Genomic DNA, 72,089 nt, shown 5'->3' with positions numbered 1-72,089 from the left:
TACGACAGGGCTCCAAAGCAAGAGAGTGCCATGCGCATTTGAGGTCTATTTTGGGTATTTGCATCTGCCACCAAAATACACTACAGCAATGTTTCCCAAACAAGGTGCCTCCAGCTATTGAACAACTCCCAGCATGCCTTGACCGTTAGTGGCTGTCCGGCAATACTGGGAGTTTTTGTTTTTCAACAGCTGGAGGCTCCGTTTTGGAAAAGGTGCAGTACCAGATTTTTTTTTTATTGGGGGGGGGGGGGGCTGTGTAAGGGGTATGTGTATATGTTGTGTTTTTATTTTTATTTTGTGTAGTATAGTGTATTTAGTTTCTCGCTGGGAGTTTTAGCTGCAGCGGAAAATTTGCCTCATCTCAAACTTACTGCACTGTAAACCCCCTCTCATGTGAATGTAGCCTGTACTCAGTGTGTTTCGCAAACGGTGTGCCTCCAGCTGTTACAAAACTAGAACTCCCAGCATGTACAGTCTCACAGTGCATGCTAAGAGTTATAGTTTTGCAATAGCTGGAGACACACTGGTTGCGAAACACTGAGTTAGGGCACAAACTCTGTTTCCCAACCAATGTGCCTCCAGCTGTTGCAAAACTGCAACACTCAGCATGCATTGACAGTCGAATGGCATGCTGAGAGTTGTAGTTTTGCAACAGCTGGAGGCACACTGCTACAACTCCCAGCATGCCCTTTGGTAGTCTGTGCATGCTAAAAGTTGCAGTTATGCAACAGCTGGATGCACAATTTTTCATAGAAAAAATTTGCGTCCAGCTGTTGCATAACTACAACCCCCAGCATGCACAGACTACCAAAGGGCGTGCTGGGAGTTGTAGTTGGAACTCCAGCTATTGCAAAACTACAACTCCCAGCATGCCCTTTGGCTGTGCATGCTGAGAGTTGTTGCTAAGCAACAGCAGGAACTTAACAGGCCTCACCTCTGGCTGTATCCTACTGCCGCGACTGTTCCCACCCTTCCTTCCACCGGAACCGCCGCCGCCGCTCCTGAGGGGACCCCTGCCGACCTCTGGACAGGTAAAGGACCTGATTGCCGCCCCAATTGTCACCTCGATCACCGCCCAGCAGGGCAGTGATTGGTCGCTTGTTCCGACCAATCAATCACGTGACCGTGAGGTGCCACCAGTGCCACCTCACTCCTGCTGGGTAAGGGTGAATGGGGCTTTCTCGTACAGCCCCATTTATTCTTTGTTCTCAGGTCACCAGGTCCCCAGAGACCCGATTGACCCGGATTTGCCGCAAATCGCCGGTCTCAGAACCCCCCCACGGGTTTAGATGGGGTGCCTTCTGATAGATATCAGCAGTCATCCTGGTCCGGTCCCCAACCAGCGTGCAGCGGGGACCGAAATTCCCACGGGCGTACAGGTACGCCATGGGTCCTTAAGTACCAGGGCATCAGGGTGTACCTGTAGGTCCTGGGTCCTTAAGTGGTTAATAGTTAATCTCATGATGAGAAACCGAGTGTGTTTATATTTTTACTGGAACTCTTATAGATGCTTGAGGTGAGTATTCCACATATTTTTAAATGGATTAACAGGTAGGATGGAGATTTAGACTAACCGACCTTATATCATCCATATTCTAAATTAAATTGTTAATGCTGAGTCTTATAGGAAAGAAGCAAAAGAAAATCATTCAAACCCGAGGGGCCATTCATTTGATGAGGGGAATCCAACGTGCTTCTTTTTTCATTAATAGGGTATCTATGTTACCCTTTCTGGGACCCAGCTTCAATTTGCACAACCCAATAAATTGAAAGGCCTTTAAGTCCCCTTTGTGTGCTAAATGCCTATGGCGTAATACTTGAGTATTAGTCTTGGTTCGAATCATGCTCAAATGTTGTCATACCTGTCTCGTGAACGGTTGGGTAGTCTTCCCCACATAGATCTTTGGACAGTCGTAGATGGCAATGCATATAATATTTTTGCTATTGCAATTAATGAATTGACGGATATCATAAGTATGAGCATCAATTGGATTTGTAAATGATTTTGTTTTTATAATGGTGGGGCAGAAAACACAATGCCCACAAGGACAGATCCGGCAGGTCTGTTGTGTAACCAAGATACATCTCTCTCTTGCGTGTCCAGATGGCTGTGGACCAAATAGTCTCTCAGATGTCATCCTCTCCAGTATGTGATGTTTGGTTTATTTTTCAATATCCTGGATAAATCCTTATTCATGGTGAGTAAATGCCAGTACATCTGTAAAATTCCTATTACTCGATGGGTGTATCCATCATAGCTCCCTATACATCCAATGATTTTAGACTCTTCCATCGGATTTGAATTTGCAAGTAATGTCCTTTTGTCACTAGTTTTGGCTCTGTGAAAAGCCCTTTTGAGATGTTTTCTTGGATATTTGCTTTGTTTGAATCGTCGGAATAGAAGTCGGTTTCTTGTAGATTTTTGTTTGGATGACCCCTGAGTCATATATATATATATATATATATATATATATATATATATATATATATATATATGTGTGTGTTTAAATCTAGGAAATTGATAGACTTGCCTCCAAATTCTGAGGTAAAGAACATGCCTATGTTATTAGTGTTTAAAGAACAAACAAATTAATCAAAAAGTGCCTTATCTCTGCCCCACAGAATAAGGACATCATCGATATATCTACCCCAAAACAAAATGTGACTTGTGAACTCATGCAAAAAATCACCAAAACAATAGTGTCCCCCCACCACCCTAAAAACTAATTTGCTTAATTCGGTGCGAAAGATGACCCCATAGCAGTGCCTTGTGTCTGATGATAAAAGGTGCCATTAAACAGAAAATGATTATGTGTAAGAATAAATGTGATAATCTCAATGATAAAGTGATTGTGTTCTAAAAAGAACGTGCTTCCAGTGTTAAGAAAGAGTGAAACTACTGTGATACCCATTGAATGTTTGATGTTACTGTAGAGGGATTCAATGTCGAGGGATGCTAGTGATGTTGTCTTTGTAACAGTGATGTCTTGTCATTTTAATAAAGTGTCTTTTGTATCTCGTAGATATTATGGCAAAGGCAGCACAAATTACGCCAATGCCTTATCTACATAAATATTTGCTCCTTCTGTCAAACAGTTGTTACAGGAGACAACTAGTCGTCCTCGTACAGGGTTTGTGAGTTTGTGCATTTTAGGAAGGGCATAGAAAGTTGCCATTGTGGGATGTGCATTGTACATGTATTTGAATTCGTTTGTAGAGATTAGTTGTCTATCTTTGGCATTGTTCAGCAAGTCCTTCAACTCCCCCAAGTATTGACTTGTAGGGTCAGATGGAAGTTTTTCATATTTTTCTGTGTCCAGCAATAATGTAGACACCATAGAGACATAGTCGGACAGGTCCATCACCACCACATTATCACCACAGACCGGTCAGACTCCCAATGACTCCATTGCGTACTGCCCAACTGAGGACAAATTGGAATGAATCAATTGACTATCCCGCTTTATTTTTTTTATTTCCAAAGTGACTAGTGTAACAAATGTCTCAATACTATTGTACTGAGAGAACGGAGGCATCATCAGGGATTTAGGTTTTAAATCTGTAAACAGCGCTTCAAATGCCATCTCTCTTCCCTCATTTTCCAACAGTAGTTCATGTAGGGCGTGTCTGGCCAATTCCTCACATTGTAATTCTGTCCTCGTATCATTATCAGTTTGCTGATGCCATTTATGTAGGGCTAACTTTCTCGCAAATCAATTGATGTCTTTTATCCAGTCAAACCCCTCAAATCTGGGTACAGGAGTAAAGGTATCTCCTCTACATTTTCATACTCCCATATGGGAGATGTCAATGTCCCTACATTCTCTCCCTGCGTATAAGATGGCAGAGACAGATCGTCTCCACTTAGATTGGACCCGGTAGGGAAGGGAGTCCTGATTCTAAATAAACGGGTGTTGGCATAGTTGGTAAAGGTTCTTGAGATGATATAGAAACTGACACTGGTGCCATATTGTAAGTTTGAGAGTGAGATTATGCATTGTCTGGTGGGAATTGGGAGAAAATCAGGGCTATATTTTGTCTCATGTCCGATTGTGAGAATGTAGTCGTAGCTATGGGTTGTGGCAACATATGCTATGAAGCCAGCGAAGTACCACCAAAGGGTATTACAACAGTTTTACACTTTCTTAACACTAGAAGTACATTCTTTTCAAAACACAATCACTTTATCATTGAGCTTCTCATATTCATTCTTACACATAATTATTTTCTGTTTAATGGCACCTTTTATCACCAGACACAAGGCACTGCTATGGGGGTCACCTTGCTGACACAATTAAGCAGTTTTGTTTTTAGGGTGGTGGGAGGACACTATTGTATTTGGTAATTTCTTTTGCATGAGTTCACAAGTCACATTTTGTTTTGGGGTAGGTATATCGATGGGACAAAGATAAGGCACTTTTTTGATTAATTTGTTTGCTCCTTAAACACTAATAACAAAGGCATGTTGTTTACCTCAGAATTTGGAGGCAAGTCTATCAATTTCCTAGATTTAAACATATATATGGATGACTCAGGGATCATTCAAACAAAAATCTAGAGCAATATTTACGTGCCCGTAGAAATTGCTTGACAGAGGGACAATTTGATACTGAATGTAAAGATTTATTTTGATGATTCAAACAACCAGATTATCCAAGAATACAGCTCAAAAGGGCTTTCACAGAGCCAAAACTATTGACAGAAGGACATTACTTATAAATTCAAAACCAATGGAAGAGTCTAAAATCATTGGATGTATAGGGACCTATGATGGATACACCCAAGTTATGGGAACTTTACGGAGGTACTGGCATTTACTCACCATGAATCAAGATTTATCAGGGGTATTGAGAGATAAACCAAACATCCCATATCAGAGAGGATGAAATCTGAGGTCCACAGCACTCTGGACACGGAAGAGAGAGATGTATCTTAGTTACCCAACAGACCTGCCGGATCATTTCCTTGTGGGCATTGTGTTTTCTGTCCCACCATTATAAAAACAAAATCATTTACAAATGCAAAAACATTATATACATTGCCAGCTGCGACTGTCCAAAAGTCTATGTGGTGAAAGACAACCCAACTTTTCAAGAGACGGATATCACAACATTTGAGTGCAATTTGAACAAAGACTGATATTCTGGTATCACGCCATATGCATTTGTCACACAATGGGGACCTAAGTGCCCTTCGATTTATTGAGTGGTGCCAATTGAAGCTGTGTCCCAGAAAGGGTAACATAGATACCCTGTTACTGAAAGAAGAAGCACGTTGGATTCACCGCATCAAATGTATGGCCCCTAGGGTTTGAATGATTTTCTTTTGCTGCTTTCCTATAAGACTCAGTATTAATAATTCAATTTAGAATATGGATGATAAAAGGTTGGTTAGTCTAGATCTCTATCCTACCTGTTAATCCATTTTAAAATATGTGGAATACTCACCTCAAGCATCTATAAGAGATCCAGTAAAAATATAAACACACTCAGTTTCTCCTCATGAGATCGGTAATATTAACCCCTTCCCGCTATAGGACATATGCATAGGTCCCAACACCCAACACATTTGCGTGCTGGGAACGTATGCATACGTCCTAGCAATCTCCTGCGCTGCCAGCTGTCAATCACAGCCGTAGTTCCACCGCAGCTGCCAGGGCCGGCAGCATTAACCCCATAAATGCCATGATCAATCCTGATCACGGCATCTATGGTGTTGACAGGGGGGAGCGTGCTATGGCAGCAGGAGGTCAGATCATGACCTCTTGTCTGCCTGCTACGAAAGCCTGTGAGATCCAGGCACAGGCTGGATCGCACAGGCTGTACTGTGTGCAGCTGATCGGGTCATACTGTTCTGCAGTACAAATGTATTGCAGCATAGTATAACCAGTAAAATGTGTAAAAAATAAAATAAAAAGTACTTAAATAAAAGTATGTAAAAAAAATGCCCCTTTCCCTGTTTTATCACCAAAAAAGTTAAAAAACACAAATCATATACAAAATAGGTATTGCCAAGTGTGTAATGACATGTATTATAAAACTGTAATGTAAATTATCCCATACGGTGAACGCCGTAAAAACAAAACAAAACACAAAATTCGCCAATTTTGGTACAAATAGCGGAATAAAAAAGATCAAAAGGTAGCAGGTATTGCAAAAATGATAACAATGAAAAGTGCAGCTCATTCCCAAAAATAAGCCCTTACTCAATGGCGTCAGATGAAAAATAAAAATGTTACGTCTGTTGGAAAATGAATGGCAGAAATTTTTTTTTGCTCAGAAAAGGAAATTTAACATAGAAAGCTATATAAAATGGGTATCACCATAATCATACTGACCCACAGAATAAACATAACATCACTTTTACTGCACAGTGTACACCATAAAAAAAAATGCCAGGAATTTTCAATTTTTTCACAATATATTGGAGTTTTTCACAAAAAATGCTGCATGTATCAACAAAATTGCACCACTTATGTAAAGTACAATGTGTCACAAAAAAACTATCTCAGAATCGCTCCGCTCAGAAAAAGCATTCTAAAGTTATTAACAATTAAAGAGAGACGTCAAATAAAATAAAAAAAGAGCCTGGTCATTAAAGGGGTACTCCGGTGAAAAACTTTTTTTATTTAAATCAACTGATGCCAGATAGTTAAACAGATTTGTAAATTTCTTCTATAAAAAAATCTTAATCCTTCCTGTACTTATTAGCTGCTGAATACTACAGCAGAAATTATTTTCTTTTTGAAACACGGAACTGTCTGCTGACATCACGAGCACAGTGCTCTCTGCTGACATATCTGTCCATTTTATGAAGAACAGCATATGTTTGCTATGGGGATTAAATTTTACCCTGGACAGTTCCTGAAATGGACAGAGATGTCAGCAGAGAGCACTGTGGTCATGATGTCAGCAGACAGCTCTGTGTTTCAAACGGAAAATAATTTCAACTGTAGTATTCAACAGCTAATAAGTACAGGAAGGATTAAGATTTTTTAATTGAAGTAATATACAAATCTGTTTAACTTTCTGGCACCAGTTGATTTAAAAAAAAAGTTTTTCACCGGAGTACCCCTTTAAGGTAAAAAATGGGTCTGTCCTTAACCCCTTCAGGACCAAGCCCATTTTGGCCTTAAGGATCAGAGCGTTTTTTGCACATCTGACCACTGTCACTTTAAACATTAATAACTCTGGAATGCTTTTAGTTATCATTCTGATTCAGAGATAGTTTTTTCATGACATATTCTACTTTAACATAGTGGTAAAATGTTATGGTAACTTGCATCCTTTCTTGGTGAAAAATCCGTAAATTTTATGAAAAATTAGAAAATTTTGCATTTTTCTAACTTTGAAGCTTTCTGCTTGTAAGGAAAATGTATATTACGAATACATTTTTTTTTAATTCACATATACAATATGTCTACTTTATGTTTGCATCATAAAATTGACAAGTTTTTACTTTTGGAAGACACCAGAGAGCTTCAAAGTTCAGCAGTAATTTTCCAATTTTTCACAAAATTTTCAAACTCGATATTTTTCAGGGACCAGTTCAGTTTTGAAGTGGATTTGAAGGGTCTTCATATTAGAAATACCCCATAAATGACCCCATTATAAAAACTACACCCCCCAAAGTATTCAAAATGACATTCAGTAAGTATTTTAACCCTTTAGGTGTTTAACAGGAATAGCAGCAAAGTGAAGGAGAAAATTCAAAATCTTCGTTTTTTACACTCACGTGTTCTTGCAAGTGGTAAAAGGAGAAAATTTTTACTTGTATTTGTAGCCCAATTTCTCTTGAGTAAGCACATACCTCATATGTCTATGTAAATTGTTCGGCGGGCGCAGTTGAGGGCTCAGAAGGGAAGGAGCGACAAGGGGATTTTGGAGAGTATGTCTTTCTGAAATGGTTTTTGGGGGGCATGTCGCATTTAGGAAGCCCCTATGGTGCCAGAACAGCAAAAAAAACACATGGCATACCATTTTGGAAACTAGACCCCTTGGGGAACGTAACATGGGATAAAGTGAGCCTTAATACCACACAGGTGTTTCATGACTTTTGCAAATGTTAAAAAAAAAAAAAAAATTACCTAAACTGCTTGTTTTCCCCAAAATGTTACATTTTTAAAAAAGGTAATAGCAGAAAATACCCCTCAAAATTTGAAGCCCAATTTCTCCCGATTCAGAAAACACCCCATATGGGGGTGAAAAGTGCTCTACTGGCGCACTACAGGTCTCAGAAGAGGAGTAGTCACATTTGGCTTTTTGGAAGCAAATTTTGCTCCGGGGGCATGCCGCATTTAGGAAGCCCCTATGGTGCCAGGACAGCAAAAAAAAAAAACCCACATGGCATACCATTTTGGAAACTAGACCCCTCGGGGAACGTAACAAGGGGTTAAGCGAACCTTTATACCCCACAGGTGTTTCACGACTTTTGCATATGAAAATTTTTTTTTTTTTAACCTAAAATGCTTGTTTTCCCAAAAATTTAACATTTTTAACCCCTTAAGGACGCAGGACGTAAATGTACGTCCTGGTGAGGTGGTACTTAACGCACCAGGATGTACATTTACGTCCTAAGCATAACCGCGGGCATCGGAGCGATGCCCGTGTCATGCGCGGCTGATCCCGGCTGCTAATCGCAGCCAGGGACCCGCCGGCAATGGCCGACGCCTGCGATCTCGCGGGCGTCCGCCATTAACCCCTCAGGTGCCAGGATCAATACAGATCCCGGCATCTGCGGCGGTTCGCGATTTAAATGAACGATCGGATCGCCCGCAGCGCTGCTGCGGGGATCCGATCATTCATAACGCCGCACGGAGGTCCCCTCACCTTCCTCCATCCGGCTCCCGGCGTCTCCTGCTCAGGTCTGTGATCGAGCAGACCAGAGCAGAAGATCACCGAAAACACTGATCTGTTCTATGTCCTATACATAGAACAGATCAGTATTAGCAATCATGGTATTGCTATGAATAGTCCTCTATGGGGACTATTCAAGTGTAAAAAAAAAAATGTAAAAAAATGTAAAAGTAAAAGTAAAAAAAAAGTGAAAAATCCCCTCCCCCAATAAAAAAGTAAAACGTCCGTTTTTTCCTATTTTACCCCCAAAAAGCGTAAAAAACATTTTTTATAGACATATTTGGTATCGCCGCGTGCGTAAATGTCCGAACTATTAAAATAAAATGTTAATGATCCCGTACGGTGAACGGCGTGAACGAAAAAAAATAAAAAAAGTCCAAAATTCCTACTTTTTTAATACATTTTATTAAAAAAAAAATTATAAAAAATGTATTAAAAGTTTTTTATATGCAAATGTGGTATCAAAAAAAAGTACAGATCATGGCACAAAAAATGAGCCCCCATACCGCCACTTATACGGAAAAATAAAAAAGTTAGAGGTCATCAAAATAAAGGGATTATAAACGTACTAATTTGGTTAAAAAGTTTGTGATTTTTTTTAAGCACAACAATAATAGAAAAGTATGTAATAATGGGTATCATTTTAATCGTATTGACCCTCAGAATAAAGAACACATGTCATTTTTACCATAAATTGTACGGTGTGAAAACAAAACCTTCCAAAATTCGCAAAATTGCGTTTTTCGTTTTAATTTCCCCACAAAAATAGTGTTTTTTGGTTGCGCCATACATTTTATGATATAATGAGTTATGTCATTACAAAGGACAACTGGTCGCGCAAAAAACAAGCCCTCATACTAGTCTGGGGATGAAAATATAAAAGAGTTATGATTTTTAGATGGCGAGGAGGAAAAAATGAAAACGTAAAAATTAAATTGTCTGAGTCCTTAAGGCCAAAATGGGCTGAGTCCTTAAGGGGTTAAAAAGGGTAAAAGCAGAAAATACTCCCAAAAATTTGTAACACAATTTCTCCTGAGTACGGCAATACCCCATATGTGACCCTAAACTGTCGCCTTGAAATACAACAGGGCTCCAAAGTGAGAGCGCCATGCGCATTTGAGGCCTGAGTTAGGGACTTGCATAGGGGTGCACATAGGGGAATTCTATGCCAGTGATTCCCAAACAGGGTGCCTCCAGCTGTTGCAAAACTCCCAGCATGCCTGGACAGTCAACGGGTGTCCGACATTACTGGGAGTTGTTGTTTTGCAACAGCTGGAGGCTCCGTTTTAGAAACAGTGGCGTACCAGACGTTTGTCATTTTATTGGGGAGGGGGGCTGTGTAGGGGTATGTGTATATGTAGTGTTTTTTACTTTTTATTTTATTTTGTGTTAGTGTAGTGTAGTGTTTTTAGGGTACAGTCACACGGGCAGGGGTTCACAGTAGTTTCTAGCTTGCAGTTTGAGCTGCGGCAGAAAATTTGCCGCAGCTCAAACTTGCAGCCGGATACTTACTGTAAACCTCCGCCCATGTGAGTGTACCCTGTACGTTCACATTGGGGGGGGGGCATTCAGCTGTTGCAAAACTACAACTCCCAGCATGCGCTGACAGACTGTACATGCTGAGAGTTTTAGTTTTGCAACAGCTGTAGCCACACTGGTTATGTATCATTGAGTTTGTGACCTAACTCAGTGTTTCACAACCAGTGTGCCTCCAGCTGTTGCAAAACTACAACTCCCAGCATGTAAGGTGCATGGTGTATGGTGACTGCTGAGAGTTGTAGTTTGCAACAGCTGGAGGCACACCGGTCGTGAAACACTGAGTTAGGTAAAAAAAGACTCTGAGTTTCACAACCATTGTGCCTTCAGCTGTTGCAAAACTACAACTCTCAGCAGTCGCCGACATCCAACGGGTATGCTGGGAGTTGTAGTTATGCAACCAGCAGATGCACCGCTACAACTCCCAGCATGCACTTTAGCTGTTTGTGCAAGCTGGGAGTTGTAGTTATACAACAGCTGAAGGTACACTTTTCCATAGAAAAAATGTGCCTACTGGTTGTCTGCCTCCTGCTGTTGCATAACTACAGCTCCCAGCATGCCCTTTTTGCATGCTGGGAGCTGCTCCTGGGGCCCCGATCCCAACATTGACGCCGGGGATCGGGGTCCCCAGCTCCCGGGGTCCACGTCCCGCACCCGCTCACGTCCTCTGGAAGAGGGGCGGAGCGGGTTGCGGGAGTGACACCCGCAGCAGGTGCCCTGATTGGTCGGCCGGTAAACCGGCCGACGAATCAGGGCGATCGTGAGGTGGCACCAGTGCCACCTCACCCCTGCTGGTTATGGCTGACGGCCCCGATCAGCCAGTAATTCCGGGTCACCAGGTCCGGGACCCGGAATCTGCGGCCATCGCCGACATGGGGGGTCATCATGACCCCCCTGGACGATATGCCCCGATGCCTGCTGAACGATTTCAACAGGCATAGGGCACCGGCTCCGCTCCAGATGGCTGCGGGGGGCCGGGAAAGCACATGACGTTCTCATACGTCATGTGTCCTTAAGGACTCCGAAATGGAGACGTATGAGAACGTCATGTGTCCTTAAGGGGTTAAGGGTTTGAGAAGTCCTTATTTATAGGTTATTTATTTAATACTAGTAATTAAGGTATTTAGAAGTCTAATAGATATAAAATAAAGTATACAAGCTGAAAAGATAATGATATCATTGGTATATATGCTTTCCTATAAGTAAACCTCTCATCTTCTATTCTAGGTAGATGTGTATTTTTATCTAATGATTTGGGCATGTATAAAAGAACCTTTTATGAGATTCTAAATTATATATATATATATATATATATATATATATATATATCCCAAAAAATATTCATACCTATAACCAACTGAACAATATAGACTCAGTAATAAATAAATATAATATCTATATTCCAGTGACATTACAGCAGAATCACAGTAATCCTTTGTATAAATGTGATATCTCCCTAGGAGTCTATGAGCCAGATGAGAAGTATTAAAGGGGTACTCCAGTGGAAAACTGTTTTTTTTTAAATCAACTGGTGCAAGAAAGTTAAACATCTGCTGTCCATTTTAGGAACTGTCCAGAGCATGAGAAAATCCCCATAGCAAACATATGCTGCTCTAGACAGTTCCTAAAATGGACAGCAGAGGTCAGCAGAGAGCACTGTGGTCATGACATTTCTCTTTAGTATACAGCCCCTAAAAAGCACCAGTTGATTTAAAAAAAAAAAAGTTTTCCACCGGGAGTACCCCTTTAAGAAGCAGAGCTGGTCTGGGCGTTTTCCAGTCTAAGTCCACTGTCATGCACAAGAAGCCAGATGCCTGTGATTCTAAGTCCGCTGTCATCACGAGAAGCTGGCAGTCACGGGCAACATCTTGGATTATACTGATGGACTAAAGCACATCTTCAGAAGAGGATGCAACGTGAATGTGAAATGAAAGTTTGCGGACATGCGCAGGATTTCTTTTATCCCGCAATGTCAGATGCGGATGCAGAGTGATGACTTCACATGATGTAAGATACACCATCGGTGGTCATGATTGGTCAGCTTTCAGACTTTGGTAATGTTTCTATGACAAATGATTGATGCCGAGTAATGATTGGCTGACATGTGGAACAGAATGATGATGCAGGGGGTGATAGTCCATGAAAACTCCATCTTAGCATATGGTAGGGGGTTTGCCTCATTTTCCTCCTGAAGATGGTGTGGTGACACCGAAACATGTAGAGGGGGGCAATCAGTTTGTACTTTAATCGCGTCACATATACCAAGACATCTAATACGGCAGTGTAAACTGGCACCTAAGGTGGAAAAGCCTTTAGGCCCTACCAGAAAGAGATGGTTAAGCCTGTAGGCACCTCTTATTAGGGTGAACACGGTGGAAGAGCCTGTAGGCCTCACCAAAAAAAGAGGTGGTTAAAGGGGTACTTCGGTAAAAACCTTTTTTCTTTTAAATCAACTGGTGGCAGAAAGTTAAACATATTTGTAAATTAATCCTTCTAATCCTTCCTGTACTTATTAGCTGCTGAATACTACAGAGGAAATTCTTTTCTTTTTGGAATGCTCTCTGATGACATCACAAGCACAGTTCTCTCTGCTGACATTATTATAATAATAATGCTTTATTTATTGTTGTCCTTAGTGGGATTTGAACCCACGTCCCCAGCACTGCAAGGCAGCAGTGCTAACCACTGAGCCACCATGATGCCCTTAGCATACATCTGCTATGCATGGTTGCTAAAATGGACAGAGATTTCGGCAGAGAGCACTGTGCTTGTGATGTCATCAGTGTTCCAAAAAGAAAGGAATTTCCTCTGTAGCATTCAGCAGCTAATAAGTACTGGAAGGATTAATATTTTTTAATAGAAGTAATTTACAAATGTCAGTAGAAAAAATGTTTACCCAAAACCTCAAGGAGAGTGTATATAGTATTTATAGTGAATGGAACAGACCGTGCTTCAATTAACAGTAGAATTTATTATAATATCACATTAATTATAAAGATTGTGGTAGTATTAATAAGATCCCTACTGAAGAAAGGGTTGATACTTAAGTACTCTGAAACGCGTCTAGGAGGTGGATGCCATCTACATGTGCGGTTTTTCACTTGGCAGTTGCAGTTCTAATCTAGTACACCTCACAGGGGATTTATACGGCTAACACTTACGGCTCCTATTCCATCTCCACTCCGGTGAGGCCGTTGTTCCAGCAGAGCTCTCAGTGACGTCACACGCCAACTCCACGAGGCCGAGATATTGGAGCACATCAGAGAACCGGCAAACAGCTCTTGTCCCAGATCGGGTACTAACGTGGACTGCCTAACATCAGATACCGGTGAACGCATAACCCTTATTCTTAAAGCGCTTCTATAATCCTGTGCATACAGACGGGCAGCTTAAACAACAGGTCCGGTGCAGTCCGGACCAGCTGCTATCATCACCGGCAACATCTTTAGTCAGCGCCTGCCAGCGCAGACAAATATCGGCACTCATAGTCCACAGACTTTCTATTATACTCTGCTGGAACTTTTAATATCTCTGCCTTCAGATGATACCGCAATCCTGATACACTTTCATATCAGAAGGACAATACTGCAGCATTGTTTCATAACAATTGCCATTCATCTCTATTGAAAGAACAGTTTTGTGATACAATACTAAGTGATATTTATATCTTTACAGTGAACCATTTATTGCTAGATATTTTTACATGATATCTGCTATATGAACGCACATTAGAGGCATCAGTAATTATTTTAGTGTATTTTATTTTATTGTCTGATTCCCTCATAAGGCCCTGTGAGGGGATCTTCTTAATACTACCACAATTTTTATAATTAATGTGATATAATAAGTTCTATTGTTAATTGAAGCAAGGTCTGTTCCATTCATTATAAATACTATATACACTCTCCTTGAGGTTTTGGGTAAACATTTTTTCTACTGAACTTTTTCCTCTTGCACCTAGGGTATAGGTGCCTACCCAATTTAACCTCGGATCAGTGTATTAATTGTGAGCTGCACTTATTCTTTTTCTTTTAATTTACAAATATGTTTAACTTTCTGCCAGCAGTTGATTTAAAAGAAAAGAGGTTTTCACCGGAGTACCCCTTTAACCCCCTCCCGCTATTGGATGTATGCATACGTCCAGGCGAACTACACGTTCGCACAAATGGATGTATGCATACGTCCAAGCGATCTCCTGCTCTGCCGCGGGCAGCACAGGAGATCGCCGGCTGGACTCAGCTGTCAATCACAGCCGGAGTCCGACCACAGCTGCCGGGGCCACGATCGCGCCGGTCCCACCAGCATTAACCCCATAGATGCTGTGATCAGTTCTGATCACGGCATCTATGGTGTTTGCAGGGGAAGCGCTCTCCCCCTGCCCACGAACGGCGGCGCCGCAATAAAATAAGGGGGATCGGGGGTGTCCAAGACACCCTCGATCCCCCTGAAAGGATAGGAGTGAGGTGGCAGGGGTGCCACCCCCTCCTATCCCTGCTATTGATCGGCTGGAGCGACCAACCAATAGCAGACTGGGGGCGGGGGGGTTAAAGTTCGGCTCCCCCGCTATGCACACCCATCGGTGTCCAGGCACAGCGCGGGGAACCGTGTAGTAGCGGGGGCGGTGGTCACTTACCTGGCGGCGGAGCTCCAAATGAAGGCGGCGGCTGTTATCATGGCGGCGGTGGAGGTGAGTATGGCGGCGGCGTGTCCGGGAGTCTGTTGCCTAGCGACATCTGCAGGGCGACAGTTTGGAGAGTGGTCTCTAAACTGTGGCCCTCCAGATGTTGCAAAACTACAACTCCCACCATGCCTTGACAGCTGTTTGCTGTGTTGGCATGCTGGGATTTGTAGTTTTGCAAGATGGGGTTCAGGCTAGAGATCACTGACAGTGGTCTCTAAACTGTAGCCCTCCAGATGTTACAAAACTACAACTCCCAGCATGCCCAGACAGCAGTTTGCTGTCTGGGCATGCTGAGATTTGTAGTTTTGCAACATCTGGAGGGCTACAGTTTAGAGACCACTGTCAGTGATCTCCAGCCTGAACCCCTCTAAATCTTGCAAAACTACAACTCCCAGCATTCAGGAACAGCAAAAGGCTGTCTCGGCATGCTGGGAGTTGTATTTGGTGCCTCCAGCTGTTGCATAACTACATCTCCCAGCATTCCCTTTGGCAATCAGTACATGCTGAGAGTTGTAGTTCTGCAACAGCTGGAGGCACACTGGTTGGGAAATACCGAGTTAGGTAATAGGTTCTATTACCTAACTCAGTATTTTCCAACCAGTGTGCCTCCAGCTGTTGCAAAACTACAACTCCCAGCATGCACGTTCTGTCAGTGCATGTTGGGAGTTGTAGTTTTGCCCCCCCCCCCCCCTCTCCCATGTGAATGTACAGGTTACATTCACACTGGTGGCGGATTACAGTGAGTTCCCCGCTTCAAGTTTGAGCCACAGCTCAAACTCCTAGCGGGAGACTAAGTGTAATCCGCCATCAGTGTGAATGTAGCCTAAAAACACTACACTACACTACACTAACACAAAATAAAGAGTAAAACACTACATATACACACATACACTGCCCACCCACCCACCCCCCCTTCCCTCTCCTTCTCCCTGAAGATATAGCCCAGCAGTTTGGCCCTGTGATCGATCCGCCCCCTCCCCACCCCCACATAGTCGCCCACACCCCTTCCCCGATCACAGATTGTATTGTTTTGTTGTTCGATCTCTTGTGCTTTTCTATTACAGGATTGAGCGGAGTGTTAGAGTAGCATGATGTGCGATGTATAGCTCAGGGAACCTTTGCTGTGTATTGTACTGTCATGCTTTGTATGACTGTAATTTATTGTATGACTTGTAATGACTGAACAGACAATAAAGCTCTTTCAATCACCCCCCCTTCTCTCCCCAATAAAAATGAAAAATGTATCCTATGGCAGTGTTTCCAAAATGGAGCCTCCAGCTGTTGCAAAACAAAAACTCCCAGCATTTCCGGACAGCCATTGTCTGCCAGCATTGTGGTAGAGATTTTGCATAGTACGATTGCAGTACTTTTCGTTCATATTAGAACCGCAATTCTCGAGAGCATGACACCTGAAGATTATCTCCTGCCTGCCTCGGAACATCGGAAGAAGGAGAAGATCTTGAAGACTGCAGCTCCGGAAGAAGCCGGAACTTCGGCGAAGAGGAAGGCAGCGCAGAATCTTTTCGAAGAAACTCGCTGCCTCTGGAGAAGGATCTGCATAGCCCCTCCCACCTGGGAAAGAAGACTTTGCAAAGCCTCTCCACAAGCAAGGAAGCGGAAAAGAGCCTGCTGGAAGAAGCCATGGCCTCAACCAGCAAGTCCACCCAGGAGGCTGCAAGGCAAGGCCTGGAGGTCCAGTCCCAACCACAGCAAGCTTCAACCTCCACCACGGCAAGGCAGAAGGGCGGCAGAATCCCCAACCTCGAAGCTCCAACCCTGGAGCCCTGGATGAGGTAGACTGTTGCCTTGAAGCTGAAGCCTGTGGACGGAAGGGTGCCGGACATGTCCCACGACATGTTCTGCAAGAAGATGCTGGCGGATCAAGGATTCTCCACGGCTGACACCCTTGGAATAGCAACATTCATGTCCGGAATCTTCTATATCACCTTTGCCACCATTGGGACCTGTAGAAGATACTGGGAGGCGGTGAAAGCGGCGAGTCCCGAATCCCCTTTCTCTCGCTATTCAAAGAGAGGAGAGGCGGGTGGCGGTCTCAGTGCAGAACCCACACACCCCAGACGCGGACATCTTAATGGCCTAACTTGAATCTCCGTTATACCTGAAGAGGTGTCCTCTCCCCGAGGAAAGTACTGACCCTGTTTAAAGCCACAGGCCTCTCACCACAGCCAAGCCAGATCACCCTGCTCTGTACTGACGAGGGGCAAACACCCCAAAACAGCTGTCTACAGATCACTTTTCGGCCTTTTGGCTAAGATCAAGTGTAGTACCTTTCCTGTTAGTTGGCGGTGTGGAAGACCACACAGTAGGATGGGTGTACCAGGGATGGCTGTATAGCACAGCAGTCATCCCCAATGAGACCTGTTCCCTGCTGGATCTAGCCTTAAGGTCCGGGTAGAGTGAAGGCCAAGGTGCACAAGTGCCCTGGAAGTGGTGACCCCAGGGTGCCGGAATTCACTTGGGATTGGTAACCCCACTTGAATGAAAGCACATAGCACACATCCTTAGTATCCCGGCCTTCTGGCTAGGATCGGGGGATTTTTATAGATCCGGTCGGATGTCTGGGCAGTATTACACACTGCGCACATCCACTTATTTTTTTTTTTTGTCACAGTGTCCACTTTTTGTGTTAGTTTTTGTCCACTAGAATTTGGTAGGGTGCGGTAGCCCTTCTGGGTGTCCCTCCTGCCGGTCTAGGGGAGGTGTGTGGCCATTAGGTTCCTCACCTCCCTGCTATACCCCATGGCATCCTGTTTCAGCAGGATGCCAAACCGGTTTTACTGGTTCCTTGGTGACAACCTGGTTAATGCCTAGTTGTCTGCCGGGAACACTTTCGGTCCCCGAGTAGCTTCGGCAAAAGGGGACATCGTACCTGGAACCTTGCAGGTGCCTTTTGGCCTGGAGGTGAAGGGTTTGGTTTGTTGGGGGGCCTCTCTCCTTTCGGAGAAGGGCTTGCTATAGACCGCATCCTCGTGCATATTTTTTTGTGTGAACACTTGCACTTTTTACTTGCACTTGGGTGATTTGAGAGCACGTACCTCGGCTTTAAAAAAAAAAAAAGAAACAGCTGTCTGCAGATGGGTCCTCTTTCCTTCTGGAGAGAGTTCTGGCTTGGCATAAATCCCAATCAGTTCTGAGACTTCTTAAATGGAGCCTGAGCTGTTTTGCAGGACACACTACCTGTGAAGGTGGTGTGGTGAGCTAATTTAAATATATATATATATATATATATATATATATATATATATATATATATACAATAAAATATATAATTAAAAATAACCAATACATTAGATATCTTATGGTAAATAGGGGCCCCTGATAAATAATTTTGCAACGTAGGTAAAACCCCTATGGGACAGGGGATTTTTCTATGTACATACTGGCACAAGTGTTATTAATGATAGGAATGAGGTAGGTTATCGGGCAGGATACATGGCTGGTTAAGATTGCAAACACATTCATATACACGAAAAAGCATGGCAATAGTATAACACGAATCCAACCGGATCGGCAATGGAATAGGTAGTTGATCTAAAAACAAAGATAGAGAGGAAAGAGAGAAGGTAAGAATAAAAGATCATTAAAACAGAAATAAAATCACATCCCCGTTAAAAGAAGGGGAGAGGGGAGAAAAATGAGAGACAAAGGACCAGAAGTTCAATACTAACAGTGTTTCTATTTTATTATCAGCCGTCTGGCGCCACCCTTCGGCTTCTTCCTATCACATGACAACTGTCATGTGACTCACTAACATAGCAACATAGTTAATAAGGTTGAAAAAAGACCAGAGTCCATCAAGTTCAACCTATATCCCTAATGAGTCCCTACTGAGTTGATACAGAGAAAGGCAAAAAAAACTCATACTAGAGGTAAAAATTCCTTCCCGACTCCACATATGATCCCTGGATCAACGTTCTGTCCCTATAAATCTTGTATACATAACCAGCAATGTTACTATTCTCCAAAAATGCATCCAGATCCCTTTTGAATTCTTTTACAGAGTTCCCCATGACCACCTCTTCTGGTAGAGAATTCCACAGTCTCACTGCTCTTACAGTAGAGAATCCCCGTCTGTGCTGGTGTAGAAACCTTCTTTCCTCTAGATGTAGAGGATGCCCGCTTGTTATAGATACAGTCTTGGGTATAAATAGATCATGGGAGAGATCTCTGTACGGTCCCCTGATATATTTATGCATAGTTATTTGGTCGCCCCTAAGCCTTCTTTTTTCTAAACTAAATAACCCCAATTCTGATAATCTTTCTGGGTACTGTAGTCCTCCCATTCCCCATATTACCCTGGTTGCCCGTCTTTGAACCTTCTCCAGCTCCACTATATCTTCCTTGTATACTGGTGCCCAGTACTGTACACAGTATTCTATGTGTGGTCTGACTAGTGATTTGTACAGCAGTAAAATTATTTCCTTGTCTTGGGCATCTATGCCCCTATTGATGCACCCCATGAGTTTATGTGCCTTGGCAGCAGCTGCCTGACAATGGTCACTACAGCTACATTTACTGTTAAGTAAGACTCATAAGTCCTTTTCCACTTCAGTCGTCCCAAATGTTCTCCCATTTAATACATACTCCAAGCCCGTATTTTTCTTCCCCATGTGCACTACCTTACATTTATCAGCATTGAACTAGTGTTGCTCGCGAATATTCGCAATTCGAATTTTAAATGCGAATATCGCATATTTGCAAATTCGCAAATATTGCGACTATAGCACTATAAATGCGTAATTACGAATATTCCTTATTTTTTTTGCATATGCGAAAATTTATGCGCATATGCGCATATTCGCGAATATTGAGCCCTCCCTTCTTTAATGGTATAGGGAACTATGACTAGTGCATTAAAGGGGTACTCCGGTGAAAACCTTTTTTCTTTTAAATCAACTGGTGGCAGAAAGTTAAACATATTTGTAAATTACTTCTATTAAAAAATCTTAATCCTTCCAGTACCTATTAGCTGCTGAATGCTACAGAGGAAATTCCTTTCTTTTTGGAACACTGATGACATCACGAGCACAGTGCTCTCTGCTGACATCTCTGTCCATTTTAGTAACCATGCATAGCATAGTAGATGCATAGAAGATGAATGCTAAGGGCAGCATGGTGGCTCAGTGGTTAGCACTGCTGCCTTACAGTGCTGGGGACTTGGGTTAAAATCCCACTAAGGACAACAATAAATAATAATGTCAGCAGAGAGAACTGTGCTCATGATGTCATCAGAGAGCATTCCAAAAAGAATTTCCTCTGTAGTATTTAGCAGCTAATAAGAACAGGAAGGATTAAGATTTTTTAATAGAAGTAATTTACAAATATGTTTAACTTTCTGCCACCAGTTGATTTAAAAGAAAAAAGGTTTTCACCGGAGTACCCCTTTAACTCCGTGATTTTTTGCCCATTGAAACCAATAGGTCCATTGTGTTCTATCGGGATCTCCCAGTTGGAGACGGAGACACACTGTTTTGCTACTTAATTCAGTGTTTCACAACCAGTGTGCCTCCAGCTGTTGCAAAACTACAACTCCCAGCATGTCCTGTGCATGCTGGGAGTTGTAGTTTTCAACAGCTGGAGGCACACTGGCCGTGAAACACTGAGTTAAGTAAAAAACTCTGTGTTTCACAACCAGTGTGCCTTCAGCTGTTGCAAAACTACAACTCTCAGCAGTCACCGACAGCCAACAGGCATGCTGGGAGTTGTAGTTATGCAACCAGCAGTTGCACCACTACAACTCCCAGCATGCACTTTAGCTGATTTTAAGGACACTCCACTTATCTCTTACTTTGTCATTGGTGCCAATATGTACCATGACCGCTGGGTCGTCTCTAGCCCCACCCAGCAACCAAGCAACCTGTCAACCTGATCCGCGATGAGTCGAACTCGAACGCCAGGAAGACAACACACTGTTCGGCGATCCCGGTCTTTGTGACAGATCGCCCTGTCTGTCCCCTTACTAATTGAGTTACCCACTACCTGTCTGGCCTGCCCTGCACTCCTCCCTCCCACCTTACTGGAGCACACACACCCCTGGCGGTCAGAGGCAGAGTCCTGCTGCAGTACTGCTAGCTCTGAAATGGCAACCCCTTCATCTGCCAACTGGGAAAACTTGCTGAGGTGTGCCAGATCCGGATTAGCCTCCCTGACACTTTTCCCTCTACCCCATTTTCTAACTGTAACCCAGCTAGCTGCCTGACTGTCCTGCACCTCCGTCCCACTATCCTCCACCACCTCTACCCCAGAGAGTAATTGCTCAGTGAGCAGGAGACTCCTCTCCACTTCTCGGCCTTTTGGCTAAGATCAAGTGTAGTACCTTTCCTGCTAGTTGGCGGTGTGGAAGACCACCAAGGCAGGATGGGGAACCACACAGTAGGACGGGTGTACCAGGGATGGCTGTAAAGCACAGCAGTCATCCCCTGTTCCCTGCTGGATCTGGCCTTAAGGTCCAGGTACAGTGAAGGCCGAGGTGCACAAGTTCCCTGGGAGTGGTGACCCCAGGGTGCCGGAATTCACTTGGGATTGGCAACCCCACTTGAATGAAAGCACATAGCACGCACTTTTTCTCTCACTCTTCTGGGCACTCACTCTTAGTTTCCTGGCCTTCCGGCTAGCATCGGGGAATTTTTATAGATCCGGTCGGATGTCCGGGCAGTATTACACACTGCGCACATCCACTTATTTATTTATCTTTTTTTTGTCACTGTGTTCACTTTTTGTGTTCATTTGTTCACTAGGATTTGGTAGGGTGCGGTAGCCCTTCTGAGTGTCCCTCATGCCGGTCTAGGGGAGGTGTGTGTGGCCATCAGGTTCCTCACCTCCCTGCTATACCCCGTGGCATCCTGTTTCGGCAGGATGCCAAACCGGTTTTACTGGTTCCTTGGTGACAACCTGGTTAACGCCTAGTTGCTTGCCGGGAACACTTTCGGTCCCTGAGTAGCTTCGGCGAAAGGGGACATCGTACCTGGAACCTTGCAGGTGCCTTTTGGCCCGGAGGCGAAGGGTTTGGTTTGTTGGGGGGCCTCTCTCCTTTCGGAGAAGGGCTTGCGATAGACCGCATCCTCGTGCACGTTTTTTTTGTGTGAACACTTGCACTTTTTACTTGCACTTGGGTGATTTGAGAGCACGTACCTCGGCTTTCAATAAAAAAAAAAGGAGACTCCTCTCCAAAGTTGTCAATGAGTCTCAATGTTGCCAGTTGCTCCTCTAGATCCAGGATTTGGACTTTCAAATGAACAACTTGCACACATCTCGCACAACAATATGCACCTTCGAACTGCTGTTCAAGGATTGCATACTTTGCGCACGATGTACACTGGAATGCATTTTCCAACATAGAGGCCATCTAGTTATGGGAATTTCACAGATTAACAGCCAAAAACAGACAGTAACTATTACAATTAAATTCTAAGTAGACCTTGTGAGTTAAAGTCTCTACAGTGTAAGTAAAGTAACACTCACAGTGATCTCAAACTCTCAGTTTTATATCTCTCTTTCACTTCCTCTCTTCCAAAGCCCACTCAAACAGAGCACTCTCAGAACTGAGTCCCAAACTAAGATTTATACACCTGTGAGCAATCTACTCCTCCCCCTAGAGGTTGAGTACAGAGAAAGAAAAAGATTGAAAAGGCTGTTTAAAATTATATCATTGATCCCTCTATGTGCTAAAGTACTCACACAAGTCACTCCAATTTCACAGATTCACTCCGCACAGTAGATATCTTTCAGTTTTATAACTCTCTTTCAATTCCTCTCTTCCAAAGCCCACTATAATAGAGCACAATGTCTCTTCTGCGCACCGGAGGCATATGAGATGATGTCAGCATGCTGTTTGGTGGCATACAGCACTGGTGAGACTACTCTATCCATTTGAGTAAGGTGTCCTACAGCTGGGCTTACTTTTATCTCATGCCTGATTGCATATGTCCATCTTAATACATGCACTATGATTGGCTGGCAGACTTCTTATATACTGACATGGGGTGATTGGACAAATGCCTCCTGACAAAGCACAAGCGAAACGTATGTTGGAGTAAGAGGTGGGAGGTCCTGGGCAGTATACATGGCAGAATGTATCATGTTTGTAAGTTTACTTTTCATTGATTTATGTTGATTTCTGATGTCCATTTACTTGAGTTAATGCTTTATATTGTTATATAGATGTATTAAACATACATATAGTCTTTCCATTTAGTGTACCATAACTCTGTGGATTTATCCCTCGTACTCCTGTACTCCTCGTATTCCATGTGATTCTGTTGTCCCACCACTTCATCTCTTCTGTACTTGTCAATTCAGTGCCTGCATCTTAATTTTCTAATCTTGTGTTTTTATATGTCTGTTTTGCATTCATGTCTAATAAAAATATTTTTCTATTTTGATTAAGTACCCAAGTAATTGGTCTTTTTTTTGCTGGTAGCTAAAATATACTTTACTAAAAGCCCAGTTCATATCAAGACTAAACAGATGAGACAAAACAATCAATATAAATATGGTTATATACAAAAAAGAGAGTGTGTTACTTTCTAACCAATGTCAGAGCTCCTTCACAATTCAGTTCCATTTCCACAATGAATAAATATGACAACAGTAAAATTGACATGCTGCATGTTTTCATTACGAATTACTCAGACAATATTATAAATCTTATTTTGAAAGAGTTCATTTGGAGTAGACATATTTTAATTGATTTACACTATGACATTATCCTTCTCTCTACGATCTACATTAGTTATCTGGCATAATTAAATAGCAAAGTCTCCTGTGAACAAAACAAGAAATGAGAAATATTAGGACATATTTATTTCGTTGTAACATTACAGGCAATGAATTTTAGCACTATGAGGCCTCAAAACATGTAATTAGACAGAAAATAAATGCAAAAAATATGTTTTCCTTTTAGCAAAAAGGCCCATTAAAAACAAATAAGAACAATTCAAATAGTAAAACAAATGGAAATAAATTGAATAGATGTGAAACAAATCAATATTTGATCTATCTATCCATCTATCTATCTATCTATCTATCTATCTATCTATCTATCTATCTTGACCTATCTAAACAGTACATTTATTATATATTATTAATATTAAAAGCAGTTATTAATCTTTTCTACACTGAGACTTAATTGGCTGTAATTAATGCTTCAGACTGTGAGACAGCTTCTAAATTTGACTTTTCCTGTTTTGCATTTTGTCAAGTGAAGCTTTATTATTTAGACCTTGCAAACATTTAAGCCACCACACAAATCAATATCTACAGACTATTCGGAGAAAATGGTGATTTCACACAAATTCTGCATTAGAGATGAGTGAACCAAACCCCCAGAACCTGAGTTAGAACTTTGCTAAACGATCAGTTCGCTAGAACTCGAATTTAGAACTCATCTTAGTTTGGCAGAACCTGCTAAAATAACATCAGCCAGAAAGATGGAGTAACAGCTCTCCCTTCCAATATGAAAGCAGTATAGAGGCGATGCCAAAGCCACTAGTTTTATGTCTCTTTTGTGCACTTTCCAGGATGGCAATCCTATTGCTACACCCCAAAATGGGAACTACTTGAGAAAAGTCATTGCTTCTTCACTTTACAGGCACAAAACCTGTAGCTACTCCAGAAAAGGGATCATTCTGGACCATTTGGAAAAAGCCATTGCCTCTTCCAATACTTCTGTGAGCATTTAACCCCTTAAGGACCCAGCCATTTTACACCTTAGGACCCGGCCATTTTTTGCACATCTGACCACTGTCAATTTAAACATTAATAACTCTGGAATGCTTTTAGTTATCATTCTGATTCCGAGATTGATTTTTCGTGACATATTCAACATTTTTTGGTAACTTGCATCCTTTCTTGGTGAAAAATCCCAAAATCCCAAAACTTTGAAGTAGTGTTGCTCGCGAATATTCGCAATTAGAATATTATTCGCGAATATCGCATATTCGCAAATTCGCGAATTTCGCGAATATAGCGCTATATATTCGTAATGACGAATATTCGTTTTTTGTTTTTTTTTCTTCACAGTACACATCACAGTGATCACCCCTCTCTGCTTCCAGCTTGTGTGGTGTAAAGAAGGCTCTAATACTACTGTGTGAGACTGGCGTGCGGAAATCTGCATATGCGAAAATTAGTATATGCTATTTTTCGCATATGCGAATTTTCGCGTATACTAATTTTGTATATGCTAATTTTCACATATGTAAATTTTCGCATACGCGAATTTTCGCATATGCGAAAATAAAACGAGAATATAACGAATATGCGAATATTCGCGAATATATGACGAATATTCGTCCATATATTCGCGAATATTCGCAAATTCGAATATGGCCTATGCCGCTCAACACTACTTTGAAGCTCTCTGCTTGTAATGAAAATGGATATTCCAAATATTATTTTTTTATTCACATATACAATATGTCTACTTTATATTTGCATCATAAAATTGACGAGTTTTTACTTTTGGAAGACACCAGATGGCTTCAAAGTTCAGCAGCAATTTTCCAATTTTTCACAAAATTTCCAAAATCACAATTTTTCAGGGACCAGTTCAGGTTTGAAGTGAATTTGAAGGGTCTTCATCTTAGAAATACCCCACAAATGACCCCATTATAAAAACTGCACCCCCCAAAGTATTCAAAATTACATTCAGTCAGTGTTTTAACCCTTTAGGTGTTTCACAGGAATAGCAGCAAAGTGAAGGAGAAAATTCACAATCTTCATTTTTTACACTCGCATGTTCTTGTAGACCCAATTTTTGAATTTTTACAAGGGGTAAAAGGAGAAAATGTATACTTATATTTGTGGCCCAATTGCTCTCGAGTAAGCACATACCTCATGTGTCTATGTAAAGTGTTCGGCGGGCACAGTAGAGGGCTCAGAAGGGAAGGAGCGACAAGGGGATTTTGGAGCGTACATTTTTCTGAAATGGTTTTTGGGGGGCATGTTGCATTTAGGAAGCCCCTATGGTGTCAGAACAGGAAAAAAACACATGGCATACCATTTTGGAAACTATACCCCTTGAGGAACGTAACAAGGAATAAAGTGAGCCTTAATACCCCACAGGTGTTTCACGACTTTTGCATATGTAAAAAAAAAAATTAAAAATTTCAATAAAATGTGTGTTTCCCCCCAAATTTCACATTTTTGCAAGGGTTATTAGCAGAAAATACCCCCCAAAATTTGTAACCCCATCTCTTCTGAGTATGAAGGTACCCCATAAGTTGACCTGAAGCGCACTACGGGCGAATTACAATGCTCAGAAGAGAAGGAGTCATATTTGGCTTTTTGAGAGCAAATTTTGCTCGGGGGCATGTCACATTTAGGAAGCCCCTATGGTGCCAGGACAGCAGAAAATACCCACATGCCATACCATTTTGGAAACTAGTCCACTTGAGGAATGTAACAAGGAATAAAGCGAGCCTTGATACCCCACAGGGGTTACACAACTTTTGCATACGTAAAAAAAAAATATGAATTAAAATGTGTGTTTCCCCCCCCCCCCCAAATTTCACATTTTTGCAAGGGTTAATAGCAGAAAATACCCCCCAAAATTTGTAACCCCATCTCTTCTGAGTATGGAGGTACCCCATAAGTTGACCTGAAGTGCACTACGGGCGAACTACAATGCTCAGAAGAGAAGGAGTCATATTTGGCTTTTTGAGAGCAAATTTTGCTCGTGGGGCATGTCGCATTTAGGAAGCCCCTATGGTGCCAGAACATCAAAATAACCCCCACATGGCATACCATTTTGGAAACTAGACCCCTTGAGGAACGTAACTAGGGGTACAGTGAGCATTTACCCCCCACTGGTGTCTGTCAGATCTTTGGAACAGTGGGCTGTACAAAATTTTTAATTTGCGCAGCCCACTGTTCCAAAGATCTGTCAGACACCAGTGGGGTGTAAATTCTCACTGCACCCTCATTACATTCCGTGAGGGGTGTAGTTTCCGAAATGGGGTCACATGTGTTTTTTTTTTTGCGTTTGTCAAAACCGCTGTAACAATCAGCCACTCCTGTGCAAATCACCTCAAATGTACATGGTGCACTCTCCCTATCTGGGCCTTGTTGTGCGCCCCCAGAGCACTTTGCGCCCACATATGGGGTATCTCCGTAGTCGGGAGAAATTGCATTACAAATTTTGGGGGGCTTTTTTCCCTTTTACCTCTTGTCAAAATGAAAAGTATAGGGCAACACCAGAATGTTAGTGTAAAAAAATTATTTTTTTACACTAACATGCAGGTGTAGACCCCAACTTCACCTTTTCATAAGGGGTGAAAGGAGAAAAAGCCCCCCAAAATTTGTAACACAATTTCTCCCGAGTACGGCGATACCCCATATGTGGCCCTAAACTGTTGCCTTGAAATACGACAGGGCTCCAAAGTAAGAGCGCCATGCGCATTTGAGGCCTGAATTAGGGATTTGCATAGGGGTGGACATAGGGGTATTCTACGCCAGTGATTCCCAAACAGGGTGCCTCCAGCTGTTGCAAAACTCCCAGCATGCTTGGACAGTAGACGGCTGTCCGGCAATACTGGGAGTTGTTGTTTTGCAACAGCTGGAGGCTCCATTTTGGAAACAGTGGCGTACCAGACGTTTTCATTTTTATTGGGGAGGGGAGGGGGGCTGTGTAGGGGTATGTGTATATGTAGTCTTTTTACTTTTTATTTTATTTTGTGTTAGTGTAGTGTAGTGTAGTGTTTTTAGGGTACAGTCACACGGGCGGGGGGTTACAGCGAGTTTCCCCCTGCGAGTTTGAGCTGCCACGCAAAATTTGCTGCATCGCAAACTTGCAGCCCCCTGTAAGCCCCCTGCCCATGTGAATGTAACCTGTACATTCACAGGGGGGGAACCTCCAGCTGTTGCAAAACTACAACTCCCAGCATGCACAGTCTATCAGTGCATGCTGGTAGTTATAGTTTTGCAACAGCTGGAGGCACACGGGTTGGGAAACACTGAGTTAGGAAACAGACAATGTTTCCCAACCAGTGTGCCTCCTGTTGTTGCAAAACCACAACTCCCAAACATTCTCCGGCATGCTGGAAGTAGTAGTTCGGTAACATCTTTAGAGCCAGATGTTGCTGAACTACAACTCCCAGCCTGCTTGGAGTTGTAGTTTTGCAACATCTGGAGGACTACACTTTGCAGACCACTAATACAGTGGTTCCCAATCTGTGCCCTTTCAGATGTTGCAAAACTACAACTCCCAGTATGCCAAAACTGTCCAAGCATGCTGGGAGTTGTAGTTCTGCAACATCTGAAGGGCCAGATGTTGCAGAACTACAACTCCCAGCATGCCTGGACAGTAAGGGCATGCTGAGGATGTGTAGTTTTGCAACATCTGGAAGGGCACAGTGGTCTCCAAACTGTGGACCTCCAGATGTTGCAAAACTACAACTCCCAGCATGCCCAGATGCCAAGGGCTGTCTGGGCATGCTGGGAGTTGTAGTATACAGGGTCCCAATACAGCAATGCATGTCGCTTTACGGCGACGTGCATTGCTGTAAAGGGCCCGACCACGGCTGAAGATCCACTCACCTGTCGCCGCCATCTTCCTCGTCAGGATCCGGGTCTTCAGGGACGAGGTAAGTACCGGGGCCGGGCCCCAGCACTCCCCCGTCCTCCGCCGCGTCCTCCGGTCTTCCTCCCATCCTCTCCGGACTTCCAGGGGCCGGGCAGGACGGGAGGAAGTAACCGCCCCCCCCCTGCAATTGGTCGGTTAACTAACCAAAGAATCGCAGGGGATCGGAGGAGGTGGCCGGCTTGCCACCTCGCTCCTAGTCTTCAGCATGATCCTGGCTGTCTGTGACAGCCGGGATCATGCAAAATTACCGGGTGGTCGGGTCCCAGAGACCCGATCAGCCCGGTATCGCCGCAGATCGCAAGGGCGATTTCCCTTGCGATTTGCGGCGATTGCCGACATGGGGGGCCTACATGGCCCCCCTCGGCATTTGCCCTGGATCCCTGCTGAAGGATTTCAGCAGGGATCCGCTTCCTATCTCCGCGGGTGAGCGGCGGAGACCAGGAAAAGACCATGACGTATGCATACGTCATGGGTCCTTAAGATCCAGGGTGTGAGGTTAAAGGGGTATTCCAGGCAAAAACCTTTTTTTATATGTCAACTGGCTCCGGAACGTTAAACAGATTTGTAAATTACTTCTATTAAAAAATCTTAATCCTTCCAATAGTTATTAGCTTCTGAAGTTTACTGTTTAACTGCACAATGATGATGTCACGTCCCGGGAGCTGTGCATGATGGGAGAATATCCCCATAGGAGCTGGACAGCTCCCGGGACGTGAGTCATCAGAAAGCAGTTAGACAGAAAACAGCAGCTCAACTTCAGAAGCTAATAACTATTGGAAGGATTAAGATTTTTTAATAGAAGTAATTCACAAATCGGTTTAACTTTCCGGAGCCAGTTGATATATAAAAAAAAGTTTTGGCCTGAAATACCCCTTTAAACACAGAAAGGCATCTGCCTCCAAAAAAAAGCATCATTTTTGAGTATTTCTTTTAAAAAGCATAAAAATCGGCTAATATAGTGTGCTTTTATTCAGCCTGCTAGTTACCATGAGATACCATCTGTTTACATATAGCCATATATATTGCCATATCAGTAAAATTACCTTTGCCTTAAAAAGAGCTTAGAAGTGCATAGATACACTTCTAGGTGACCTCACGATTTTATACAGGGCTTTTTGGGCTATAAGACAGTATTATACCCACATTTCTGGACTATAATCAAAGTACAGGTTTTGGGTTTTGACAGGGCTAGTTTTACAACTCTAATTACCAGAGTTCGGTCTACTTGCAGAGATGATTTCTTGGAAAGTTCGCACATCTCTAGATCTTCATTGTAAACAATGCACTTGACAGAAATCAGAACATTAAAAATGTTAATAGAATCTTTTTCAACTGTTATACTTAAACTTTTGATCTGCAACTTCTTACCAGTATGCATATTATACTGGGCAGTATGGTGGCTTAGTGGTTATCGCTGTTTCCTTGCAGCGCTGGTTCATATCCTTAGAAGGACAACATGTACATTGATTTTTTTATATTCTCCCGGTATTTTTTTGTGGGATTCCTCCAGTTACTCTGGTTTCCTCCCACACTCCAAAAGATACTGGTGGTGAATTTGGAATCTGGATTGTGTGCTCCAATAAGTATAGAAATCAATTAAAGTGTTGACAAGATCTGTGCAGTACTGCAGAAAATTGTTACGCCGAGCGCTCCGGGTCCCTGCTCCTCCCCGGAGCGCTCGCGGTGTTCGTCTCTGTGCAGCGCCCCGGTCAGCGCCCCGGTCAGACCCGCTGACCGGGAGCGCTGCACTGGTGTCACCGGCGGGGATGCGATCCGCGTAGCGGGACGCGCCCGCCCGCGGGTCGCATCCCAATCTCCTCACCTGCCCCGTCCTCTAGCTGTTCAGTCCCGGCAAGCACGGCCCCGCTCTCTAGGGCGCGCGCGCCGGCTCTCTGAAATTTAAAGGGCCAGTGCACCATTAATTGGTGCCTGGCCCAATCAGTACCTGCACCTGTGCCATCCTTTCCGGACCTTGTTGCCTTGTGCCCTGTGAAAGAGTTTCCCTGTTCCCAAGCCTGTGTACCCAGACCTTCTGCTGTTGCCCCTGACTACGACTCTTGCTGCCTGCCCTGACCTTCTGCTACGTCCGACCTTGCTCTTGCCTTGTCCCTGTGTACCGCGCCTGTCTCAGCTGTCAGCTGGGGTTGAGTCGCTATCGGGTGGAACGACCTGGGGGTTACCTGCCGCTGCAAGTCCATCCCGCTTTGCGGCGGGCTCTGGTGAAAACCAGTAACCCCTTAGACTCCGTTCCCCTGGTACGGCCCACGCCATTACCCCACTGACACAGAGGATCCACCACCAGTGTCCTCGTTGCATATCAGTCCGGATACTGACAGAAATGTTATATGAATAAAGAAATACATTTTATAGAATAACTGTAACACATAAAAAAAAATTAATAGATCCCCTTAAAAGAGAAATTCAACTATTTATATATATAAATATAAATACATAATGCCATTAAAATCATTCATCCCTAACAGTTTATCTTGATCTTTGCTTGGGCTACTGGCAATAGCCAATACAGTCCAATTGAAGTTGATAGAACCAAGTTATAATACTACATACAACCTAGGGACAGGTGTGGTGCTATTATTTTTTTTATAAGAAATGATCTCAGTTTTTTGTTTATTCCTAGATAACCCCTTCAACAAATGCCTCAGGTCAGCCTAAGAAAGGCCCCAGGGTCTCCTAGATGCCTGGCCTAACAGAGTGTCTGTCAGTGTAATATTGACAGCCAATAATGATTTGATATACAGTACAGTTTAGTATAGTGAAAGTATAGTGAAGCACTTTGCCAACTATCAGAAGATCGCATTGTGCCTTAGAGGGACTAAATCAAATAATAAAAAAAAGTTAAATTAAACACAGACATATATAGAATGCTACGGCTGTTATCATAATGACCCAAGCAAAAAAAACATCATGAATACATTTAACAAAAAAAATAAAAAATAAACTTAACTGCCCCCCACCCCAAAAATAAAATAAATAAAAAGCTAAACAATAGATTGTAAGTATCCCAAAACGGTACCAATAGAAACTAATCATCTCACAAGACAAAAAACAAGCTGTCTGTCAAGAATAGTTTTAATTGTGCAAAAAATACTAAAATATTTAGCAATAACAAAACTGATACATATTTAGTATTGCTGCATTCAAATCAACCCAAAGATTAAAAGTAAAATGTTGTTGAGGTTTTTACCTCATTGTAAAAAGAGAAAAAAAGTACAATAAAGATGAAATTTTTGTTTTACAATTCACTTCTCTTGGACTGTAATCTAGCATGGCCACTACATTATATTCTAAACGGCCTGCTTCTATATATTGCATTGATGGTGCATCAGGTGTCAACACCCCACTTATCTGATATTGATGACTGGGGATACATTGTTTTTGATGGATCTGTATATTTCTGTGTACTGGTACCTACATTTATATACTAATTCATAGGGGTGGGGTTACTATATTAAGTTGCCTCCAATTGCAACTGTGCCGAGCTTGCTGATCCCAAACCTTGTGACTCTAAATAACCCCTGCTAACTTCTGGTCCATATGCCTACTGAATACTGGTCCTAACATCTATGTCAGTCTCTTTGCTTGTAAATTAATAGACATCTTCTCTTCTAAGAGAAGATCAAGTTGAATTTTTGTAATGAAGACAAGCCCCAGATGGGACCAGTGTTAGGGTAATACCCTGTGTATCCCATTAGGCCCTTCGTCTGTCTGTGATCTTCACATTCATACAAGGAAAGACACACAACTTCTACTCTGTTGTAGCAGCTCCAGCCCCCCCACTTGACTGCTGCCCATGCCACAGTAGTATGTCAACCAATGGGATGATGGTACAATGACATTATGTGTTTCCATTTACAATATAGCAGAGTAAGCAGTTTAGACAAAACCTTCTAAGGACAGACAATATATGTATAGCATCTTCTCTTATGGAAGGGGAAACACCGCTTATAGGGTAATGTCTCAATACAACAACTGTGCAAAAGACAACTCTGGAACTCAGAAGACTATTCTTGGAGAGATAATACAACAGCTCTTCATCTCTCTAGGGGGTATTACACAGTATTACACAAAACCTATGGTGTATTTATATAGTGAATTATGTTTAAACTGGAATATAAAAAATGACCATGTCACCAGTAGGCTCATTCATTTGGCGAAAACAGTAGAGAAATGATATGCTTTCTCGCGTTTTCATTTTGGATGCAAAAAAGGCATCTAACAGGGTTCATTTGGGGTATTCATCTGCAGTGTTAGTGGGATTTGGTTTCTCCAGATATATTAAATCTGCAATAATGGCTTTATACTCTAACCCATCAGCCATAGTTTCCTGTTCCTGCCTTTTATTAGATCCTTTTGAAAGTACCAGCAAAGGTTATGTTTTGTCGCTGTTAAGATTTGCTTCTGTTCTCGAGCCTGTAGCAGAAAATTACATCAAACTTCCTTATAGAAGGTATAAGGATGAGTTCACCAGGGCAAAGCCTTCCACCCATGTAAAGCACTGAGCCATGGCTTTCATGTTCAGTGCAATGCAAGGGAGAGCAGTCTCAAAGCTTTCAATGATTATAGGAGTTTCAGTGCATAACCATGTGGAAAATTTTACTTTTACAAGTGGTTCTCCATCTCCGATTGAAGTCAATGGGAGTGGGGTTTTCTAATGTGACACTGTGCGGTTTCTGTATAAAACTATGCAGGTTTGGTTCACATGAACTTACATTTACTCTCAGAAACTTGCACAACCATATTCGCTTATATGTGGATAAAATGATCCTATCAATATCTCTTTACTCCACCATGTTCAAAAACATTAGAGGATTAATGTGAAAGTGAAGAAAAAAATTTAAATTCAGAATCATACCCCTCACTTGGAAAAATAAATACATAAAAACTTGCTTATGGTGTGTTCACACATTCAAGGTTTTTAATGGCAATTATTGAAAACAAAGCCAGGGACAGATCATAAATTGAGGAAATGTAGATAGGAAAGCTTTTTTTAAATCCATACCTGGCTTTGCATATATTAATTGCAATTAAAAACCTCAATGTATGAACACAGCCTCATGCTAGGAGTAAATTATTAAAGCACAATTATGACTCATAATATCAGATATCCAAATTACTAGGTCAGCACACTAACACCCCTTTGAATCAGGAATAGAGTTGAGTGAACTGAGCCCCCCGAACCCAAACTTGGGGGATTTGTAACTCGCCAACAGGATCAAAGCTGACAATGTAGGGGCTGCGAGGACAGCTCATGCTTTTACCCCTTGTTGGGTTGAGCGCTATGCGTCAGCCAAGCAAGGAGTTAGGGTGACCGTAATTAAACAGTATAGACCTAGACATGCAGAGAAATTGAACAATCTCTTTGCTGGCCAAGGAGCTGAGCACAACGCTGCCCGTTTTCCTGTACTAAAATGTTTAACAATTAACTTTCTTCTTTATCCAGATTTTAGTTGTGCAACATTTATTAACTTATTAACTAGTCTCACTGTCTCTTACTTGTCTCTGCAAACTTTTGAGTAAAATTAGGCTTGCACAAAAATGTGTCACTTTTTATGCCAAAACAAATGGCATACAAGCCCTGATAAATTCACTCAATTGGGAAAAGAGGTTGGATGGAATTGTACTACCAAATTTTACAGTATGCTACCACATATTGCTGTTACATGAAACTAAATAATGAAGGACTAATGTTCAGGATAAAATATGCTCTAGTTTCAAAGAACAGAAGATGGGAAAACTTTATTGTATGAACCAAACTCAGGAGTTATATTCGCCAGTCCAATCAGCAGCTGAGGGTGGGATATTTAACTCCCTGCAGTGTTCCAGCCCTACTCATGATTGCAGTTCATACCTAAGTCTGTTTCCAGGCTCTGCAATATCCGTGCAGCACTCGGCATTTAATGCTGGGCTGCTGCTCAAGTCTCAGAAACCTCTGAGGGTATGTGATGTGATATGACGCTATGCCCCCTCCATTCACGTCTATGGGAGGGGGCGTGATGGTCGTCACAACCCCTCCCATAGACATGAATGGAGGGGGCGTGGTGTAATGTTGCGAAGGGGTATGGCTTGAAATTACTTTGCCAGTTCCAGAAACTCATTGATTTCCGAGACACAGAGGTTTGCCAATGCTGTGCGTAGATCCTTTGGATAGGGGATAAGATGTCTATAGGCAGAATACCACTTTAAGCTTTAATCAACCAATCTCTTACATAAAAATATTTGTTTTGATAACACATCTTATGTGATACATATTTAAAATATGTATAATTCAGAATGTCTCTTACAGATGGTTTTAAGTTCTCTCTGGTGGTCATATCTGGGGTGTCATTGTAATGTCCTGTGGTTGTTGTAATGTCCTGTATACCTAATCATATTTTATAAATACCTATATGTAAATGTCTTTTATTGAGTTCTGTAATCAATGGCCATAGGATCTCTCTGATGTTTTTCATTTACTAAAATGACAGTAATTACTTAATTCATCCATTATCTTCATCTTTGTACTAGCAATTACAATACTGACTTTAAATTTCAGTCATGTTTCAATGTTTGTACTCATTTTATATTTTAAAAACTCAATAAACCATTTTAAAATCTAGTACATATTCATATATACAGCATAACTAGATGTCGAGGCTCCCATCAGACCACCAGGTCACTCTATGTTTGCTGGCCTTTTGGCACGAAAGGTTTTTTACATGTATTCTGGCATTTTACAATTTTTGTTGCATGCTTGAATTTTGTGTTTATACTTTTATACGTACATTTTATTTTTTATAATGGAAAACACTCACTTAAATCCTGTTGATTGAATGTGTTGGGTGTAAATTTACATAAAGACAGTAGCTAATATTTCACGCTAATCAACATTTACATTGCACTTAATTTGTAAGGCATTTGTTGTAGCATGCCATACATTACCTGTGCCGCCAAATTAAATAAAAACATGATGTACTATATGAAGTAAAATCAGTAGCACTGTCATCATGTATTCTTCACATTGTGTGGGCGAGGATTTATTTTTTCTGATTAAGGAGAGATTTTTTTGAAAATCACAATAACCATTAATTGTCATATATTTTTTTCATCGTTATATTGCCATTTATCAGAAGAAAATTGATGTATAGAACAGTTGTGTGTATATTGTGTGCACTTCATTTGGGGTAACTCTTCAATGTCTACCCTAGTGACAGTGTGGCAGATGGCAATGCTACAGGCTATACAAACCTGCCTGCTGTTTTCATCTTCACTTCTCATTGATGTTTTTGTTAATTTAGTCATTATTGATTTGTTTATCATGTCTATCAAAGGACATTTAGAGTAAAGACAAGTGCATGTAATGTAAACCAGCTGTTAACCTTGTTTTAATGCCAAGATTACAAGATGGATTAAAATTAGAGATGAGCCAATCGAAGCTGACGAACCCAAATTCGTTACGAATTTCATGAAATATTCAATTTGCATTTACTGCAGTCCAGGCTCCAGGGCATCTAAAATGGCGGATCCACATGTCAGTACAAGGGGCAAGGAATGCTGGGAAGGCAAGGCGGCAATGGAAGTAGGCGGAATGACCCTGAATCACATGCAGGGTGCAGCCTATCAGCAGCCAGTCACCCCTGTGATGTCACAGCCCTATATATTCGGCAGCCATTTTCTGGCTCGCCATTTAATTCATTACACTGCAGAGAGATAGGACGGACATCGCTGTGTGTGTGTTACACAGAAAAGCTTGTTGCAGCAGCGTTTCACCTCTTAGTCACCTCTGCCTTCTGTAGGACACAGAGCACAGTTTTTTTGCACAGAAATTAATTCTTACTGCAGCGATTAACCCCTGTGAACAGCACTGTACTACAGTGAGGGGCAGAGAGCTGTGTGTTGCCTCAGCTGCAGAAATATTTTCACAGGAGGGCAAATCTGTGTCTTTGTTCCACAACAACTGGTCTGTTGGTTATACTAGCCTGTAGACGGTATAATCCATACCCAGAAGTCCATTCCTAATAGTATTTGAGAGAGAATCTTTTTGCAATTTGAGGTTTAGTACACAGTGACTGTGTGCTCCACCATTGTTGTGTACTGATGGTGCTGTGGGCAATTATTTTTTTTCTAGAGTACTGTAGCACATTTTTCTGCCCTCATAAGTGCATACCACATACCTACATCTAAGGGGTGTACTATTTTGTACCTGTTAATCTGTCAAGGGCCTACATACTGTGAAAGGACAGCCAAAAGTAATCACCGGCTGGGGTTTTACTCCAATACGTTTATTAAGCGTACTGTAGCGCATTTTTCTGCCCTCATGAGTGCATACCACATACCTACATATAAGTTTAAACCTGTTAATCTGTCAAGGGCCTAGATTCTGTGAAAGTCCAGACAAAATGACTCACCGGCTGGTGTTGTACTCAGATACTTTTTTGGGTGTACTGTAGCGCATTTTTCTGCCCTCATAAGTGCATACCACATACCTACATCTAAGTAGTGTACTATTTTGTACCTGTTAATCTGTCATGGGCCTAGATACTGTGAAAGGACAGCCAATAGTACACACCTGCTGCTGTTCTACACATATAAGCGTAGTGAAGCGTATTGTACTCCCCTCATAAACGCAATAAGTATGTCAGGCAGAGAAGTGCCAGGACATGCACAATGGAGTGGCAGAGATCTAAATTCATCAGACGCAGGCAGAGGTCGCAGCAGAGTAGGGGCGTGTGGCAGCTGGAGTCACAGCGAGAGGTCTAAGCTCCCGGTGTAAGCTAGCAGTCGTGTCTCGACCAGCAACCCGGCAGCCGTGATTGATCAGTTCATTCGGTCATCCACTTCATGCCAAGTGACATCCGACACCCCCAGTCAACAGTTGGTGGGTTCCTCAGACTCAACCCTCAGTTGGCAAGGCCCTCATGCTGCTGCTGCCACCTCAACGCTCTGTCATTGTGCTGCTCTCTGGTCTCCTTATGCTAATGCTACCACCTTCAGACTCTATCATTGTGCTGCTCTTTGGTCTCCTCATGCTAATGCTACTACCTCCAGGCTCTTTCATTGCACTGCTCTATGGTCTCTTCATTCTAATGCTAACACCTCCAGGCTCTGTCATTGTGCTGCTCTATGATCTCCTCATGCTGATGCTGCCACCTCCAGGCTCTCTCATTGTGCTGCTCTATGGTCTCCTCATGCTAATGCTACCACCTCGGTGCTCTGTCATTGTGCCACCATATGGTCTCCTCATGTTGATGCTGCCACCACCAGGCTCTCTAATTGTACTGCTCTATGGTCTCTTCATGCTGATGTGGCCACCTTCAGTCTCTATGTTTGTGCTACTCTATGGTCTCCTGATGCTACCACCTCCAGGCTCTCTCATTGTGCTGCCATGGATATGGCAAACCATAATTAAAGGGCTGGTCCCCAGTTTCCGAAATTTCTCTGTATTAGGGTCACTTTCAGGACTCCTGATGCTGCTGCTACCTCCAGGCTGTCTCATTCAGCCACTATATGGTCTCCTCATGCTTCAGCCAACTCCAGGCTGTGCAATTGAGCCACTATATGGTCTCCTCATGCTGCAATAAACTCCAGGCTGTGCCATTCAGCCACTATATGGTCTCTTCATGCTGCCACAAACTCCGGGCTGTGCCATTCAGCCACTCTATGGTCTCCTCATGCTTCAGCCAACTCAAGGCTGTGCCATTCAGACACTATATGGTCTCCCCATGTTGCCACAAACTCCAGGCAGTCATTCAGCCACTATATGGTCTCCTCATACTGATGCCACTTGCAGGCTTTGTAATTGTGCTGCCATGTGACATGTGACTTCTTGTTAAATATGGTCCTTGGTACCCACACGCCGGGGCACTAAAACTTGCAAGTTAAAATTTTAATTAAAAAATCCTCAATTTAAATTTCAAAATCTTACATTTAAATTTCAAAATGTTAAATTTCAATGGTCTCCTCATGCTTCAGCAACCTCCAGGATGTGCAATTCAGACACTATATGTTCTCATGATTCAGCCACCTCCAGGCTGTGTCATTCAGCCACAATATGGTCTCATAATGATGCCACAAACTCCAGGCAGTCATTTAGCCACTATATGGTCTCCTCATACTGATGCCACCTCCAGGCTCTGTCATTGTGCTGCCATGTGACATGTGACTCCTTGTTTGATTTGGTCCGACATGCCGGGGCCCGGGGCACTAAAACTTGGGAGTTCAAATTTCAATTTAAAATTTAAGCATCTTAAATTTCAATGGTCTCCTCATGCTTCTGCCAACTCCAGGCTGTGTGATTCAGCCACTATATGGCACCCTCATGCTTCAGCCCCCTCCAGGCTGTGCCATTCTGCAACCATATAGTCTGCTCATGCTTCAGCCACCTCTAGGCTGTGCCATTCAGCCACTATAGGATCTCCTCATGATTCAACCAACTCCAGGCTGTGTCATTCAGCCAATATATGGTTAACTGATGCTGCTGGGCCTGGGCCTAAAACATTTTATGGTAGCACTAGCTCACATAAATCTTCAATTTAAATTTCAAAATTCATCTTTTAATCTTAGGGATTGTGAAGCCCATGTGTCTACTCATGCTGCTGCCAGCTCCAAGCGGTGTTATTCAGCAACTATATGGTCTCTTCATGCTGCCAACAGCTCCACGCAGTGTCATTCAGCCACTATATTTTTCTCCTCATTCTTCCAACACCTCCACGCTGTGTTATTTAGCCCTTATATGGTCTCCTCATGCTGCCAACACCTCCACGCTGTGTCATTTAGCCACTATATGGTCTCCTCATTCTGCCAACACCTCCACGCTGTGTCATTTAGCCCTTATATGATCTCCTCATGCTGCCAACACCTCCACGCTGTGTCATTTAGCCACTATATGGTCTCCTCATGCTGCCAACACTTCCACGCTGTCAGGATCCGGATGGGTATACTGTGAGGATACTGGTGGTGGATCCTCTGTGTCAGTGGGGTGATGACGTGGGCCGTATCAGGGGAACGGAGTCTAAGGGGTTACTTTACTTTACTTTTCACCAGAGCCCGACGAAAAGCGGGATGGACTTGCAGCGGCAGGTAACCCCCAGGTCGTTCCACCCAATAGCGACTCAACCCCAACTGACGGCTGAGACAGGCGCGGTACAAAGGATTAGGCAAGAGCAAGGTCGGACATAGCAGAAGGTCAGGGCAGGCAGCAAGGGTCGTAGTCAGGGGCAACGGCAGAGGGTTTGGAACACTGGCTTGGGACATACACTGGAAAAGCTTTCACTGGCACTAAGGCAACAAGATCTGGCCAGGACAGGAAGGGGAAGTGGGTTTTTATAGGCATGGAGCAGGGAAGCTAATTACACTGATTGGGCCAGACACCAATTAGTGGTGCACTGGTCCTTTAAATCTTAGAGAGCCGGCGCGCGAGCGCCCTAGAGAGCAGAGCCGCGAGTGCCAGGACGTGACAGCCGGGGAACGGGACAGGTGAGTAGATTGGGATGCGACCCGCGAGCGGGCGCATCCCGCTATGCGGATCGCATCCCCGCCGGCAGTGTCAGTGCAGCGCTCCCGGTCAGCGGGTCTGACCGGGGCGCTGCAGAGAGGAGAACGCCGCTAGCGCTCTGGGGAGCAGGGACCCAGAGCGCTCGGCGTAACACACGCTGTGTCATTCAGCCACTATATGGTCTCCTCATGCTGCCAACACCTCCATGCTGTGTCATTCAGCCACTATATGGTCTCCTCATACTGATGCCACCTCCAGGCTCTGTCATTGTGCCGCTCTGCAGCAGTGATTCTAATAGCGACACTGTAATCTGCATGTCATACTTAATAACAGTATTATTTCACTACCCCAGCACACACTATATGTGTGTTAGAACACAGCAAAGTGTTCTACACCCCTATTGAGGATCTCTGTAGGCCAGAAATAGACAATTTTAATAAATTCGGATCAAAACTATTTTTTTGCGGAAAATTCAGCAAATCGGTTGAATCAAAGTTTTTCAAAAGTTTGCTCATCTCTAATTATAATCAATGAAAATACATATTTTTAATGTGCAACTGCATGAGATTTTACCCTGTAACAAGTATGTGAAAAGATTGTATTGCAGCCATCCTTTTGGCAATTTTTTTTTACAGTTTTGATCATCCTAAAATTCACTTTTCTGTGAAGTTTAATAGGCACTGTCAAGGGTTATCAATGCCCCTGGGCTGCTACGCCTCTTCCCTTTTTAGGGGTTTCCGGCCATACACATCTTATTCCCTATCCAAGAGATAGGGGATAAGAAGTCTGATCGTGGCCCCCCCACGATCTCCATGCAGCACCCGCATTCTATGGTGGGCTGCTGCTCCAGTCTCGGAAACCTCTGTGTTTCCGGGACTGGAGACGTTGTGTCACGCCACGTTCCCTTGTGATGTCACAACAGGCCTCCAGCATCCATGTCTATCCATATCTGTCATAGAATGCGGGTACAGCACAGAGATCATGGGGGATCCCAGCAGTGGGCCCCCCGCGATCAGACAATTATAATTGTTGTCTTTTGAAAGTGAGCTATGAAGTAATTTTTTTTCTTCATTTTGTTTATGTGAGACATTTGTCATAATATTAAGCACGGTAAAAAAAATTGGAGCACCTAAGCAAAAAATTTAATCACTTCAGAACACTGTTGTGTATGATTCCTCTACTCTTCTGTGACTTTTTTGCACAAAAAGTCTCAGTTGCAACAATTTATGAGACTTTTTAAAAGTGTTCTCCAAAGTCAGGTATAAAAGCCAGGTCTGACCTGGCTTAGGTTTGCGACATTTCGGAGGGGGTTGTCACTTTTTTTTATGCCTATGTGCGAATTCATAAACCCGTGACCACTACAAAGTAAGAACTGAAAGTTGCTTTGGTAAGGCTGTTTGGTACTTTCTACGTACCCACAAATGTCACCAAAAAAGTGAAAAGTTCTGCAATTGTAGAGCCATATAAATCTACAGGCAACATTGTGCTCTTTCCTGCCCCTTCCCCTCCTCAGTCCCGATTGCAGAGGAAGCAGCCTGAGAGGAAGAGTTGCGGCCCTGCTGTCCTCTAGGGGACAACCAATATGCCCCCTAGCCCCTTGGCCCAGCCTGCCCCTGATATATATATATGTTCAAAAAAATACTTCACCAACCGTAGACGGGTGCCATCACCTCCGACTCGATCACAGCCACTGGTAGATATTATCAAAAATGGTGCAGCACTCCACAAGATATCCAAAACAAACTTTTTATTTCCACATGTCATAACATTGCACATAGCACTTTATGACATGTGGAAATAAATAGTTTGTTTTGGATATCTTGTGGAGTGGTGCACCATTTTTGATAATATCTATCTATCTATCTATCTATCTATCTATCTATATATCTATATATCTATATATATATATATATATCTATATATATATATATATATATATATATATATAGATATATATATAATTTGCCCTGAGGCAAATACTCATCCCCTTTAGCTGCTCTCAGGACTCTTACCCCAGCCAAACCAGATCACCCTGCTCTGTACTGACGAGTGGCAAAAATCACGAAACAGCTGTCTGCAGATGGGTAGAAACTTCCCTTTTGGGGAGTAGTCTGGCTTGGCATAAAATCCTGATCAGCTTTTTATATTCCTTAACAGGAGCTAAACTGATACCAGGGAACATTACCTGAAAAGGTGATGTATTGAGCTGCTTTGCATATTCCCCTACCCAGAATGCCCGCGGAGTGCTTAATGGCCTTCTGAAGCACTGTTAAACCAGGACTGGTGGCCTCGCCCTGAGGCAAATACTCATCCCCTTTAGCTGCTCTAAGGCCTCTTACCCCAGCCAAGCCAGATCACCCTGCTCTGTACTGGTGAGTGGCAAAAACCATGAAACAGCTGTCTGCAGATGGGTAGAAACTTCCCTTTTGGGGAGTAGTCTGGCTTGGCATAAAATCAGCTGATCAGCTTTTTATATTCCTTAACAGGAGCTAAGCTGATACCAGGGAACATTACCTGAAAAGGTGATGTAATGAGCTGCTTTGCATATTCCCCTATATATATACTACTACCAGCCACTTGACAAAACAAACTTTAAAGATGACATCTCACTGTCATGTGTCACAATGCCAGCTTTCAGAGGCTGCAGCCTTCTGTAGTACAACTCACTAATGAAAGACAGGGTCCTTTCAGCCTCCCTAGCAGACTAGCTTTTAGCTAGTTGTAACATACATAAAAAATTCAGAACTTGTGCTGATCAGGGCTCATCTGAAAATCTAGCTCGGCCAAGGAAACAAAATTTGGCGCCCCACTGCCAATCCTGCCTTTCAATATATAAAAAACAGGGTCCAAAAAAGACTTATCAAAGCTCTGTAACAAGCTAAATTCTGTTAGATATTTAACTCTTTCTTGTATTTGCCACATCTTATCCAGCATTCCAGGATGAGATATGTGCCTCCTAAAAATTGGTTGCTTCATTTGAAAGGTATCTTAGCAACATATAGAGATCCCTGTCACTATCTCCAATATTACAATAAACAATATTGGCCCTCATTTACTAAGAGTGTCGGGTTTATCTCTGAGTGTTACTTCATTTACTCCCTGTATTTTTCTCCCTGATTTACTAATGTGTCGCACGGATTGTGTCGCACGGGTTAGAAATTGTGTTGCACGGTAAATTTTATATATGCCCCCGGCACAGCGCAATCATATGATCCCAGCAGTGCATATATATATATATATATATATATATATATATATATATGCCCCCCGCACAGCGCAAACATATGCCTCCAGCAACACATGTATATACAGTATATATGCCACCCGCACAGCGCAAACATATGATCCCAGTAGTGCATGTATATATATATATATATATATATATATATATATATATATGCCCCCAGCAGCGCATGTATATACAGTATATATGCCCCCCGCACAGCGCAAACATATGCCCCCGGCGCATCTCTATACATATGCCTCAAGCGCTATCAAGGACAAGCATTTTATTAGCAGAGCATCACTCTGGGAAGCTGCTGCACGATGCTCTGCTAATGCTCCGCTTGTCAATCATAGCGCTTCAGAGGCATATGTGTATAGAAGTGAAGTGGGGAGCAGACATATAGCCGTATCTGGTCCCCACTTCGCTTCTATACACAATCCTCAGCAAACACCTCAGCTGCCCCATCACCTCCCCCATCCCCAGTGTTATAATTACCTGTTCCCCTGGCCCGCGCTTCTTCTGGCTCCGGTGCTGTGGCTGTGCGCTGTGATGCGCAATGATGAGTGACGTCACCAAACGCGACGTCACCGTAAGTGCGCGCAGTGACAGCGCCGGAGCCAGAAGAAGCGCGGGCCAGGGGAACAGGTAATTATAACACCGGGGATGGGGGAGACGATGGGGCAGCTGTGGTGTTTGCTGAGGATTGTGTATAGAAGCGAAGTGGGGACCAGATACGGCTATATGTCTGCTCCCCACTTCACTTCTATACACATATGCCTCTGAAGCGCTATGATTGACAAGCGGAGCATTAGCAGAGCATTGTGCAGCGGCTTCCCAGAGTGATGCTCTGCTAATAAAATGCTTGTCCTTGATAGCGCTTGAGGCATATGTATATAGATGCGCCGGGGGCATATGTTTGCGCTGTGCGGGGGGCATATATAGTGTATATACATGCGCTGCTGGGGGCATATGTTTGCGCTGTGCGGGGCGGCATATATAGTGTATATACATGCACTGCTGGGATCATATGTTTGCGCTGTGCGGGGGGCATATATACTGTATATACATTCGCTGCTGGGGGCATATGTTTGCGCTGTGCGGGGGGCATATATATATACATGCACTGCTGGGATCATATGTTTGCGCTGTGCGGGGGGCATATATACTGTATATACATGCGATGCTGGGGGCATATGATTGCGCTGTGCCGGGGGCATATATACTGTATATACATGCGCTGCTGGGGGCATATGTTTGCGCTGTGCGGTGGGCAAATATATATATATATATATACATGCACTGCTGGGGGCATGTGTTTGCGCTGTGCGGTGGGCAAATATATCTCTTAACATAAAAAACTACTACTAAAAAAGCTTGCACCTGTCGGGGGAAAAAAAGGACAAAACCCGAGTAATGTGGTCGGAAAAATTGGTAAATCTGTGAGAAAAAAAGTTTTTGGTCGGGAAACGCCCCTTTTTCGGCTTTTCAGCAAGCCGAGTCGGGTGGTTCGGGAATTAGTGTCGCAACATGGCGCAGACAATGTGCGACAACGTAAACCCGACAAATGCTGTCGGTTTGGTGATAGTAAATGAGGGCCATTATCTCTGTGTTCTTCAATATCAGTTCTGCCCTCTGGGGCATGGCTAAAATGCATATGGAATTCCAGCCAGCCCATGGGAGGGATGCCTGCCCCCACCCTCTGGATGACTTTTCCTCACCTGTGAGATTTTTATACATTTGAATTTTTTTTTGTATAATAGACAATCATTTCTCTTTACCATAAGTTACCTTTTACTTACAATTTACAATATTGTGAACAATCTGGAGAGGTTTTTTATTTATTTATTATGCAGCCCTTAAGGGTTAACATTCCTGTTAGCAGTATCTCAAATTCTATTTTTATCTTCAAGATCATTGTAATGTTCTATTTTCTTAAACACTACCTGTCTATAAACAAATGATCAGTTTACTTATTTCAAAGCTTTCAGATTGCCATCAATCAAAGCCATAAAATGTTTGACATTAGTAGATTTATCTACACATCATTCATCATTTTTTGTCATTTTAGATTACATAATCTTGTCACAAATTCCTTGGAGTTTTCATGTGTCATTGATGCAAAATTTGCAACTGTGATTATAATGTTAAGTAGCACAAACCACTCGCAGTCAACACATATTTAAAAGAATATTGATCAGAAAAAAACAAAATCTATTTTAAATATGTTATAGTAAAAGATAAAATTGCCATCAAGATCTGCTTCTAAAAAATATAATTTTAAAGGGATTATCCAGGAATAGAAAAACTGCAGATTTCTTCCCAAAACAGCACTAACCCTGTCCTCAGGTTGTGTGTTGTATTACAGACCAGTCCCATTGAAATGAATGGAGCCAAGTTGTAATACCACACACAACCTAAGGACAGAGGTGATTTTGTTTTTGGGAAAAAAAAAATAGCTCTCTTTTTCTATCACTGAATAACCCCTTTGACTGTGTTCCTCTTGTAGAAATTTGGGGAGCAGTAGCTTGCAATTGATAGAGAATTTTTTTTTTGTTCCTATGGTAAAACCGTGTTATGTTTTTTAAGGTTCTACCAATTCTAATGAACCTAATAGGAATAATTTAAGCAGATATATGTTTTTTGTATTTTGATTGCAACTGCACTTAAAGGGGTACTCCACTGGGAAACTTTTTTTTTTTTTTTTTTTTAATCAACTGGTGCCAGAAAGTTAAACAGATTTGTAAACAGATTTAAAAATCCTTCCAGTATTCTCCAGAGGAAGTTCTTTTATTTTTGAATTTCCTTTCTATCTGACCACAGTGCTCTCTGCTGACACCTCTGTCCATTTAAGGAACTGTGCTGAACAAGAGTAAATCCCTATAGCAAACCTATCCTACTCTGGAGAGCTTCTAAAATGGACAGAGATGTCAGCAGAGAGCACTGTGGTGAGACAGAAAGGAAATTAAAAAAGAAAAGACCTTCCTGTGGAGCATACAGCAGCTGATAAGTACTGGAAGGATTAAGATTTTTTTCCAGAGGAGTACCCCTTTAAGATAAGGCTAGGTTTACTGATGTGAAGAGACACACTTTTTTAGTACAGTCAAAAATCTGGACAGAAACCCTCCATGTTTAAAGTAAGCACATTACACTATTCACTAAAATTAACCAATTGTAAACTCAGGTTAATACACTGTAAAAGTCTTTACCATGTGACACTACAGCTTCCAGCATGACCTAAATGACAATAAGGGTATTCTGGGAGATGATGCTGCACCCATAATCTTCACAGCCCTTACAAGCCAACACGGTGCTGATGGGACAGAGTTTGCCGTCTGGACATCTTTGGATCCTTGCTTTAATAGCATATCCTATAGTTCATTTTATAGGCTTGTATTATAATCAAGTATTAATGAAATGGATTATACTATACACTGTGCCCCCTGATATTAATTATATACACACCATACCCCTAAAATTTATTTTCAGAAACATCATATCCCCTGCAATAGTTTCTAAGACACCCCATGCCCTAAAATATTTTTTTACACACACTTTTCCCCATGAAAATATAATGAGCAATCACAGTGGACCCTAAAATTAAAGGGATTTTCTGTCCCTTTAAAAAAAATCTGACTAGAAGGGCAAGACAATAAAAAAACAACATACTCGCTCTCTGCTTGTTCCTGGTTCTACGCTGCTGCAACGCAGGGCTGCTTGATGAAAGTTCAGTCCGGTGAAAAGACTAGTGGGTTCACACTACGTTTTTGCCATACTGTTTTCAATCCGTTTTTCAAAAGAAAACAGTATGGCAAAAAAACGGATGGAACAGTATGGAAAAAAAGTAAACCGTATGCGTTTTTAAACAGTATACTGTTTTTAAAAGTGCATACAGTTCCATCAGTTTTTATAGAAAAAAAAACATAAGTTTTTGAAAATTTTGTCCATTTTTAATGGGAGGGGTCTTGGGTGGCGACTTTAGGATTCAAATGCGCATGTGCAAAGTAAAAACGTATACGTTTTTCCCGTATGGAACCGTATACATGTGCGTCTCCCATTGACGTCCATGTTAAAAAAAAAAATTATGCGGTTGCAGTACAGTTTTTAAACCGGATACAAAATTGTGGTCAACCACGGTTTTGACTCCGGTTTAAAAAACGTACTGCAACCGCATGCGTTTTTTTTTAACATGGACGTCAATGGGAAATGCACATGTATACGGTTCCATATGGGAAAAACTTATACGTTTTTACTTTGCACATGCGCATTTGAATCCTAAAGTCCCCACCCAAGACCCCTCCCATTAAAAATTGGCAAAATTTTCAAAAACCTATGGGGTTTTTTTCTGTAAAAACTGACGGAACTCTATGCACTTTTAAAAACAGTATACTGTTTAAAAACGCATACGGTTTAGTTTTTTCCATACTGTTCCATCCGTTTTTTTGCCATACTGTTTTCTTTAGAAAAACGGATTGAAAACAGTATGGCAAAAACGTAGTGTGAACCCAGCCTATTTCAAATGTCGGGAAATTATTGACTACCTAAAAACCAGAGATAATCCACTGAGTTTTGTGCTGCACTCCGTGATACACTCATAGTGTCTTGCCTTCTCTAAACCCTATTAGTTGCTTAATGGGGAACTTATTCCCTATCCACTGTCTGATCGTGTTACCCCTTACACCTGACTGGATTCCGTTCATTATGCACACCAGGATGATTGTTGGGACCTACATGGGTAGTGTCAATGTACTGTTACTGTTAACATGCTCGTGGACATTGCTCTGAGTCTTCTATCCGTTCAAGGGTAGGGCCCCGGACATTCTTTCATGTAAGTGACTCTCTAGTCTATTTATCATATGCTGTATTGTTTTATGCTTTCTTTTATAGTGGTCAGTTCCTGCAAATAAGCCCCTAGAATGTAGAAGTCTGCTTTGTCCTCTACCTCCGTAGTGGCTGTTTGACACTGTAATAGGTTTATTTGGGCTCTGCTTTTACCTCCTTGCATCTCACAGAAATAACAGCGCCATTTTATTGTATTTTGTTCTAGTTGGCTGCCGTGCTTGTCATCTGTGATCCCCAATCCAGTTATTACAACACGTCAATAATAATAGCATCAGGTCTGGAAGCTGAGGGAACAAGACACAGCTGGAATTTGTAAAACTGGTACATTATTATTGTGTATATACATTAGGTTGGCTGAGATTCTCCAGGGCATTCCTATAGTGTAAAACATGATGGGTGTGTGGTGCATTATCCAAAACACTGTCTTCAATATTGGGAAGATAACTGCTTTGGCACAATATTGATGGAGAGCATTTAAAGGTGAGAATCAAGTCTTATATTTTTTTTTATATATCTGTCTAGACAAACAAGCATGGGAAACAACAACATACACTTGGAGGTCATAGACATAATCTTCAGAAGAATTATGCTATGAGTAGAGCTATAAGTGATGCCCAGATACATAAGGCTAAATGAGCAGATTAGAAACATTGTCACAGCATGCAGGCACACTTAAGCTGTTATGTAAGCTGACAAATAGTGTAGGAATACACATTGGAATTGGAATATTGCAGCATATTAAATAAGCATATCAGACAGTTTTCTAGTTGAAGCAGCTATTGTGAATTAATCAATTGCCAATAATAGATTCAGCTTGTGGATTTAGTTACAGAATAATTAAACATTTTCATTCTGTTCTGAATTATTTAGGTGTAAGCAAAGCAGAAATCATACAGTAATACAGCAGCATTCACTATGGGGACCAGAGACATAGAGGGGCCACTAAGGTGCAATAGATGGAATAGAAGGAACAGTAATTACCATTAGGCACTTTTTGGTGGGGTATTTAGGGGTGAGATCGAGGACTGTGATCTCGAGTGGAAACTTACTAGAAATAATAAAAATGCATATAATGATAGAAAAATTATTGTCGTCAGGTTATAAGAACAGTCCAGTCCTGCCTCATTTGCTTTATCAAAATTATAAAATTATTTCCCATTGCAAACTAGGTTTATTTGCAAAATAACAAATAAAATAAAAAATCTAACAAAAACTATGGAAATTGGTCAACACAACCAACAGGTGTTTTCTTTTTTCAATTTTAACAAAAAAAAATTATGATTTTAATGACTCCTAAAAATTATTTAACTGCTACTAACTGTTTTATATTAAAGGGATACTCCCCCCCTAGACATCTTATGACCTATCCAAAGGATAGGGGATAAAATGTCAGATCGCCACAGTCCCGCTGCTGGGGAGCCCCGGGATTACCGCTGCGGCACTGCGCTATCATTACTGCACAGAGTGAGTTCGCTCTGCACGTAATGACGGGCAATACAGGGGCCAGAGCATCGTTACGTCACGGCTCCGCCCTTTGTGACGTCACGGCCCAGCCCCCTCAATACAAGTCTATGGGAGGGGAAGTGGCGGTCGTCACGCCCCCTGCCATAGACTTGCATTAAGGGGACGGGCCGTGTTGTCATGAGGGGCGGAGCCATGGCGTCACGCTGCTCCTTCCCCTGCATCGCTCGTCATTACGCACAGAGGGAACTCGCTCTGTGCAGCAATGATAACGCAGTGCCCCAGAAGCGGCTCCCCAGAAGCGGGACCACGGCGATCTGACATCTTATCCCCTATCCTTTGGATAGGGGATAAGATGTCTAGGGGCGGAGTACCCTTTAAGCATAGATCACTCACAGGAATTAAAGCAAATTTAAAGTTACATTTTAAAATGTAGTTTTGTGTTACCAATTCTTAGCAAGTATTACCCTGATTCTGCTGTTTTTAGAAACACCATATTTGTGGCCCTAGCACACTTTGTGAATTTTGGGGCCTTCTTCCAATTATTGTTTTTCAGGTACCATATTGGGTATGTACCTGTAGTGCTATAAACTATATATACACTGTCAGTTACATGCTGACAGTTAGCCACTGAGACCTTTCCTGTGGCTGCGTCTAACAGACTTCTGTAGCATGCAGACTAGGAGGCCATGGCAGCCATCACAGCCCCACAATCACATTAAAAGTTTGCTGTTGGGCTATAGGGGGAGATGAAAGGGGTTACATTTTTTATGTTCACATCTTAACATACCCTAATATTTGCAGACTTTGTGCTGCATTGTTGTGTATTGCATAATTCTCGATCCACACCTCAGACTACGAGAAGTGGAGAGTTCACTTCTCCCCAATATACTACACCAGAGAGCTAACCCCGTTTTTTTTTTTTCGGTATAGAAGAGATGGAATACTCCTGCACTCACCGCTAGGCTGTGGACTCTATGTTCCTCTCTGAGCGCACACTATCTGCAGTCCGGTGTCCATGGTTATTTCCATGAGAGGAACATGGAGTCCACAGCCTAGCGGTGAGTGCAGGAGTATTCTGTTTCTTCTATGCCAAATTTTTTGCTGATACTTGCTTTTTTTGTATGTGCTAGCACCTCCGATATGGACTTATTTATATTTTGTCCGGACAACAACTGTATTGTTAGTACTCTAGCATCTCATACAATTGATCCTAACTACATGGGCAGTGCCATCAATCCCCTTCTCACCTATATACCGTTTTTTTTAATGTCCACCATTTCTGGGGGATCCCCAGCTGCAGACTATGAACAGAGCACATCTCCCGCACTCGCTTCATAGTCTGGGCGGGAGTCAGGATGTATATGTACATCCTGGTGCACCAAGTATCAGGCAGCCAGGGCATACAGGGATGTCCTATGTCGCCAAGAGGTTCAAAATACAGTGACATTTTTTCTATTTTACAGATGTTTTTAGCAATTTTTGTAGCTATTTTTTAGTTATTTATTTTACACATTGTAAAAGTGAGTGTAACACTCGCGGAGGTAGTGAATCCACTGTACCTGTGTGGAAGATGATGTGGGCCATGCAAGGGAGCGGAGTAACACCGCAAAGCTGAATGGACTTGTTGCGGCAGACGACACCCAGGTCGCTACCCCTGGCACGACTCGTCCACACAGGCTGCTGAGATGATACATAGCACAGGAAGGATGAGGCAACTCATAGCCAGGACTGTTAGGACTGTTAGGACTGTCAGAAGGTTAGGGCTGGCGGCACAGATGCATGGTCAGGAAAAGTAACAGGAGGTCAGCAGGTAGGTGGCACAGAAGCAAGGTTAGGTGATGGAGCGGAAGGTCATAACACAGGCAGGGCTATACACAGTAATGCTTTCTCTTGGGCACAGGGCACACAAAGATCCAGAAAGAGGTAGAGGGAGATACACATACTTATAAGGAAGGGACAGGTGCAAACACTAATTAAGGGCGCATGGGCTCTTTAAATCTCAGAGCTCCGGTCGTAGGAGGCAGGAGCACGCACGCCGAGGAAAAGAACCAGCCTAGAAGCCAGCAGGAGCAAGGGGTAAGGGACGACCCGAGATTCGCATGCGGGTGCGTCCCGCCATGCGAATCCCGGACCCTCTTGAGGAAGGAGGAGGAGAGTGCTCACGGCCAGAGTGAGTGGCCGGAGTGCTCTCCGCAACAGTACCCCCTTTGGTCTCCCCATCTTTTTGGGTCTTAGAAAATTTCAGAGCAAATTGTGGTCCAGAATATTCTCCTCTGGCTCCCATGACCTCTTCTCAGGAACTGAACCCCTTCCAGTCTACTAAAAAAATTGTTTCCCTCTTACGGTTTTAGTCAGTAAAATTTCCTTGACTTCAAAAATATCAGAGACTGGAGAGGAAACAATGTGTTTTTGTGAAAAACGATTAAAGACAACTGGTTTGAGGAGGGAGACATGAAAATAATTCAGGATATGTAAGGAGGCAGGCAGACTGAGCTTGTAAGACACAGGATTGATTCTGTGCAAAATCTCAAATGGTCCCAGGAAGTGAGAACCCAACTTTTAACTGAGAAACCTAAAATGAACATACTTTTATGAGAGCCAGACTTTATCACCAGGAGAGAAAGTTGGAGGAGGTCTTCTCTTCTTATCCGCTTGAGATTTCATACCAGAAGAGGTATGGAACTAAGAGTGGCTGGTCGCCTGCCAGATGGATATAAAATCCCGTACGTGATCATCAACTGCTGGCACTCCAGAAGTGGCTGGAAGAGGAATACGAGGAAGATGTCCATAGACCACAAAAATGGAGATGTCTTTGTGGACTCAGAGTCTTTGTGATTGTACTAAAACTCCACCCAAGGCAAAAGATTGACCCAATCATCCTGTCGAGCTGAGACAAAATGATGAAGATAGTCTCCCAGAATCTGGTTCACTCACTCCACCTGGAGGTGGAGGGTGATAGGCAGAGGAAAAGTCCAATTTGATGTTAAGAAGGGAACAGAGAGCACACCAGAACCTGGAAATTATTTGTAAGGCCTTGAAGGGCGAAACATATGTTGAATAAAATATTTTGCCAGCTGTGGAGCAGATGGAAGACCTGTTAAAGGAACGAAATGAGCCATTTTAGAGAATCGATCAACCACCACCCGGATGACCATATTTTTGCAGGTAGATGGAAGATAGGCAGAGGAAAAGTCCAATTTGATGTTAATAAGGGGACAGAGAGCACGCCAGAACCTGGAAATTATTTGTAAGGCCATGAAGGCGAAACATATGTTGAATAAAATATTTTGCCAGCTGTGGAGCAGATGGTAGACCTGTTAAAGGAACAAAATGAGCCATTTTAGAGAATCGATCAACCACCACCCAGATGACCATATTATTGCAGGTAGATGGAAGATGGGTAATAAAGTCCATAACTTTGTGAAACCAGATGGATAAAGGTTGTAAGAGACCCGCTGGTTTCTGTCGTGGAGTTTTGTCAGGGGCACAGATAACACAGGAACGGACAAAATCTGTAACATTGCGTTCAAGGTGTGGCCACCAGTAATGCCAAGAGATAAGTTGAATGGACTTCCATACTCCAGAATGACCAGCCAGCAAAGAAGAATGTCCCCAATTTAAGACTCTATGGGGGACATTTACTAATCTAGTCTATTCTGGGTATGCCTATAGACCAGTGTATGTGGTAGTCTCCTGTCTATTGTGCTCCTAATTTATCAAAGGTCTCACAGCCCTTGATAAATTCTGAGCTCAGACTTCAGGGTCTACAGCTTAAACTGAATTTAGACCTGCTCCAACATGGTCTGACATTTCAGTGTATTTTGGGCAGATGCGACTTGTCGCACAAAAGTCGCACTTGATAAAGTCAGCACCAATGCATTTTCCAATGCATTTCCATCTAAAATAGACTTGCATGAATCATTTTCTAAAAATCCTCTACAGCAAAAGTCGCACATATTTAGACTGCGATTTTCTGTGCGACAAATTTAGACAGGAAAAACCAGTCTAAATCCTTTGATAAATCTCCCCCTATGTCTCAGTTGAATAGGCACAAAAGTTTTCCAGGTGGGACTTGCTGAAGATTGGCAGGAGCTCGAGAAATCAGACGCTCTGGAGGAACAATATGTCTTGGAGTGGAGTCCAATTCCTACCACATCGGAGGACCACGTTTTTGTTCGCAGGGCGGAAATGAATAAAGAAATTAAACCTGGAAAAGAAAAGAGACCATCTAGCCTGCCAAGGGTTTAGACGCTGAGAAGACTTTAGATATAGGAGATTCTTATGGTCAGAATAGATTCTGACGGGATTAGAAGAACCTTCTAAGGAATGTCACCCCTCTTCTAAGGAAAGCCAATAGAGTAGTTCCTCTCTGCAGGCGAGAAAGTCTTGGAGAAAAAGCCACAGGTTACAATTTTGCCCTTTGAGGTTTTCTGAGTTAAAACGGCTCCCGCTCCCACTGATGAAGTGTCAACCTCCAAAGAGAAGGGTTTCTGTGGATCTGGTCTTGAGAGGACGGGTGCAGCGGCAAATGCAGACTTTAAGCGAGTCAAGGCCTCTTCAGCCTCAGGAGGCCAAGACTTGTGGTTACAGTTCTTTTTAGTAAGAGCCACAATCGGGGCAACTAAGGAAGAAAAATGTGGGATGAACTGACGATAATTATTGGCAAACCCAAGAAAGCATTGAAAAGCCTGAAGACATGTAGGATGAGGCCAATTCAACACAGCAGACAGTTTGTCAGGATCCATATGAAGACCTTAAAGGGAAACAATGTAAGCCAGGAACGGCAGACTAGATCTCCACAATGAGGCATTTTTCAAGTTTGGCGTAAAGATGATTCTCCCGCAGATGCTGTAGGACCTGCCGGACATGAGAGCGATGCTCCTCTAAATTGGGCGAGAAGATAAAGATGTCATCAAGGTACACGACAACACACACATGTAGAGAAGATATCGGAAGATATCGTTGACAAATTCTTGGAAGACAGCTGGAGCGTTACAGAGACCAAAAGGCATCACAAGATACTCAAAGTGTCCATCTCGGGTATGAAAGTCCGTCTTCCATTTGTCTCCCTCACGGATACGGATAAGATTATATGCTCCCCGCAAATACAACTTGGAGATGACCTTGGCACCCTGTAGATGATCAAAAAGTTTAGAAAGGAAGAGGATAGCGATTTTTGATTGTAATCTTGTTTAGACCCCTGTAATCAATGCAAGGACGGAGAGAACCATCCTTATTCCCTACAAAGAAGAATCCAGCTCCAACAAGAGATGAGGACTTTTGGACAAAGCCCTTTTGGAGGTTCTCTTGGATATATTTTGCCATGGCTTGTGTCTCAGGACCTGACAATGGATAGATTATATCACAGGGAAGTGTGGTCCCAGGCTGTAAGTCAATACAACAGTCGTAGGGCCTATGTGGAGGAAGAGTCTCGGCCTGCTTTTTGCAGAATACATCTGAATAATCTTGATATGGAAGAGGCAGCCTGGCACAGAAGAGAACAGGATACGGATATGAAGAAAAAAGAAGAAGAAAACCCTCTTTGTTGGCGCTGCTCAGATGGTGCAATAATGTGGATGATGCCCAAAGTATTATGTAACAATATTTTATTGAAACACACACATATGGGGGTACAACATGGTCAAGACGCGTTTCGGGCGTGAGCCCTCCCTTTTTCAATTGTGGACATATGCAGTCTATTGTGGCAGGGGATGTGGTACATATAAATACATTCACAAACTGGCACCAAAAACATTCTGGCACAGGTCAAAGGTTATACATCAAAAAAATGGTACTGCATACTCATTTTAAATAAAAAATGTTATATTTACAAAATCACATAGAAATGATTATATTTTGATCATTGATATTCACTCTTTTATTGAAGGAAAAGCATGTATAAATATAATAATTATGTGTTAGTCATGGTAGCCACGGACTCAGAACGAGGCTTGGGCTAGCTGGTACTGATAGCGAGGCATGGACTAGGTTGCCACGGTTCTTAGTTGCCGCTGCTTAACTGTGTAGAGCAAGCGGCCAATCAGAGTATAGATAAGCGATGACGTACTATACCGGTGCTATGGGTAAGTCGGGATTTAAACAGCCCGATTTTTTCTATGTAGAGTTAGCGACCAATCAGAACATGAGATTCAGATGACGTCTTATGTTGGTGTTGTGGCACGCATCTGATGTTTATATAGTCACGTGATGCGTACCTTCGGCTAATGGGATTCATGGTTCGCCGGCTGTTCAGCTAATCAATGAGCTGGAGGATGGCCGTATGGCGGTGAAAAAAGGTCTTTTGAATTTGAGAGATGATGTGATTCTAGCCAATCGTAGGCTTCCCGTGAGACGTGGGCGGAGGGTTTGACCAATCAGATCAGTGCCTACCAGATAATGCAAAGTCTATGGACGAAATACAATACGGCGAGAGCGGTTTCTGGTGGGTGGGGGCTTTGGCCAATCAGAGCGTCGCCTACTTCCTCATGCATTTTCTATGGGAAAAGCCAGGGTGTCTTCACAGTCCCTGATAGGTGGACTATTGATGTGCATTCAGCCAATCGCTGTGGCGCCTACGGATGAATGGATGAATATAGGAGTATCATGGATAGAGTAACTATTGGATTTTCAAGCTTAAGACCTTTATCCCTCAGGGACTTAATGAAAATATTGAAAACCCTACGTAACTTCCCAGGACATATCCATCTACTCTGTCCATGATACTCCTATATTCATCCATTCATCCGTAGGCGCCACAGCGATTGGGTGGATGCACATCAATAGTCCATCTATCAGGGACTGTGAAGACACCCTGGCTTTTCCCATTGGAAATGCATGATAAAGTAGGCAACGCTCTGATTGGCCAAAGCCCCCGCCCATCAGAAACTGCTCTCGCCGTATTGTATTTCGTCCATAGACTTTGCCTTATCTGGTAGGCATTGATCTGATTGGTCAAACCCTCCGCCCACGTCTCATGGGAAACCTACGATTGGCTAGAATCACATCATCTCTCAAATTCAAAAGACCTTTTTTCACCACCATACGGCCATCCTCCAGCTAATTGATTGGCTGATTGGCTGGCGAACCATGAATCCCATTAGCCGAACGTGCGCATCACGTGACTATATAAACATCAGATGCGTGCCACAACACCAACATAAGACGTCATCTACGAACCGTGACAACCTAGTCCATGCCTCGCTATCAGTACCAGCTAGCCCATGCCTCGTTCTGAGTCCGTGGCTACCATGACTTGCACATAATTATTATACTTATACATGCTTTTCCTAAAATAAAAGAGTGAATATCAATGATCAAAATATAATCATTTCTATGTGATTTTGTAAATATGACATTTTTTATTTAAAATGAGTGTGCAGTACCATTTTTTTTTTATGTATAACCTTTGACCTGAGCCAGAATGTTTTTGGGGCCAGTTTGTAAATGTATTTATATGTACCACATCCCCTGCCACAATTGACTGCATATGTCCACAATTGAAAAAGGGAGGGCTCACTCTCGAAACGCGTCTTGTCCATGTTGTACGCCCATATGTATGTGTTTTAATAAAATATTGTTACATAATACTTTGGGCATCATCCACATTATTGCACCATCCGAGCAGCGCTGACAAAGAGGGTTTTCTTCTTCTTGTTTCTTCAGATCCGTATCCTGTTCCAAGAATCCTGCCGACCCCCGCGAGAACATCGGCCGTAACCCGCAGGCTGCAGCTACCACTACCACTGCAGAATATCTACCACTACCCCAACACAGAGGGGTTACATGCATGAACCAAAGATTCACCTAAGGTGAGCGCACTACCTGACCATTTGCTTTAACAAGTGTAATCGGAATTACACGAGGCTCTGTCCTCCATTTTTTTGCTTCTCTATGGTGGAACAGAAGAGAGCAAAGAAACAGACCCAGGCTGGGTAGACACAAGACAGTGATTTTGGCAGAAAGGTCCCCAGCTGGTGACATCACCAGTTGAGAAGTGGAGTGTGACGTTGAAGCCAAGGAAGACCGAGAAGAAGCTCCGAAGTACAATGAGGTAGCACATAGAACTCAATCTTTTCCTTATGTAACACATCCAATTGCACAATGAGAGGTTCAGTGCGGAATAGCACTGTACAGTTCAGGTCTTCTCCACTGACAGAAGAAATGTACAAAGGCTTAGGGAGCCGAGTCACTGGGAAACAATGTTTATGGACCAGGGAGGCATCAATAAAATGTCCAGCGGAACCAAAGTCCAAAAAGGCAGAAGTGGAGAAAGATGTCACGGCAGGAGTATAAACTAGAACCGGCATGGTCAAACGAGGAGAGGTAATATTCACGCCCAGAGACGCCTATTCCATGTGTCCTAGGTGCAAGCATTTCCCGGACACTAAGGACATATAGAACAGTCTTTGAGAAAGTGCTCCAGACTGGCACAATATAGGCACAAATTCTCATTGCGTCGACGGGATCTTTCCAGCTGTGTTAAGCGAGACCGAGCCACCTGCATTGCCTCTTTGTCAGGAGGCAATGGAGATGGTAGAGGTGGACGTTAGAACACGGGTGCCAGATGAGGAAATCGCTGTGTTCGGACAGGTTCTCTTTCCAGACGAAGTTCTTCCTGCCTCTCGGCAAAACGCACATCAATTTGAGTGGCCAAATGGATAAGCTCACTCAGAGTAGACGGAGGATCACGAGCAGCAAGAGCATCCTTTATTCTACTAGACAGTCCTTTTTTAAATGTAGCACACAAGGCCTTGTCATTCCTTGCCAGTTCAGAAGCAAGAGTGCGGAATTGAACCGCGTAGTCACCAACAGAGGTGTTCCCTTGGCTGAGGTTCAGAAGTGCCATCTCGGCCGAGGAGGCCCTTGCGGGTTCTTCATAGACATTGCAGAATTCTGAAAGGAAGGCCTGCAGGTTTGAAGACACCGGATCATTACGATCCCACAGAGGAGTAGCCCAGGCCACGGCTTTACCGGACAATAGACTGACCACAAAGGCCACTTTAGCTCGCTCTGATCTGCCATGAACTCCAAAAGCATAGAGCACTGAGTCACGAAGCCTCTACACAGCTTGGGATCTCCCTCATACTTCAAAGGTAAAGATAAATGAAGCTTGGACCCGGAAGAAGCTGCTGGCACTGAAGAAGACACTGGAGCTGGTTGCAGCTGCTGTTGCTGCTGAGCAGCAAGAAGCTGTTGCATCATGGCTGACAACTGGTTCAACTGTTGAGCCTGGCGTGCCAACTGTTGTGACTGTTGAGCCACGACGGTGGAAAGGTCCGATACATAAGGCAAGGCACCCCAGCGGGATCCATGGCCGGATCTTACTGTAACACTCAATGAGGTAGTGGATCCATTGTACATGTGTAAGGTGCCACTGGTTATGACCAGAGCCTGCCACAAAGCGGGATGGACTTACTGCGGCAGGTGGCACCCAGGTCGTTACTCCTGGCATGACTCGTCCAAACAGGCTGCTGAGATGAAATGTGGCACAGGAAGGATGAGGCAACTCATAGTCAGGACTAGCAGAAGGTCAGGGCTGGCGGCACAGATGCATGGTCTGGAAACGTAACAGGAGGTCATCAGGCAGGCGGCACAGAAGCAAGGTCAGGTCATGGAAAGGAAGGTCAGAACACAGGCAGGGCTATACACAGTAATGTTTTTTCTTGGACACAGGGCACACAAAGATCCAGCAAGAGGTAGAGGGCGGTGCACATACTTATAAGGAAGGGACAGGTGCAAACACTAATTAACCCCTTAACGACCACGAACGTAAATGTACGTCCTTGTCTGGTGGTACTTCGCGCACCAGGATGTACATTTTTGTCCTGTGTATGACCGCGAGCATCGGAGCGGTGCTTGCATCACACATGGCAAGGACCCGCCAGTAATGGCCGACATTCGCGCGGATGTCCACCATTAACCCCTCAGATGCCATGATCAGTACAGATCACGGCATCTGCGGCAATGTGCATGTTAAAATAGATGATCGGATCCACCGCAGCGCTGCCGTGGGGATCCGATCATCTGTAATGGCGGACAGAGGTCCCCTCACTTTCCACCGTCTGTCTCCCGACGTCTCCTGCTCTGGTCTGAGATCAAGCAGACCAGAGAAGAAGATAGCCGATAATGATGATCAGTGCTATGTCCTATGCATAGCACTGAACAGTATGAGTACATGAAAAGTGTAAAAAAAAAGTAGAAAAATGTTTAAAATAAAAAGCAAAAAAAAGTGACAAAAACCCCTACCCCCAATAAAAATGAAAATTGTCCTTTTTTCCCATTTAACCCCCAAAAGCGTAAACATTTTTTTTAAACATATTTGGTTACGTTGCGTGCGTAAATGTCCAAACTATCAAAATTTCATGTTAATGATCCCCTACGGTGAATGGTGTAAATGTTAAAAAATGCAGCTTTTTTGTCACTTTTTATTCCCAAATTATTATTTTTTTTATTATAGAAAAGTTTTATATACGCAAATGTGGTATCGATAAAAAGAACAGATGATGGCGCAAACAATGAGCCCTCATACTGCCCTATATACGGAAAAATTATTTTGTGCAAAAAGTTTAAGATTTTTTTTAAGCGGTACAAAAATATAAAAGCATCTAGCCATGGGTATCATTTTAATCGTATTGCCCCACAGAATAAAGAACACATGTAATTTTTATCGCAAAGTCTAAAGACCCTCCAAAATATGCAAAATTGGGGTTTTTATTTAAATTTCCTCCCTAAAAAATATATTTGGGGGTTTGCTGTACATTGAATGGTTAAATGAGAAGTTTCATTACAAAGTACAATTGGTCATGCAAAAAACAAGCCCTTATATGGGTCTGTAGATGGAAATATAAAAGAGTTATGGATTTAGAAGGCGAGGAGGAAAAAACGAAAAAGCAAAAATAAAATTGGCCTGGTCCTTAAGGTCAAAATGGGCTTGGTCCTTAAGGGGTTAAGGGTGCACTGGCCCTTTAAATCTCAGAGCTCCGGCGCACACCCGCTCTAGGAGGTAGAAGCACGTGCCAGGGAACAGAACCAGCGGAGAAGCCAGCAGGGGCAAGGGGTAAGTGATGGCCTGAGATTCGCATGCAGGCGCGTCCCACGTTGCGAATCCCGGACCCGCCGTAGGAAGGAGGAGGAGAGCGCTCGCGGCCAGAGTGAGTGTCCAGAGCGCTTGCCGCAACAGTGAGCAATAATAAATCAGAGATCCAATACAGACTGTGTGCCAAAAGTAGATTTGCAGGTTTGCAGATCTTAGCTTTAACCCATTTTCACCTTCATGACCTGGGCATTTTTTTGAAAATCTGACCACTGCCACTTTAAACATTAATAACTCTGGAATGCTTTTACTTATCATTCTGATTCCGAGATTGTTTTTTCGTGACATATTCTACTTTATGTTACTGGTAAAATTTCACTGATATTTGCATCCTTTCTTTTGAAAATTTTTCATTTTTCTAACTTTGAAAGTCTCTGCTTGAAAGGAAAATGGATATTCCAAATAAATTACATATTAATTCACATATACAATATGTCTACTTTGTGTTTGCATAAAAAAAATTGACAAGTTTTTACGTTTGAAAGACACCAGAGGGCTTCAAAGTTCCGCAGCAATTTTCCAATTTTTCTTAAGATTTTCAAAATCGTAATTTTTCAGGGCCCAGTTCAGGTTGGAAGTGGATTTTAAGGGTCTTCATATTAGAAATACCCCATTAATGACCCCATTATAAAAACTGCACCCCCCAAAGTATTCAAAATGACTTTCAGTAAGTGTTTTAACCCTTTAGGTGTTTCACAGGAATAGCAGCAAAGTGAAGGAGAAAATTCTAAATCTTCATTTTTTACACTCGCATTTTCTTGTAGACCCAATTTTTTAATTTTTTCAAGGGGTAAAAGGAGAGAAATCACCCTAAAATGTGTAACCCAATTTCTCTCGAGTATGGAAATACCTCATATGTGTATTAGTGTTGCTCGCGAATATTCGCAATTCGAATATTATTCGCGAATATCGCATATTCGCGAATTCGTGAATTTCGCGAATATAGCGCTATATGTTCGTAATTACGAATATTCGTTTTTTTTTGTTTTTTTTTTTCACAGTACACATCCCAGTGATCATCCCTCTCTGCTTCCAGCTTGTGTGGTGTAAAGAAGGCTGTAATACTACTGTGTGAGACTGGCGCGCGAAAATTCGCATATGCGAAAATTAGCATATGCTAATGTTCGCATATGCGAATTTTTGCATATGCTAATTTTGTTTATGTCAATATTCACATATGCTAATTTTCGCATACGCGAATATTCGCATATGCGAAAATAAAACGAGAATATAACGAATATGCGAATATTCGCGAATATATGACGAATATTCGTCCATATATTCGCGAATATTCGCGAATTCGAATATGGCCTATGCCGCTCAACACTAATGTGTATGTCAAGTGTTCGGTGGGCGCAGTAGAGGGCTCAGAAGGGAAGGAGCGACAATGGGATTTTGGAGAGTGAGTTTTTCTGAAAGGGTTTTTGAAGGGCATGTCCCATTTAGGAAGCCCCTATGGTGCCAGAACAGTGGATCCCCCCCACATGTGACCCCATTTTGGAAACTATACCCCTCATGGAATTTAATAAGTGGTGCAGTGAGCATTTACACCCCACTGGCGTTTGACAGATATTTGAAACAGTGGACTGTGCAAATCAAAAATTTTATTTTTTATTTTCACAGACCACTGTTCCAAAAATCTGTCATACACCAGTGGGGTGTAAATGCTCACTGCACCCCTTATTACATTCCGTGAGGGGTGTAGTTTCCAAAATGGGGTCACATATGGATATTTATTGTTTTGCGTTTGTCAGAACTGCTGTAACAATCAGCCACCCCTGTGCAAATCGCCTCAAATGTACATGGTGCACTCTCCCTTCTGGGCCTTGTTGTGCGCCCCCAGAGCACTTTGCGCCCTCATATGGGGTATCTCCGTACTCGGTAGAAATTGCATTACAAATTTAGAGGGTCTTTTTTCCCTTTTACCTCTTGTTAAAATGAAAAGTATAGGGCAACACCAGCATGTCAGTGTAAAAAATTTATTTTTTTACACTAACATGCTGGTGTAGACCCCAACTTCACCTTTTCATAAGGGGTTAAAGAAGAAAAAGCCCCTCAAAATTTGTAAGGCAATTTCTCCCGAGTACGGCGATACCCCATATGTGTCCCAATACTGTTGCCCTGAAATACGACCGGGCTCCAAAGTGAGAGAGCGCCATGCGCATTTGAGGCCTGAGTTAGGGATTTGCATAGGGGTGGACATAGGGGTATTCTATGTCAATGATTCCCAAACAGGGGGCCTCCAGCTGTTGCAAAACTCCCAGCATGCCTGGACAGTCAATGGCTGTCCGGCAATACTGGGAGTTATTATTTTGCAACAGCTGGAGGCTCCGTTTTGGAAACAGTAGCGTACCAGACGTTTTTCATTTTTTTTGGGGAGGGGGGCTGTGTAGGGGTATGTGTATATGTAGTGTTTTTTACTTTTTATTTTAGGTTAGTGTCAGTGTAGTGTAGTGTTTTTAGGGTACAGTCACATGGGCAGAGGTTCACAGCAAGTTTGCCGCTGGAAGTTTGAGCTGCAGCGCAAAATTTGCGCCATCTCAAACTTGCAGCACTCACTGTAAACCTCCGCCCATGTGAGTGTACCCTGTACATTCACATTGGGGGGAGGGGGCAAACATCCAGCTGTTGCAAACTCCGAGCATGCCCTTTGGCTGTCCGTGCATGCTGGGAGTTGTAGTTTTGCAACAGCTTGAGGAACACTGGTTTGGAAACACTAAGTTAAGTAATAAACTTTCAAGTGTTTTGCAACCAAACTTAGTGTTTCCAAACCAGTGTGCCTCCAGCTGTTGCAAAACTACAACTCCCAGCATGCATGGTCTGTCAGTGCATGCTGGGAGTTATAGTTTTGCTGGAGGCACTGAGGTAGGAAACGGACAATGTTTCCCAACTAGTGTGCCTCCAGTTGTTGCAAAACTACAACTCCCAGCATGCCCAGACTGCCCAGGCATGCTGGAAGTTGTAGTTCGGCAATATCTGAAGGATCAGATGTTGCCGAACTACAACTTCCAGCATGCTTGGGCAGTCTGGGCATGCTCGGAGTTGTAGTTTTGCAACATCTGGAGGTCCACAGTTTGGAGACCACTGTATAATGGTCTCCAATCTGTGCTCTTCCAGATGTTAGAGAACTACAACTCCCAGCATGCCTGGACAGACTGAGCATGCTGAGATTTGTAGTTTTGCAATATCTGGAAGAGCACAGATTGGAGACCATTATACAGTGGTCTCCAAACTGAGGACCTCCAGATGTTGCAAAACTACAACTCCCAGCATGCCCAGAAAGCCAAAGGCTGTCTGGGCATGCTGGGAGTTGCAGTTTTGAAACTCCCAGAGGCAGCAGTGAGATCGCTTTACGGCGATCTCACTGCTGCCAATGAAGATGCTGCACTGCTGCCGGAAACTCACCGCCGGGACGCAGCGCCGCCGGGACCGCATGGAGGACGTCGCTCGCGCCGGGACCGCTCAGGACACCGCTCGGACGGGTAAGTGACGCCGGGGGACGGGTCAGGGACACTTAGCAGAGCGGTGTGTGTCCCGATCCCCGTGATCGGGACTCACACACCAAGCTGCTAAGTATTTTCATAGCGAAACGCATAGGATGAAACCCCCCGTGGTCGCATGGTAAGATGGCTGGCTATCAGTGATAGCCACCATCTTTCCGGGGGCTGCGGGGTGCCGCGAGTAGCGGCAGTAATGTTCATGACGTACCTGTATGTCATGGGTCGGGAACACCTTGCCACCCATGACGTAAAGGTATGTCATAGGTCGGGAAGGGGTTAAAGGGGTCCTCAGTGGAAAACTTGTTTTTTTTTTTCAGTCAACTGGTGCCAGAAAGATAAACAGATTTGTAAATTACTTCTATTAAAAAATCTTAATCCTTCCAGTACTTATTAGCTACTGAATACTACAGAGGAAATTATTTTCTTTTTGGATCACAGAGCTCTCTGCTGACATCACAAGCACAGTGCTCTCTGTTGACATCTCTGTCCATTTTATGAACTGTCCAGAGTACGAGAAAATCCCCATAGCAAACATATGCTGCTCTGGACAGTTCCTAAAATGGAAAGAGATGTCAGCAGAGAGCACTGTGTTCCAAAAAGAAAATTTTGTCTGTACTATTCAGCAGCTAATAAGTTCTGGAGGGATTAAGAATTTTTTGAGAAGTAATTTACAAATCTGTTTAACTTTCTGTCACCAGTTGATTTAAAAAATTTTTAAAAAGTCTTCCACCGGAGTACCTCTTTAAAGGGGTTATCCAGGAAAAAAATTTTTTATATAAATCAACTGGCTCCAGAAAGTTAAACAGATTTGTAAATTACTTCTATTAAAAATCTTAATCCTTTCAGTACTTATGAGCTGATGAAGTTTAGTTGTTCTTTTCTGTCTAAGTTCTCTCTGATGACACGTGTCTCGGGTACCGCCCAGTTTAGAAGCAAATCCCCATAGCAAACTTCTTCTACTCTGTGCAGTTCCCGAGGCAAGCAGAGATGTCAGCAGAGAGCACTGTTGTCAGACAGAAAACAACAACTCAAGTTCAGCAGCTGATAATTATTGAAAGGATTAAGATTTTTTTAATAGAAGTAATTTACAAATCTGTTTAACTTTCTGGAGCCAGTTAATAAAAAAATAAAATAAAAAAGTTTTTTTCCTGGATAACCCCTTTAAGTGTCTTAGTTAATTAGACAAAAAAGTGATTTACCTAATAAAGTATTATTTAAGATATGTGTTGTGACCGGATACATTAATATGTAACAGTAACATGTAATAAAGCCAGCAAGTAAAACACGAAGATTGACAATTTGTTTAAATTATTTCATTTATGGCACATTGACTGTATTTTTACTGGTTATAGTAGGTCAGTAAGTGCAATATTTCAGTGTGTGTAATTCACACCTTTTCTTTCATAATATGAACAATATTTCAGTGATGCCAATAATTAGAGATGGGCGAATCGAAGCTGACAAAATCGAATATTTGATTCTGAATGAATCCGAATTTCCTCGCGCTTCATGGTAATGAATAATTTCATTCACTACATTTGTGCCGACCGGGGGGCTATAATGGCGGCTACACGTGTGAAGACATGGGGCAAGGAAGTCTGGGAAGGCGGGAAGGTGGGATCACCCTGGCAGCATGCAGCCTATCAGCAACCAGCCAGCCCTGTGAAGTCACAGCCCTATATATATGGCAGCCATTGCCGAAGAAAGTAGAGACTGTGTGTGCGCACTAATCACCACTACTGACAATAGATCTTTACAGCAGTAAATCTATTTACCTCAAGCCCACATTCATTCTGGTGAGAGAGAGAGAGCAGACACTGTGGTCACTAATCAGCGTTACTGACCATACAGATCAGCACAGGGGAAATCCATTGACCTCAAGCCTGCATCACTGCAGGCAGGCAGGGAGAGTTTAGAAGTCGTTTCATAGTCTGCCAATTGAGATCATCAATCTCTCCTGGGAATCATCAGCGTCCACCCACTAGGTAACCTAGCCCCCCATCCTACAATGCTTTGTGCAGGGTTTAGCACTGCCGGAAAACCACCCAGTGAAGAAAAGTGATGTTCCCCCTGCCCTGGTAAGCTACTGCCAGAGAGAAAAGGGGGTGCTGGGGCTCTAGGATTTGGGCGGGGGGCGGGGGGGGGGGGGGGGGGGGCATGGTCTACTGAGATAAGAGATGATAAGGGGTGCTATTACCGGGGAAGGGGGGTGTTCATTTTCTGCCAGGAGGATGGTCCTGCCACTGGATGATGGGGGTGCTACTGCTACTGCCAGGGGAGGGGGGCAGTAGCACCCTCATCATATATCGGCATGATCATCCTCCTGGCAGTAGCACCCCCATCATCCAGGAGAGTGGTGCTGCATAAAGGTGCTATCGCCACCATTTTCTACCGCACCAGGTGACACCAGCCCTAGCAATGCCACTGATCTATCTATCTAAATTATCTGTCTATCTATCTAATTATATCTATGTATCTCAATCTATCTATCTTTCTATCTATCTAATGCTATCTATCTATGTATCAATCAAATTATCTCCCTCACTCGCTACTTATCCATCTACATGTATCTCCTATCTATCTATCTATCTAATTCTATCTATCCATCTGTCTATCTATCTATCTATCTATCTTTCTATGTATCTATCTATCTCATATCTATCTATCTATCTATCTATCTATTTATCTATCCATCTACAAAATAGAAGAGGAGAGCGGCACACCAGAGTAGTAAAGTACAGATGGTGGGTGCAAGTGGTCGCAGGCGCCCCGATCCTTGATCCAAAAAGGCAGATAGCGGAAAGGTTGACTGCAGCACACCAGCGTATCCAATAAAAAGTTGTAGCTTTATTCCATAGATACAATGACTACGTTTCTGTGGTTTCACACCACCATTGTCAAGTCAAAGTGCAAGTGATCCAATGGGGTTTAAATGCACATAATCATGTGACTCATTCATTTGCATACATAATATAGAAAAACAGATGTAACAAGTAGAGAAGTCATCCCAAAGGCTAGGACTCCACTGAGATTTTTGCCCTGTGATTTTTGTGGCATAAAAGCGCCAGAAAAAATGCCAGAAAAACTGCCACAGTTTTTCCCTGCGTTTTGGCGTTTTTTCAGGTGTTTTTTCTGGCATTTTTACCTTTGTGTGGAATTTGCCATTTTTGGCCCCTTTTGCTTTTTATTTTACAAAATAGTTGGGTACCAAAAAAAAAAAAAAGAAAAGAATAAAAAGGATGCAGTAGGGATGTAAAAATGTTATTTTTTTTTTATAAAGTGTGTGTGTGTTTAACTTTTTTTTCTCTTTTTCTTTTTCAAATTTTTTATGTAGTACTACTACTCCCATCATGGAACAGGACTGTTCCATGATGGGAGTAGTAGTACCTGTACTATAGACATATCGCCCCGGGTGTCAGTTTGACACCCGATGCGATCCTCTATAATATAGCAGTGATGTGGCTCTATACAGCGCTCACATCTCTGCTCTATTCACATCACTGGCCATTCATATTTCCCACCCAGAGCTGTGATTGGCCGGATGGTTTCAGCCAATCACAGCTCTGAGGAAAAGATGAATGAATGAGCGGCCCGGAGTGCAGTGCAGAGCAGGGATGCGAGCGATGTATACAGCCGCTCAGCATCTCTGCTATAGACAGGACGGTCACAGCGGGTGTCAGTAGTGACACCTGCTGTGATGTGTCCTTTAGCAGGCACTACTACTCCCAACATGGAGCACACTCTGCCTCATGCTGGGAGCTGTAGTACCTGCATTAATAGACAGATCGCAGCGAGTGTAACTTCTGACACCCGCTGCGATCTGTCTATTAATGCAGGTACTACAGCTCCCAGTATGGAGCAGAGTGTACTCCATGTTAGGAGTAGTAGTACTTGTAGTTAAGGAAAGATCACTGCAGGTATCACTTTTGACAGCCACTGTGATCCTCTGGTATAATGTATGGATGCAGCGGCCGGCGCTCTCCTATGGTCCCCTGCACGGCCGTATATATACACATATTCCTAGAGCTGTGATTGGCTGGAACCATCTGACCAATCACAGCTCTCTGCGGGAAATATGAATATGTGTATATATACGGCAGTGCAGGGGACCAGAGAAGAGCGGCCGGCCGCATCTATTCATTATATAGGAGGATCGCGACAGGCGATCTGTCAATTAGTACAGGTACTTCTGCTCCCATCATGGAACAGTGTGTTCCATGCTGGGAGTAGTAGTACTACCTAAAAAAATGTAAAAAAAAAATAGTGAAAAACACACACACACACTACATTTTTATTATTGTCGGCTACATTTTTAGCGCTTTACCCGCTCACATAAATTGATCCCTGTTTAAAAATTAAGAAACATTTCGTAATAAAAAAGATACATTTCGTTAGGTAGAATTTTTTTCATCACTACTGTATCTTTTTTATTAATTTTTTTATGGTACCCTATGAAATTTTAATAAAAAAGGTATCTCCATAATTTTTTGGGATCGCTAAAGTCCAAAAAAGAATAAAAACCGCCTGCAAAAACACAAAATTTAAAACAAACATGGTGTTTTTCTTGGCGTTTTTGCTCTCCCGTAGACTTTTATGGGATGAAAACGCCACGATTTCAGGGCAAAAAATGCCAAACTAGGTTTTGGCAGGCGTTTTGAAAATCCAGCCTCTGAGCCCGAAATTGCTGACAAACACCAAAAGGATTAAAAAACCGCCAAACTGAAAAACGCCAAGTGAATCTGGCATTTTTTTGTTTACCATTAACTTGCAGCTAACATCTGGATGCGTTGTTTTTTCAATGAAAAAACACTGTGGCTTTTTTGACTGCATCTTTGCAAAAAAAAACCTCAGTGGAGTTCCAGCCTGATTTGTGTTTTTGATCTACTTGCTTCTCAGCACAATATCAAAAACTAACAGGTTGTTAGTATACATTTTGATCAAAAAGTGCAAGCCTACTCGCCACGTCAAGGCCACCTATTTAGAGTGGGTCCCTACCGTCCCTAGCATAAAATGGCGTAGCACTTGGCGGCGACCACAGGAACAATCCACTGGCAGAGCAGCCCCAATGCCACTCAAACCAGTCCCAGGGCGGTGCCTCTCAACAGACACTGTTCGTTTTTTAAATTATGCTGAGAAGCAAGTACATCAAAATACAAATGGTGGATGTACAGCTATGTTTTTCTATATGTGTTGTACATTTGTAGTCTCTTCCTTCTTCCATGGCCAGCACTCCACTCCATCCATTCAGCCTAACCATTGTTAATTAGCAGGAGACTGCATTAGGGTTTCCTCCTAACATTCTCCCAGCCCTCTGGCAGGGAGCACATGCTAGGTTTCACACTGGTGTGGTTCTCTGTGGAGGCCATTGTTTCTGTGATGCTTTGTCTGTGGGCTTGGTTGGGCAGCAGTGGGGCTGCCTGGCCACTGGGTCGTTCCCCCTGTGGGCATGGTTTCTTGGAGGGGGTGGTCGCCACCAGGCGCTACAGTGTTAGGTTAGGGACCCACTCTGACTAGGTGGCCTTGATGTGGTGAGTGGGTTTGTACTTTTTGGTCAAAATGTATACTAACAACCTGTTAGTTTTTTAAATTATGCTGAGAAGCAAGTACATCAAAATACAAAAGGTGGATGTGTGGCTATGTTTTTCTATTTGTAATGTACAAAAGAATATAATATACAATCATGCATATCAAAATACATATAAGAGACATAAAATAGATGTCCAAAAAGTGTAAAGTGCTTAAATAGTGATACAGTATTGTGCATAATATGCTATAGGCTTAAAAACATGATAATATATAGACTGGGGAGTAACCACACTTGAATATATGTTTGTAGAGTTATCCAATAATATGTGGAATGGGGCGGTGGCAATCCAAACTTACTCCGTCAAGGACAAACAAACGCCGCATGGAGCGGTGGGTTCATTCTTTCATATGTATTTTGGTATGCAAGATTGTATATTATATTCTTTGTTTACATCTGTGTTTTGATATTATGTATGTAAAATAATGAGTCACATGATTATGTGTATTTAAACCCCACTGGATCACTTGCACTTTGACTTGACAATGGTGGTGTGAGATCACAGAAACTTCATTGTATCTATGGAATAAAGCTACAACTTTTTATTGGATACTCTGGTGTGCTGCAGTCAACCTTTCTGCTATCTATCTATCTATCTATCTATCAATCTATCAATCCCTCTAATTATATCTATCTAATTCTCTCGCTCTATATTCTCTCTCTATAAAGTAGCAGGAAGCTGCTCAGGGCCCTTTCTTTTCTGGTAGCCTTCCAGTCTGACTGGGAGCACATGGTGAGTGAGCTTTTACACCTTGTTCACACTGTTAGTTTTTGCATTTATGCTGAGAAGCAAGTCAATCAAACTACAAAATGTAGATGTGTGGCCATGTCTGTTTTCTCTACTTGAATTCATATTCTCTCTCATATTCTATTTATCCATCTATCTCCTATCTATCTATCTAAATCCAAAGTAACAGCAGCACACAATGTATAAGGGGCAAAAGTTGGTGGTTTATTACATCGTGTAGACAGAGCAACGTTTCTGCGACCTCCTCGTTGCCTTTCTCAAGCTTGAGAAAGGCGACGAGGAGGTTGCAGAAATGTTGCTCTGTCTACACTGATGTAATAAACCACAACCTTTTGCCCCTTATACGTTGTGTACTGCTTTTACTTTGGATTTATTTAACTGGTATCCCGGCACCAAGGCTCCTATACAGTGTGCACCATTTACCGGATTTACCTTGTTGGTTGTGCTCCTCTCCTGGGAATTTATCTATCTATCTAGAAGTTTTAGGTGGATGAAATGTAATGTGTTACCATAATGCATTTTGAACTAAAGACAAATGACACTAAAGAATGATAGAGATAAGTAAAATATGTTATTTTAAATAAAGTTACACTGACAAATAATAAGTATCAGTTATGATAGTACAGTAAAAGGATGTAAAATACCTAATATTCATCAGTAAAGCCAGGAAACCAGGAAAAAATATTAGTGATAGACATTTGATATCTATTACAAGAACATTTCAATGAGCCTTTTTCACAACTTTCACAAATGTGTTCTACACATTCATTTTATAAAATGATGGATTCTTAATTGGTTGGCAGGATAATCCCATTTTCACTTCACTTTCCACTTGAGCAGTCAGCTGTCTTTGTTGCAGGGAGCTAAAATGATCAGTCCCTGTACAGGTCAGATACCTTTTTACAGTACATCAGTGTATTAGTGAAGTGTTCTATATTTTATTAGTGTAACCAGGGTGTAATTTTCAGTCCTGTCAGTGTTGTCAGGCTTGGCTAGTAGGACTGTGTTTACAAATGTGCTTTAACTCAACCAACCAGTGTATGCAGATTTTTACTCAATTATATCAGTTACTTAGCTTTATTTTCTAAAATATTTTTTAATTGTCTATTGTTATTTGTTTTTTTGTAGAAATAAATAACAATACCATTTTCATAGTTCAATGCAAAGAAATAGAACAAGTACATTAAATATAGAATGACTGGATGTAGGATTAGAAGTATTCAGTCCAAGAAAATTCATCTTATCCCCTATCCCCTATGCCTATCTCCGAGCGGGCAGCAACAGCGTCCAAAACTCGGAAACTTGCAGCTTCCGTGTTCGTGACGTCACACCATGCCCCTTCCATTCATGTCTGTGGGAGGGGGTGTGATGGCTAGCACGTAGCCTTTCCGCCTCCTCCCATAGAGTTAGCGTAGGGAGGCTAGCGTAAGTTAGCACATGCGCAGTTGTTAAGAGTAGTTTGTAGAAAAT

At 42.7% G+C, this 72,089-nt stretch overlaps 1 long non-coding RNA gene across 1 annotated transcript; it reads right to left on the bottom strand.

Annotated features, from left to right (window-relative positions):
- Positions 1-23,756: 23,756 nt before the first annotated feature.
- LOC130272668 (uncharacterized) lies at positions 23,757-50,323 on the bottom strand. Its single transcript, XR_008843677.1, has 3 exons — positions 50,269-50,323; positions 49,213-49,279; positions 23,757-23,854 (listed from the first exon to the last, which is right to left on the bottom strand). It is a non-coding gene; the product is annotated as an uncharacterized LOC130272668 (long non-coding RNA).
- Between the last annotated feature and the right edge of the window lie 21,766 nt (positions 50,324-72,089).

The sequence above is a fragment of the Hyla sarda genome, chromosome 5 (genome assembly GCF_029499605.1).
Source record: "Hyla sarda isolate aHylSar1 chromosome 5, aHylSar1.hap1, whole genome shotgun sequence".
Classification (NCBI taxonomy): domain Eukaryota; kingdom Metazoa; phylum Chordata; class Amphibia; order Anura; family Hylidae; genus Hyla; species Hyla sarda.
Note: the sequence above shows the minus strand (reverse complement) of the source record. Positions and strands in the feature narration are given on the sequence as shown.